Genomic DNA, 72,089 nt, shown 5'->3' on the forward strand with positions numbered 1-72,089 from the left:
TATTGTTTGTTACTGTTTGCCATTGTTTGCAAGTGTTCTGTTGACTGGAAAAATTTGTTCTTTGTTTCCCAACTTAATTGTCTTGTGGGTGCAGGAAGTGATGCAATTCTTCTGGGTGCTGAGACTCTTCGTGGTTTGTACCCTGTTGATACAATCTCCACTGTTGGTAGAATTTGTGCTGAGGTAATCTTTCACTTGTAATTTTATTCATTCTTTGTTTAGTAACTTTTTATATCAATGCTTATCATTTTAGTATTGAGGGCGATTACCTGCTGGACATGTCATTAAATTGGCTTATCGCAAATGCTCTAAGTATCAAAACCACATTTTACATTTCGTTTGCTGTACAAGGATAGTCTTTCCTAATTTTAATCCGTGCAGGCAGAGAAGGTTTTCAACCAAGACTTGTATTTTAAGAGGACTGTCAAATATGTTGGAGAGCCAATGACACACTTGGAATCTATTGCGTCCTCCGCGGTATGATGTTAATACGTTGCTATTTTACGTTGCTTCCTGTTGTAGTTAGCATTCTGGTTGAAATTATTGCACGATTTTGTTTGGTACTTGAATTGCCAATGTCATCACTGTCCAGGTACGAGCAGCGATTAAGGTGAAGGCATCTGTTATTATTTGCTTCACTTCTTCAGGAAGGGCTGCGAGGTGTGTATTTGGTATCCTTGGAAATGCAAAGTTATCTGTTTGTAATTAATTTATTCTGATGGGCCAATTTGGCATCAATAAGACGATCAATTTATGCTTCTTTTTATGGGCGAATGTCCTCAATTTTTACAAGTCATTATATTCTGCAGATTGATTGCAAAGTATCGACCCACAATGCCAGTTCTTTCAGTTGTCGTTCCCCGGCTCAAGACAAATCAGCTTAAGTGGAGCTTTACTGGAGCCTTTGAGGTGTGCCCTTGACTCCGAGTCGTTGATTAACTTCTAGCTCAACTACTGTAGTGAAGTTTATAACAATTCATGCTAATTTCTGGTTCTTTTTCCTAAACTTATTTGGAAGTGCATTTACATATGCAAAGTTTGATGGATAGAAGATTGTTATCCGTTTTTGTGAGATTGAAATGTCTTGATGCTATGCAAAAGTTCAAGAAAAATAAGGATGTGTACCAGTTTAATCACGACGTTGCTAAACTTGAGTCATAAAAAGCTTTTAAATCTAATACAGAATTTAAACTTCATGTCAAAATCCAGGTGTATACTTCAGTTATCTCGTTGTGAATTAACTCTATTATGCTTATGGGAACGCCATTGTTAAGAATTCAATAAATTGTAGCTGTAATATGGCTAATTAATATCGCGCATGATCAGATTTAGTCCTAATACTTGGTTCTTGTATTGTTTGTTCTCTTGTCGTTTTAATCTGTAACGTATTTTTCTAACTTCGTTTTATCAACAACATACCAATTTGCAGGCAAGGCAATCGCTTTTAGTCAGGGGTCTGTACCCTATGCTTGCTGATCCTCGACATCCTGTAAGTGTCTTGTGGAGGTCGAATGTAAATTTGAGGTGCACGTAAGCTTCGATCGATCATCTTTCACTCAATTTGTTGTCCCGTCTATGATTTTGCAGGCCGAATCTACCAGTGCAACAAACGAGTCAGTTCTGAAGGTTGCCCTTGATCATGGAAAGGCATCCGGAGTGGTGAAGTCACATGATCGAGTAGTCGTTTGCCAGAAAGTTGGTGATACCTCCGTGGTCAAGATTATAGAGCTTGAAGATTAGAATTCCTGTTTACCCTCGTTTTGAAGCACAATTTCCTCTCTTTTTCTTTTCTCGTCGGGAAATGGACGAATCCCATATCGGCGGCGAGGTTTATATCCCGCCGGTTTTGGTTTTGGAGGCTTGGTAGTTGTTTAGACTTTGTACAAAAGGATTATACACCGATGCACACCCCATCCCATTTTGTCAAAGTCGATCAAGTCTACAATAAAGACGGTTTTTTGTTTGTGATATTTGTTTCGTTAATTTCAACTGAGAGATTGCTTAAATTGAATGTTTCAACCGTGACACAAGGGCTGATGTATTGGTTCTAAAAGACGTTAGGTTTTAGTTGGGCAGCAGGTTGGAGCCTAGCACCCAAGGAGGGGCCTATGGACTAATCAAGGAAGGCAGTAGTCAGCGCTTAGACGAAATTTTGCTGCATCCTTTCCTTTGGCTGCTTATCGAAAATGCCTGAGGCGTCGCCTATATAATAAATGTATCATCGCCACACATTCCCTTTGGTACAAACAAGTAAATCGCCCTGTATCCAAAATGCACGAGAAACACTTTAAAACACAAGTGGGAATGTCATCTTTCTCATCTCAACCTATATATAACTTACTACTTACAACTACCCCGTCAGCGAAGATGGAGGATCGCTTCTCTTGTTTGAAGAATTCTGTTGCTGCTGCTGCTGATGAAGCTCCAGCTCCTTGCGGCGCACGAGCAACAGCATCCTCTCGTTCTCCAGCCGCCTTCTCTCGTTCTCAAGCTTGGCTCTCTCCATATCCCTTTCCTTCTTCCCACTGTACTTGATCCACTTTAGCCTCTGCTTCTCCAGCTCGAAAGCTTGGTATTGGTAGCTCACTTGCTGTTCCTCCAATTGTATCAGCCTTGTTTTCAACCACTGCTGCTTCTCCCACGGGGTCTTTGTCACATCTTGCATCACAACCCTCATCTCGCAGCTCAATTGCTGCATTAATTGGCTCGATGAGGAGGACCCCGCACTGCACCCTTCCTTTCTTGCCATTTTCCGCGGCGCTCTTTCATCATTGTTGTCATCCTCATCTTCGTGATTTCCATGCCCAATTTGACCTCTACACCCACCTCCAACCACCTCGTCTTCCTCTTCATCATCTTCGTCCTCAGATTCATCCTCCTCCTCGTCTTCATCTTCGTCCTCGCCGCCACTTCCTCCGACAACCATTTTGGATCCCTCAGTCTCTGACCTTCCTGAATTGGCAACCGCTTGGGCATTTTCTGATGAATGAAAGCAACTCTGCTGCTGCTGCGCTGGAATCTCAGACGGCTCTGTGGCCGCCTCCGGCGGGGAGTTATGCGCACCATTCGACGCGCCACCAACAGTTCCATGACCACAACTGTTATGATAAGCACACATTTCTCTGAAAAACAGGTGCTTCGAATTCAACAATTTACGAACTTCTTCCTTCATCTTTGGTGCCAAATCCATCTTTTCCAACAAGCCCTGATTCTCCACAACCCGGCAGGCCGTCCCCTTTCCAAGAATATCATTGACCCTCTTATACCTCTTGTTCAAGTCATTGAACTTATCCTCACACTGTTGAGGAGACACATAGAAACCCTTCTCCATCATAGCCCGGGACACCGATTTCCACTTCCCTTTCTTCTGCAGCAATCCACCAGCAGGCTTCTTCTTGCCCGTAGGATCAGGGCCATCGGACGCCTCGTCACCAATGTAAAACACAGCCATGATCAGAAGCCTCACCATGGTGTCGGTCCACTTCATTCTCTGCCACGGCGATATCTTCCTCTTGTCATCGGCACCGAAACCGGGTTCGTCATCGTCACTCAGGGCAATCTGCTTGGATTTGGGGGCAAATGGGTAGCCCTGTTTCACAGATTGGTGAGGGTTTTGGTGGGGGTCAGGGTCATGGTGGGGGGCATAGGGAACCATTTGGGGTTGGTGCATAGGGTTGTGAGGGTTTTGGGGATTTGGGGGGTTTTGGGGATTTTGGGGATTTTGGTGCAAAGGCATTTCCAGGCCAAGCATTCCAGAAAACAGCCCATTTGCTTCCATTCCAAAATCTAATAAACTGCTCTTATTCTACCAATTTCCCAAAAGATTAAAACTTTGTGACGAAAACCAAGAACCCAGTTGAAACAAATGTTCTAATCTAATTTCCCCACTAAATATATCTTTCAATCCAATCGATTTTATAAGGAGAAAACTCATGCGCTGAACAAAACCCAGAGCAAAAAAAAAAAAAAAAAAAATACCCAATAATTGAAACCAAATAACTGCCAAAAAGTACCAGAATCTGAGAGATTGGAACCGACTTGTTACATCAACATGTCCAGGGGCACATCCACGGATGGAAAGGAATGAGAGCAATTGGTCAGCTTTTGCAGAAATGTGTGGCAGAAGCAGAAGATAACGTAGAGAGAGAAGTGAGAGGAGAGAGAGAGAGGTTTGGTGGTGGTGGTGGTGGTGGTGGAGGAATAGATTGTGTGACATATTCAATGGAGAAGCGGTATGAGCTATATACAGAGAGCGGAGCAGCCGGTTTTAGGTTGGCAGGTTTTGTATGTGCAGAAGACAGCGGAAAACTGCCCATGGTTTTGCCTGCCTCTGCTTTGGAATGGAAAACCCACAGGTTTCTTTTCTTTTATCAATCTTATTAAGATGAGAGAGAGAGAGAGAGAGAGAGAGTAAGTGAATTACGTTTGTGCTGTGTATGGGTTAATTTGATATGGGCATGCCACGTACATTAGGTTGGTATTTTACTTTATTTTGATGTTGCAATAAATTAGTAGCCTAGTTAGTGAATATGCTTGTCTTGTGCAACTTTTAAAAGGTGCCAGGCGGTAGTAGATACGGAAGGATTCTAGCGTCTAAGCGGCATTTAGGTAAAGTTTAGGAGGAGTTTATGTGGTTTTTTAATTTTAATTAAATTTATTATATAACATATAAATAAGTGTTTATTTATCTTTATAAAATACATAATTGTGTTGAGATATATAAATTGTAAAATAAAATGACATATAAATTATAAAGTATTATAACATATTGAAAACATGAGTACCAAACATATCAAACATATAATGAGTGTTCATTCAAGTATTCAACAAGTTTCTTACAGTTTATTGTAAAAATAAAATGAAAAATAAATTTTTTTTTTGTTTAAGTGGGAGTTGCAACCTAGACGAGTACTTAATTAGATTAGCCGGGTCTAGGCGTCCTTCCGTAATTTTCAAATGCCTAAGGATTAATCGGGGTGGTGGCCAGCCGCCTAGCCCTATGCGAGGATTTTCGGGATAGTGGCAATGTGGCAATCTAAATAAATAGTACCAAAACATAATACAACTGCCAAATTTCCAATATTATCTTTTAATTTTCAAATAATACCGTCTAACGGTGGTTTATTAGAAAGAAGTTTATCTTGTAACTGAATGTATATTCTTTTGACATTTTTTTTCTTACACGTATTTTCACGTAATAAGAAAGTCGCAAAAAATATTCAATCAAAATAGGTAAAAGTCTCTCTTTATAAAGGACCAAATAAATCTTGTTTTGGCCAATACAACCAACATTGGTTCTCGCTCTATCTGTCACTTTTGATTCGGTGTTTGAAGCTCCAAGGGCATGGAAGCTATTAGATAGTGTCCGCCACTACAAAGCTATGCGTCTCTTTGAGATGCCAAGAGGATGTCGAGTCGTGGCACAATTTTGTCGTTTCAATTTGATAGTATATTTTAATTTCTAAAAATTTACTAGGAGTTTGCTTGTTTGGTTTCTTTTTTTTTTATAGGAAATTTTGTGCAAGTACCATTTGAACTTAAAAACATGTGCGTTAATACTACTTGAACTTTTAATTGTAGTTTTTTACCACCTGAACTCTCTTGGTTGTTAGAATCTACCACCTACCTTTACTTTCCATCCATCTTGCCGTTAAAACTTGTCACTTGAGAGGGTATTTTCGTCAATTAACTTCATAGGGCTGGTTAGAATAAAATAGCTCCTAAATAAAACTGTCTATGTCAATATGACACCAAAATTGGACGCATAAATACATATTGCAATTACAAATTGCAAAGCTACAAAAAGGAACTGAAATAAATTGCAAATACATATTGCAATCGCCTTCATTCTAACGTCTAATAAATTTAATAGAAAAGGAACTCAAATAACAACGAAATTCATGCCTTCACTTTAACCCCAAATGAAAAAATCACAATAAACCCAACAAATTTGTTAATTTGACAAACCAAGTTATTAAACTAAACCCTAACTATAAATCAAAAAAAGATTTCATAATTACCATAATTTGGGGGCTTCTCTAGCAAATATGAACTGATTATCCTCCATCCCTCTTTACTTGATGCCAACATAGATGCCACCAATTAATTTTTTCTTCAATTCTTCAACAATCCTAGAAAAAATCAAACATAGTTGTTTTCCTTTCTCTCCATGAAACCCTTCGTATCCTGCCACAACAAAGACCCTCCCTCCGGATGTTGGTTTATCAGTTTCTTTCATATAAAGTGATTTGAGGAAATTTAGAAAGTTCATTGATAAAAATGCCCCCACAAGTGATATGTTTTAATAGCAAAATGGATGGAAAGTAACGGTAGGTGGTAAATTCCAACAATTGATAAAGTTTAGGTGGTAAAAATACAAAATTGAAAGTTTAGATGGTATTTGCTCACATGCTTTCAAGTTCAGGTGGTACTTGTGCAAAATTCCCTTTTCTTTAATAGAGTTCTTTCTTTTATTTTTCATATTGGTGTTGTAACGTCCCTCCCCAAATATTTGCTTTATTTCGGGAAATAATAATATTAGTGATAGGCCCAAACTAAAACTCTTGTTTAGTTTGTTACCATTTTTCCAATTCACTTCTAAATCTCCAAACACCTCACACTAATTTAAAAAAAACAATATTTAATTCCCAAAAGCATAAGATTAAATCTCTATTTATGCATCAAATTCCTTTACTTAATTCCATTCTTGACCTTACTTAGCTCAATTTCTCAAACAAAGATTTTATCTCAATTATTTAAACTACCAATTTATAGTGATTCTCTAATCACTGACCTTGAATCCAGCCATACTAAATACGTATAATTTCTTCTCATACCAAAAGTATGATTTCATTCCCAATATATCACCTTTCTCTTTCATAGGTCAATTTCCATCAGAATTATGGTTAAACTTATTTTCGTGAATCAAATTTCATCACTCCAAATGATTTAATTCTTACTAAATTATCCATGTTGTTAATTACCAAAACACTCAATTAAATTATCAATTTATTTCCCCAAATTCTTCTATCAAACAACCTCTAAACAAAAGATTAATTCTCGAATATTTAAAGCTGCATCTAACGTTGTTAGATTGCCTACGTACCCTTTAGTGGGATCAAGCATTTCGTAGTTCACAAATTCAAATTTAACCTAATTACAAAATTCAAACAAGTAACCATAAATCAACATCTATCTCCAAACAAGCGAATCACATCCAATGCTTATCAAACTTGATTTCAGAACATCAAAATTAACTTTAAAATATGGCGTCGGCTCACTGGCCATGCGCCGTCGCCAGTAGCGGTTGACAGCCCCGAATCGCCGGAAAATATCAACTATTTTTAAAAATTACCAATTATATAGAAATATAGATTTCAATGAGTGGTGAAACTTTCATACCTGTGACCAAGACCAATTTGGCTTGAAAAAGCCTCAATTCACCTCCAACCTGCCGAAACCCTATAATTTGGGTGTCCTCGATTCGACTCCATAGCAACTCTGACACCCCCAAACTTGTTTGGGCCTTGTTCCTGGCTTCCAAAGGATTGTTTTGGTAGTGGAAATTTGAGGATTTTGTTTCAGGATTTGAAGGATTTACGCCGTGAACCCGAAGTGCCGCCTTCGGGTTTTCACCATTTTCTCACCTAATTTCTTCTAATTTTAGCTGAAAATGGAAGAGGGAGGGTCACTAATTCAAGTTTAGGTGGTGGCAACATTCAATTCACCAGAGTTGGAGAACCCCTCAATCTCGTTGGGTTGGGTTGCGGTCAAGAAGGGGGTCTGATCCCCTCCTTCTCTACTCCCTATTTTCCCCTCATTTTCTCCTTTCCTCATTGGCCATCCCCCTCTAGATTCCTTCTCCCTTTTCTCCTTTCTATTCTTTTCTTTTAATCACAGCCATCCATCATTTATTTTTCCTTTCATCACAGCCACACATGTGGCACAACTCATTGCTCCAGATTTTCTGGAGCCTTCTAAATGAAAATAAAATTACCATAATATCCTTGACTTTAAACGTTAATAACTTCTTTGTTATAACTCTGTTTCACGAACAGTTTGGGCCTACGCGTTTGTGAAATTGAGCTTTATTCAAAAATATAAATTGTGACCTTGAAAGGTCTACAAATTTTAAATAGTTAATTTCCAAACTTTAAACCTCGTAACTAGTTTAATTTAAAACTAAACTCACATAAATTATTATAATTCTCGAGAAATCATATAAAAGCTCAATAATACAAATATGTAGATTATTATAATTTCCAGAAACAAAAGTTTAGAAGTTCTCGATTAAATTCTTCATAATCATAAATCGATTTATTTTCAATTTTTCCCACATATCCCTAATTATGAATATATAATTCATATATTTAATTTTTTCAGGGTATTACAGGTGTGCCAAATCTCTTCTAGTTTGATGATAAAATTTCAGGGACCAAATTTTCTTAAAAGGGTGGATTGTTACGACGCGTTGATAGGGATTTTACTACTCATGTGAATGCGATAAAAACTCCTATAATACTTGCAAGAATCACAAGGTTGTTGTAGTATAAACGAATCTCGCAAGGTCGTTCTCTACAGGGATTATTAAATAATTCGAACAAACCAAATTCCAATTAATTATTGTAAAGTAGAAATTGAGATGATTGATTTTATAATCTACTTAAATTAAAAACAAATTTAACTATTAAAGATAAGACAATCTGCAATATTAAAACTACAGGGAAAAGAAAACAGTTTTGGGAGAAATCAAATTAAGAAAGCACTAGGGTTCCACCATCACCTAGCAATCCTATGAACTTTTACCAATTACTTATGATCTACACATGCCACTTTGAAGGTTAGATTTTCCTAATTTATATTCTACTTGGAACCTCCAACATAGAACATATATCTAACATGTAACTCGTCCGGACGTTCAGATCAAATCTGAACATGAAAGACTCATTATGCTTTATGACAACCCTTTGAAAAACCATGCGACCCTTAAGACGTGGTGTTCATCCTAAGTGAAATTACAATTATTAATCACAAGAAGCCAGCGTCAATTTTAGGGAACCTTCCGACCAAAATTGCATCAAATTACTTTTCTAAAGATCCTAATGGTGATCAGGCATTAAGACAATTAGATAGTTTTTATCCCGGTGATTAACAATTCAAAGTATGCATGCAATCAATCATAAGCACTTAAATAAAAATCACATATTCATGCTAAGGCTCAAGGCTTCGCCCTAGCAAAAGAATTTAGTTACGCATATTCATAATTGAAATCATAGAAAATCTTACTAAGAAAAGGATTGAAAACACCTTAGAGTAGAAAATCTCCAAAACCCTAGCAATTCTCTCTGTCTCCAAAGTTGTATAAAATAAAGCGTAGCGAAATATGGTAGACGGCCAAGCCATAAATCTGCCAAGCCCCCTCACAAACCCTAAAAACAGGTCCTTTATTCTCACTAGGAAACTAATAATAATAATAAAATAAAATAAGAAACATAACCCTAAATTAAATGGTAAAATTTGCCTAAAATCTGAACAGCCACATTTTGGACCCATAAACTGCTCCAAAACTGGCCCAATATAGCTGGATTTAATGTTTGGAATATTCTAAACACTTCTCCAAAAGGCCACGAACCCATCCGAGGTCATCTTGGGCTCCAAAAACGTAATTTAAGCAAAAAAAAAACGTCATTTTCCAGCACCACACATCGCTCCTTTATTTTATTGCCAGAAAATAACTGCTTGGTGGAAAAATCTCAATTTTTAATACGATCAAGCTAAGTGACTCACGAACGTCCTCCAACTGGAATTACTCCAAAATTCGTCCATTTGGTCTTATTTTGCTCCAGAGGAAGTCGAAAGTCCTATATTGAAAATATAATTTAAAGCATCAAAATTCTTCCAAAATATTAACCAAAATATACTAAGAATATGGTAAAATATATAATATAAAATCTACTCATCAAAATACCCCAAACTTAGCTTTTTGCTTGTCCTCAAGCAAAACAAGACTCAAACAAAAATAAAAACTTAACAAACTAGACAACTAGCTAAAACTCAACCAAGACAAAACTTCCACCTTCAAGTTACAATCCATAGCAAATTTTAAAAACTAGAACATCTTTTCAAAAGTTCCAACCAATCCCACGACAAAGTCTAAGCCATTTAGAATCAATTAGAAAAGAATTCATGAACTTCCTTTGGTGTAAAGTGAACCAACATAGTTAAGGAGACTCGACTAAAATCCTTACCTCTCGTCATTTTTTATTTCACATATACTAACTTTGAATATAGCTTTTTTTTCTTTTTTTTTTAATTTATATTTTTTTCATATATAACAATTTTTTTTCCAGTAATAGTAGTGGTCGTGCAATGTCGATTCACTTAAGCTTTCGATCTAACCCATGTAGTGAGCTTTAGGTCAATGACTCCCAAACCACTAGGGCTTTAGGGCACTAGGTGTAGAACACCCCTAAGGACTTATTAACCCGAGCTGAAAAGGCTACGAAACCAACTAACCACCCTGCCCTATGCCAAAACTCTACCGTTTGACACGAGAATCACTGCAGATTAGGCAGGACTGGCCCGGTTACTAGGGAAAACCTTGGGTGAGACAATTATTATTTTATAACACAACAATAACCGACTTTACTTAAATAAAAAATTAAAAATAAACTTAGACTAAAAGTAAGTGTTTCAATCTCACTCCCCACAAACCATGTTGGTGTGATGTGCAAAGTTCAAAGTATAATTCATGAATTGGTGTCTAAGCAACGATAAATAGAAAGGACTCTACGTGGGATTAATCTTTACCATGTCCATTTGTTCTAACGTTTAAAATAATCTATGGATATTAACTTAAAAAGAATGAAAATTCTTAACTGACATAAAAAAAATAAAAGCCTAAAATTTACTTTCCCACCCCCAAACTTAAATCACACGTTGTCCTCAAGGTGTGGAAAATAAACAAAAGAAAACAAAAATATTAAAACCTTGAAAACGTAAAATACCAAACATAGACAGAGAAAATAAACTAGGAAAACAGAAATAGAAAATAAAAGAAAGAAACAATAAAAGAAAGTATAAAATAACAAAGAAAATAGAAAATAAAAGAAAAGACAAGGAAATGGAGACACCTGGGATTTGAAGTGGTGACCTAGTGCAAAGAGAATATGCGTTGGAAAAATAATAAAAAAGAAAGCACTAATTCACTGATTTGGAGACTCGAACTCGAACCTGTGGTCTGAACAAAACTAGGAGCGTTGATGCCAATGCGAAGCTCTACCCGTGTAGTGTTCACGTGGGAAAACCTTAACAATTCCCCATATAAATTAAGGTTTAGCATTCATTTTCGCCCTTTCTTTCTAGCATTTCACCTCGAGCCCAAAGCCGTGGGGGTTCTCTCCATCTTATTCTCAAACCTTAGCCTATCTCAGCGCTTCATTTCTATACCATCTCACAAAATTAAAACTACGGCGGACCTCTCGAATCAAAGATGACCCTAGCCGTCAGATTGTACTGCCCCATGGAAATGTCGACTGTTCCGAGGCTCAGAAACTCAAAATCCCAGCAATCATAAAGGTAATTGTTCTTCCCGGTATATCTGATTTTCATGAGCGTGCTTCAAAATGCAGGTCAGAAAGAAAACAAGGAAAAATTATCTCATGCATATGTGTGCTATCTGTGCAGGAGTCCTGGAAGCGACTGTGATAGCAAAGACGAAGAACATGAAGGACAGCAAACCTGAGATCCGGTGGATAAGAAACCGGTAGATTTCACGAGATCCTCAGATTCGGAATTAAATAGGTATAAAACATGCTTCATTCACTGTATTGGCTGGGATTTCTTCATAGCATTAGGATGATGGCCCACCTGGAACTCTGATAATTGTAGTTCGCCTCTGTAAATTTTTGTCTGCGCATGCATCCATAGATCTACTATACTTATGCCATGTATTTGTTGTGCTTGCATGCCTCCATTAGATGAATGTTTAGCAAAAACATAGCATAAATCTGGATCTAAATGCTGGAGTTGACAAATGCCTTCCTCTATGTTGCTTGGTCCACCCCCAAACTTGTATGTAATGGAATTTGTAAGTGAGAGATAGTGAGTATTTCAGAACTGATTTTCATCCGTTGAGGTCTGATGAATGTGGATAAATGAATGCTGCTGAAAGCATGATTCAGTTGAATTTTGCGCACTTAATGGATATTTAGGGCCCTTCGAGCCCAAATGCAACCTGCAAAAAACACAGATTAAAAATCTAATTAGAGTAAATCCCAAAATAAAATACTGATTAACAAAAAACAATTGTTGTTTTTGTGTTTTTCAATTTTCTGATTTTTTTTTTTTTTTTTGTGATAAAGACTAGAAGGAAGAAAATAAAATGAATGAAAATAAAAAGAAAAGAGTTAGAAAAATTGTGTTGCCTCCCAATAAGTGCTGTAGTTAATGTCTATAGCTAGACGTAGAGGAATGAATTGATGATCACGTCACTTGTTCTCTTATAATCAACCACTCCTTGATAGCATCATACAACAACAGTAAGTACAGAATGAGATGATGTTTGTCAATTATGTGTTTCAGGGAAGTGGTTGAATCCTTCATATTAACCCTTCTATGTGAATGAAATATTATAATAAAATAGGATCCCTTCCAGCAACGTTTACGTCTTCATCAAACTGACTTAAACCTTGTATTTAACACCCATAATTTCTGCATTGGCCAAATTTCTTGAAAAAGAATTAGGTTGCCATTAAGCTTTTTCTTTGTTTCCTTGTGGATCATAGTTTGCTTGTATGACTTGCCTAGATTTTCTTTAAATTTGAATGCTTGTACTGCTGGACCGTCCAATTCAGCAACATAAATTGTATCAGTAGTCATCTGCCCTGTCTCCAACAGTGTGTTAGAGAGCTGATCATGCGACATCTTAGATGTTGAATTTGTGTGAACCCCCCATAACATATTAACACTCATGTCTTCCTGCAGGCTTTGTGGGAAAGGTTTTGGTGACACATGAACATGGGTAGCACTCGGTTCTGGTGGGATTATATGATCAGCATGTGCTACTTTCTCCCCTGGACGTGAATGGATGGCAGATTGCTCTTCAATTCATGCACCAATCTCCTCTTGATCATTAAAGCTCTTCCCATAGTTTAATGCTTGAATCAGAGATCCTTCATTGGTTATTTCAATGTATAAGTCAGTTAATTCCAACAATTTAGAGAGCTTGTCCTCCACTGAAAGCTCTTGTGGCACATTAAGCTGCTCAAAATACTGCCCAAGATGCTCTTTCAAACTTTGAGTGTAGAACTCTGAATGGGGATTATTCCAGTTCCATTTTGAATCGTTTCTCATATATATATATATATATATACACACACTCTTGGTACACTCTTGGACACAATCTGAAAAATGTTTCCTCTCAGGACATTGCAAAATATCATGGGTCCTTGAATTGCAAAGAGCACAAACTGTAGGCTTAAATCCATAATAACCCTTTTATGCTAATGACACCCAAAGAGGTGGTCCACCGGGTGTTAGATTGAATTCAGGGGGAACTGCAAATTCCATTGTTGCACTGCTAAAAAAAAAACAAATTGTAACCTACCAAACAAAATCAGCAATTCAATAAAAAGATATATACAAAAATAATTAACTAAGAGTTGATATGCACAAATTATCTTTGTAATCTGCCCTGTACTGCTGTAATCTGAGAAAAATAAAATTAAAACGAAAATTAATTTTGTTTTATATGTATAAACAACAATAACTAATTGATAATCTGATTAGTAGGAATTATTTTAAATAATCCCCGGCAACAGCCCCATTTTCTTGATAGGGATTTTACTACTCATGTGAATGCGATAAAAACTCCTATAATACTTGCAAGAATCACAAGGTTGTTGTAGTATAAACGAATCTCGCAAGGTCATTCTCCACAGGGATTATTAAATAACTTGAACAAACCAAATTCCAATTAATTATTGTAAAGTAGAAATTGAAATGATTGATTTTATAATCTACTTAAATTAAAAACAAATTTAACTAATAAAGATAAGACAATCTGCAATATTAAAACTAGAGGGAAAAGAAAACAGTTTTGGGAGAAATCAAATTAAGAAAGCACTAGGGTTCCACCATCACCTAGCAATCCTATGAACTTTTACCAATTACTTATGATCTACACATGCCACTTTGAAGGTTAGATATTCCTAATTTATATTCTACTTGGAACCTCCAACATAGAACGTATATCTAACATGCAACCCGTCCGGACGTTCGGATCAAATATGAACATGAAAGACTCATTATGCTTTATGAAAACCCTTTGAAAAACCATGCAACCCTTAAGACGTGGTGTTCATCCTAAGTGAAATTACAATTATTAATCATAAGAAGCCAGCGTCAATTTTAGGGAACCTTCCGACCAAAATTGCATCAAATTACTTTTCTAAAGATCCTAATGGTGATCAGGCATTAAGACAATTAGATAGTTTTTATCCCGGTGATTAACAATTCAAAGTATGCATCCAATCAATCATAAGCAATTAAATAAAAATCACATATTCATGTTATGGCTCAAGGCTTCGCCCTAGCAAAAGAATTTAGTTACGCATATTCATAATTGAAATCATAGAAAATATTACTAAGAAAAGGATTGAAAACACCTTAGAGTAGAAAATCTCCAAAACCCTAGCAATTCTCTTTGTCTCCAAAGTTGCATAAAATGAAGCGTAGCGAAATATGGTAGATGGCCAAGCAATAAATCTACCAAGCCCCCTCACAAACCCTAAAAACAGGTCCTTTATTCTCACTAGGAAACTAATAATAATAATAAAATAAAATAGGAAACATAACCCTAAATTAAATGGTAAAATTTGCCTAAAATCTGAACAGCCACGTTTTGGACTCATAAGCTACTCCAAAATTGGCCCAATATAGCTGGATTTAATGTTTGGAATATTATGAACACTTCTCCAAAAGACCATGAACCCATCCGATGTCATCTTGGGCTCCAAAAATGCAATTTAAGCCAAAAAATGTCATTTTCCAACACCGCGCATCGCTCCTTTATTTTATCGCTAGAAAATAACCGCTTGGTGGAAAAATCTCAAAATTTGATACGATCAATCTAAGTGACTCACGAATGTCCTCCCATTGAAATTACTCCAAAATTCATCCATTTGGTCCTGTTTTGATCCAAAGGAAGTCGGAAGTCCTATATTGAAAATATAATTCAAAGCATCAAAATTCTTCCAAAATATTAATCAAAATATACTAAGAATAGGGTAAAATATATAATATAAAATCATCACGCGTCCCAAAAATTATCCTATTTTAATTCCTGGAAGCATGAAATGACCTAAATGCCCATAGAAAAGGAAAGTGTTGACTTCAGTTAGCCTTTTGGTCGTGATACCTATGACCTATCAAATTAGCATTTTCTCATAATACTCGATGATATGAACGTGTAGGCTCAAGCGAAACAAAATTTGGAGTTCTAACGAAGGTTCTGCAAAATTTAGATTTCACTATTTTCTGAGCACTTCTAGTATTCTATTATTTTAATGTCTTGTTTTAGGGGCCGTGGAACCCATTGTCTCTCTCATTGTCGCCCACTCACATTCTCTCTTCTTGTCTCCTTGTGCCCTGACTTTTTATTTCCTATCATTTTCTCTCATCTCTTCTTCCTCATCTTTCCTCTTTCATTTTCATTTCCTGAGAACCAAGCACCCATGGCGACGACTCTCCGATGAAGTAGGCCACCCAACTGCCATAACTACGATCCACTCCTCACCATGAACTCGACGTTGGTCCCCGTTTCCTGAAATTCAAACCCCAAACAACGATTCAAATAACTTCAATGATGAGCTATCTTCCTGGTGACTTTCCCCCGTTCTCGGCGAAGGTAAGTCTTCCAATCATAACCATTAGATTCATCGATGGGTAGTTGCTATTTCGTGTGCTACATGTGTGATTTGGTGAACAAAGGGGGGGAATTCCTCTCCAGATTTTAGCCAAACGCCAAAACCAAGGGCTGACAAGGAGATTTCGGCCAAACACCGTTGAATTGAGCCACGAGACCACAACCATTGTGTTTGTGGTAAGATGTGAAGAAAAATGAAGGAAAATATTTGAAAAACTAATTTCACTCAGCAACATAATGCATGCATTTAACGATTAATGGCAGAAGCATGCTCATATGCATTTTAGAACAAAACTTAAGCCATGAACTTCAAAGCCTAGTAATGGTGGTGAACTAAGACTCAACTTTAAACACAAAGACAATTGAGAATCTTTTATATCTTTGAAGCACCTCTTTTCTTAGTAAAGGATATTCACCTATGTGTGGGCCTTCTTTCCTTTGCCACTTTCCTCCTTAACTCCATGGATATGGGTGGAAGAAACCTTCTTCCTAGTTTAATGTAGTTTTGGATTTGGATGGAGGAATGGATTTTCCAAAAAAGTTCTCCCAATTGGAGACTTTTAAGTTTCGACACCAAGGATGATGAAGTAAGAAGATGAGTGATGTGGGAGGAAGAAAATGCTAGTATCTTCCTCCCATATGGCCGGCCTCCTAGAGAGAAAGTATTCTCTCATCTTTCCTCAAAGAAATCCTAATGAAGGATGGAACTATAAAGTTGCCATTATACCTCATTCTAAGTGAGTGGAAAACTTGTAATAAGTGAGACATCACTCCTTCCCTCTTAGGCCGATTTTTCTAAGTGTGTTTGGGTTGATTTCTATTTTGTTTTAGTTGTCTTACAACTTAAGCTCAATGGGCCTTGTGTACCAAAACTCATTTTGGGCCCTAAAACTCAAAACTAACTTAAAGCTTAATACAAACCTTTCGTATGATTAATTAACATATTTATTAATCTTTGCCTTATACAGTTAAACCATTTAATTGTCCTTACTTATCTTCGTTAGTTCCTTCAATCTTTACCTTGCATGGTGTGCGATCCATTAGTAGGTTCCTTTTAGCGAGGCAGTGAGCGATTAGAACTCTTACTAGTCGATTATGAATTGAAACTTACTTTCAATTCTCCCTTTAGTGATTATACATATTTAGTGCTTTCACAAGCCATGAGTAACACCTAACAGTATGTCATGGCTACTCAAGCTAATCAAAAGAGGTTGCAAAACCTATTCAGTTTGGGATTACAAATGCAATACAGTATTTCTCTAATACAATAATCTTGATTGTATCGTTTGGTTTGATAGTTTATTCATGTGTACTATCTAATGTGATTCTCTTGTCTACATGATTTCCTTGAATGTGATTAGAAACGCTTTCCTAAATCTCATTCATACTTTGGCCATAGATTCTTAATCATGTCATCGAGTATTCTCTCTTAACGGATTGAAGGTTAGAGATCCCTTGTTGCGTTCACCTCACCTGCCTCCATGGTTAATGGCTTAACTCCATCTATGTTGTGGACACCCTCTGATGGAGTGTCGTTGACATAGTCAAAGATCAAGGACTTAACCACAAGACAACTATGATGCTTCAGGTCAAATGCCTACTTTTCATGTAACGACCCGTCCTCAGTTATCATGGTTTTTATAATTTTAAAACATGAATTTATGAAAATGTCCTTGGAGGCAAAACGTTGACTTTTGTTGACTGCCTTGTTGTGTCACGTAAGATCCATTTTCTTAGCATATCCTTATAGTAATCGTCACTACGAGAGTGTGGGCATAAGCAGAATTGGATTTGGAGTTACGATGAACGTTTTACGAAACTACGAAGTCGAGGGGCAAAATAGTCATTCCACTATTCTAGACATTAAGGTTTAGATATTTTATTATTTAATTAAGTATTGACGAGATTTATGGATTTGCCTTCGGGCAACGATATCACCATTATTGAGCATGGTTTTACACATACATGTTTTACAAAGGTTTCTGTGGCATGCTAGAATTTTTAGAAAAACCTATTATGTAGTATTATATGTGTTTTCAAAATAGGGGGTTAGTATGTTCATAAAGAAAATGGTTTTCTTATTATTAGTATTATTATTATCAACTTTGGTCCACTCACCTTTTCTATTTTGCGCCCCCTCATGACTTAGATTCTAGGCACACGATCCCGGCGTCAGGGCCCTCTCGCTTAGGCACCTTTGAGTCTTCTTAGGGTAAAACCCATTCCTCGGTTTGTAACTTTTTATAATAATTCTTTTACATTATTCTTGATTAGTTTTATGCTTTGAACACGATTCTACTTTGGTTTAATTCATTCTAATTACGTATTCTTCATTGTATGCATGTTTAAAATGGCTTTGTCACCCTCGAGTGTCGACCAACACGTGCCTATCCTAGTATTTGGGGATATCAGGATCGGGGCATGTTAGTTCGGTATCAGAGCATGGTTTGTTCAGAGCATACTTAGGATCTTATCTTACTCTAGTAGTGTGTTGGCCTTGATATCATTTGGATGTCATGGCTTCTGTTTATTGATGTCCTTCTGCATGGTTGTACAACCCTCATTCTGCCTGAATAGTCACATCCTATTTGAAGTATGAGAAATTCATGTTGGGATTGTGCCTCAAGTTTGATGTAATAGGTTATGAATGACTTCAACATCAGACCAGTACTCTACGACATGTGTTCTTCTAGAAAGGCAGGCAGAGGCATACTTGTGGAGATTGCATAAAACATCTAAAGTTTGTGTTGGAGAAAATTAAAGGAGCACCAATTGTGAGTGAAGTTTGCAGGTATCCGTGGTGTAGACCAAATCAGTTTCTTCAGGCTTACTATTTCCCCTAAGGGAATTCGTGTGGACCCTCAAGAAATTTCTCAATGATTGTTGTACCAATAATAACCTTGTCTACTCCAACCATGATGTTAGTTTATTAAACATCAACAGCTAGCGTTATACCAATTTCCTCAAATGTTGACCCCACTTAGAGTTTGTACTTTCTTTGGGAGATGTAAGCGTAGCAGAAGATATCCTTACCAAATCCAAGGTTGTGACAATTGGAAATTGAAATCCTCTCAAGAGTCGTGAATTATGAGATACCATTGGTCGTGTTAGTTCTATCGACAGTTATCAACAATTGTTTGACCATAGTCCTATTTCCATTTCTTTTGGCTAGGAACAAGTCGGTTATGTTCGAGATGTTGTTTCACCGTACCATTGTTCTTACACCCTTCAATGACACCAATAAAATTTGAATTTGACGATGATGTTTACAAAATGATTTACCGTGCGCTGATGCAGCACGATTAAGAACGCGTATGTCTTTCGACATTGGTACTGCATGAAGTGAACCGTCCTATCTACGACCTTCAGTCAACGGCTACCACCTTTACTTGGAAACCTAATGACACCCTTCCGTGGAGACTTTGGTAATGATTCGATGTTTGTTAACCATCTCACTTGGTGTACTATCCATCATTTCGTGAGGCCTATACCTTAAACCATTTGGCTGAATTCTTCATTTTTGAATCTTTTAGACTCTCTAATATTTTGGTCCTCATCAGCTTTGTACATAATCTCAATTTCATCTCCTAGTACTAAATGATATCTTAGTTAATCTCGAGTTACCCTACTACTCTTCATATCATTTCTGAAGTAGACAGACTGTCTAGGAGAACCACTTAGGCGTCAAACTTTTTAGTTGAAATCGTCAGTTCTTCAATTACCCAATCAGCATTCTATCGAGCGAATCTACACTATTGGTGATTTAATATCTTAGAGCTACCATTGTAACGAATTGTGTGTATTTTTGAAAACCTACATTTTCATTCGTCAATTTTCATTAGACTATCGTTTAACCTCGCAAAACTTCTTGGTTATATTTGCACTCGAAATGAGCTAAGTTCTCTGGTGGCAGTGATTAATAGAGTATATCAATGTTTACGACTGCACTATCGCATACCACCCCGATGGTGCAAACATGGTTGCTAATTTCCTCATTAAAAGGACACATTGATACCTGAACATTCTTCAAGCAATTATATTTCCACCTTATGCGGAACTTTCGATTCTTTTGCGACTTGACTCTTGATCATCAGGAAATTAAGTTAGCCATATTTTAAAATTCGATCATTTCAAGTTATTGCTATCCAATCAAGCTAAGTATTTACATGCATTCAAGTAGTAGAGTTGCATATTTAATCCATATATCTTGTATTCTAGATTTAATGGACTTGTTTTGACTCTCAAATTCTTAAGTGTTCTTTTAACCTTCTCGACATGATTTCTCGCTTAATCTGTAAAGAATTCATGATGGATCGGCTTAGCTAAAATGTGTGCTCAGTTTCATATCGATTCTAACTGGGACATTTGGAGCATCTTATCAGACTTACCAGGAAGAATTCTAAGTAGTTTTGAGGATTGAGCCATTTTTTAGTAAAGAATTGGTGAAGGTAGAACTGCAAGTTCCGAGCTTGGTAATTGATGTGAAATATTCTAACACTCAAATTAAAACCCTATGATTGTAGTATATGAAAGTAGGGATCGTTTTAGGCTGGGGATTAGAAGGGCTGCTAATCTACACAAATGAAACTCTCAAACACTAAACTAGACTCAAAAATAGAAAACTAGATTCTTATGACTCAAAATTGACCAAATTGACTAAAAACAGCAAAACTAAGTTAAAAAGACTCAAAACAACTACCAAAGAGTGATTTGGATGAATTCTAAACTAACTTGACTCAAAATACTAAATGGGGACAGATTTGAACGAAATTAACTAAACTAAGACACCAAATAAGAACTGAGGGGGTTTTTGGACGAATTTGACAAAAATAAGTAAATTGCAGCAAACCAAGTAAGTTAAAATGAAATTAAGGTGAATTCAAAGGTGAAAAACTAGTTAGAGGGTCTTTCTCCACACATGAAATATATGCACATAAATTGAATTCCAGTATTGTTTCTTCAAACCATGAATGACAATGCCTAAATTAATTGTGAATGTACTAATTAACCTTCAGATTTTCCTAAGTTCATTGAATTGAATGGACAACGCATCGCAACCAAATTATTCTTATCAAGTTCCCTATATGAACAACATGATAGAAATACATATCAAAGATCATTACGTTCTATGAAAATTATAAGCATTGACATGGCATTCGTAACTATGAACTGCATGATACTCCTGCCAAGAATCTACTTAACACGATTGTGACTAGCAACCTTCACTACTTGTAAATATAAGTTTGTAACTATTAGGTGAAACTCCCTCATATTTTAGCATCAAATTCATGTATGCAAACTAAGTATGCATCATTAATCAACACACAAGAACAAGTTCTCAATCAAACAGATAAGCAAATCACATTCATGTTTTACGAAATAATAACTAAAAGTAATCGATTCATATAAAACATATGTCCATGGCTTCAAATTCACCTCTAACTAAAAAGGAATTAGTTCCACATGTTCATAACAATTGAAAAGCAACAGAAAATTAAAATGGAAACAAAACGAGGGAAGAAAGAACTCTTATAACTCCAATGGTTGCAGGTGGCTTGCGGCACAAGTCCTCCTCCAATGGAAGCCACGACAAAGCTCTTCTTCTCTAAGGGTTGCGGCTGATTGTGTTTTAGAATTATATGGGGTGGTGGTCATTTGAAATTTGGCTTAAAACATATATTTATAGGCTAGGGTTTGGCCGAATTTCTGGAGGAAAAGGCTTAGGGTTTGCGGCACAAGGCTTGGCCCAATCCAAGGGGGAAGATAACTAGGGTTTCAGGCAGATTTTTAGGGTTTCTAGAAGTAAGGGGTGCGGCACTCTTTTAGGCTTCTAGAAAGAAAATGTTTTGTGGCAGAAATTGGAATTTCTAGAAAGGTTTGGGGCACCACCTTTCTAGGGCTTCTAGAAAGGTGGGTGCGGCGCATGTATAAGAGAAGGGATAGGTCTTCTAGAAGAGATTTAGGTCCCCTTGCAGCTTATTACTAATCTTCCAAGACTTGAATTGATTTCTCCATCTCTTTAGCACATTCCTAGCTTCACTTGATCTTTGAAAACATCCATTCCTTGTGCTCCACATGCATGCAATCCAATCCAGCCCAAAAGTGCTCTAAAATAGTGCAAAATGCACTTTCTTGCCAACTTTGCCAATTAGATCTACAAACACATGAAAATAGCTTAAATCACTACAATAAACACAAACTAACTATGAAAATGCAAGAAAACAAGCTAACTAAGTCGCATAAATATGCTCCTATCAATAATCATATGACTGGTTTCTGTGAATGGTTAAAACGGCAACTGTTATTCAAATGATATGGTCCTAGTGATAGTTCATATATTATAGATTTCAAAATTTGTACCCCTCGATTAGGAGAGCGACGATAGTGTTGAGTCACGAAAGAAATGCTTTATGACATGTGTTCGCCTCTACGCATCTTTGGACTATTTTACTCCGGTAATTATGGTTTGTGTGTACGTGGATGCCGAAGCACTTCTAGTAGCTCTGATTAGTATGCTTAGGAGTAGTGCGGGAGCGCGATCGAGGCGTAAATCGGACGATTCATGCACCTTCTCGCTGAGGAGCAAAATAGTAATTGTGGATCCTTCGGGAACTTCTCATTTGCTTACTGAGACAATGATGAGTTATCAGCATTACAGGCTGCAGACTATAGTATTGATTGCTTAATTGTTGGGTTCGCTAAGCAAGTGGGCAAGTTGACCTATCCACGGCAAGAATTATTAATGAGCTATGGTTTAGACTCGACTCAAGACACCCCAATTCTCAGAGTACGTGACATGACTGATGTTTGGGCAAGGTTCATTTTCATTTTAGGTTCTAATTTTCAGTGCAAATATTTTTTAAACTACATTATTTTATTTATATATGTATTTTTGCTATTTCAAAATTTAGGTGAGTTATTTTCAATTTTGATTTAAAACTCAATACAAGTATTTGAATTGTACATTTATATATATATATATATATTATTATTTTTTGACGTTATCATATTAGACACATATATTTTTGACCTTATGTTATTACATAATTATATGTATTTTCAACTTTATAGTTTTATACGAGTATTATACAATACTATATTATTGAGGAAGGAAGAAGGTATGAGCTTGGAGGCATGAAAGAGAAATCATTGCATTCCGATCGTGATGGAATGGCATTTTCTTTTATGCAGCCGCTCTAACTTGATTTCTTCCTTGTATATATATGCATATTTTCTCCCTATTTTCGAGTATTTTACTTATAACAAGTTATTTCAAATTTCAGGGACTAAATTTTCTTAAGGGGGGTAGATTGTAACGACCCGTCCCCAATTATCATGGTTTTTATAATTTTAAAACATGAATTTACGAAAATGCCCTTCGAGGAAAAAATGTTGACTTTTGTTGACCGCCTTGTTGTGTCACGTAAGGTCCATTTTCTTAGCATATCATTGTAGTACTCATCGCTATAAGCGTGTGGGCGCAAGCGGAATTGGATTTGGAGTTACGATGAATGTTTTACGGAACTACGAAGTTGAAGGGCAAAATAATCATTCCACTATTCTAGATATTTTATTATTTTATTAATTTCTATCACTTGGGCGCCCACACCCCACTTCTCCTTTTGCCACGTGTCCCATCTCCCTAATCTTCTGGAACTTTCTCCCTTTCCTTTCTCTCCCGTGACACTCCCTCCCTCTCACTATTCTCTCTTTCTATTGAAGCACCCCACCACCCACCCTCGCCATCCTCTTCGGTGAGCACCACAAACCACCAACCTTTTCTCTTTCTGTTCTCCCCCATCCTTCTTGGACTCTCTCGCCTTTCTCATTCTCCTTTTCCCTTTGCAAATGCAGAGAGCGAGACCACCACCACCATTACAGTTTGTTAATGAATAGGTAAGCCTAGGAGTCAGTCTTCTTTGTCTTAATGTGATGTGCGAGTTCGATTTTTCAATGGTTGATTCGTTGTTGTGAATGATTATAACGAAATTGGCTCGGGAAGAATTTCTCAGGTTTCAGTGAGCCATCCATGAGCTATAGATGCGTTTCTGATCGTTTTCGGCCACTATTTGATCCATTATTGGTATGGCTCGAATCCTTACTTCCTCGACTTTGTTGGCGAGTTTTAGTGTAAATTTGACCCCAAATCGGAGCCAGGGAAGTTTCTCGGCCAAAATCCCTAAATTTTGGTTTTCTCCTTCGTTGGGTCTGGTGACCCGTGAGCCTAATTAGGTTGACCCAACCCGTGGCCTAATCCAAATCTAGACCAAGCCCAGTTTAGTAACCCAGCCTAAAACTATTGGCCCAATAACCCTAACCCGGTCTAACCCAACTGAACCAGGCCCAAGCCCAGATCCTAATCGGATCCAACCCAACCCAAGCCTAAAACCTATATCCCATGGTCGGTGCATAGGTCTGCGCATGGAAGCGCGTGGAGGGCTGTTGGCCCACACGCGTAGGTTAGCACGTGAACAGCCCTATGTGTGTGTCCATGCGCGGCTCATATGCTGACCATAGGATTTGGGTTTTAGGCTTGGGTCGGGTTGGATCTGATTTGGATTTGGGCTTGGGCCTGGCTCAGTTGGGTTAGATCGAGTTAGGGTTATTGGGCTAATGGTTTTGGGTTAGGTTACTACACTGGGTTTAGGCCTGATTTAGATTGGGCTTGGTTTTTCAATTGGGCCACAAGTCGGGTCAACCCAATTGGGCTAGCAGGTCACCGAACTTAATGAAAGAGAAAATCGAAATTTAGAGATTTTGGCCGGGAAATTCCCCAGCACCGATTTGGGGTCAAATCTACACTAAAACTCACTAAGTAAAAACCAAATTAAAGGTAAGGAAGTAAGGATTCGACCCATACCAATAATGGATCAAGTAGTGCCTAGAAACGGTCGAAAACACATTTATAGATCACGGATGGCTAGCTGGAAATTGGAAAATTCTTCCCAAGCTGATTTCGTGTTATTCCTTCTTAACAACGAATCAACCACTAAGCAATCGAACTCGCAATCACATTAAGACAAAGAAAAGTGACTCCTAGGCTTACCTAATTGGAGAAGGTGGAACTCGCCAGATTCGTCGACAAACTATACTGATGGTTGTGGTTTCGGCCTCTACATTTGCAAAGGGAGAAAGAGAACGAGAAATGCGAGAGAGTCCAAGAGAGATAAGGGAGAACAGAGAGAGAAGGTTGGTGGTTTGTGGTGCTTGCCGGAGAGGATGGCAAGGGTGGGTGGTAGGGTGCTCGGAAAGAATGAGAGAATGAGTGTCACGGGAGAGAAAGAAGAGGGAGAGAGTAAGATTATCGAGAGGGGACACGTAGTAGAATGAGAAGTGGGGTGTCGGGCCCACATGACAGAAATTAAATAAATAATAAAATATCTAAACCCTAATATCTAGAATAATGGAATGACTATTTTGCCCCTCGACTTCGTAGCTCCGTAAAACGTTCATCGTAACTCAAAATCAAATTCCACTTGCTAAGAAAATGGATCTTACATGACATGACAATGTGGTTAACAAAAGTCAATGTTTTTGCCTCGAAGGGAATTTTCGTAAATTTATGTTTTAAAATTATAAAAATCATGATAACTGGGGACAGGTCGTCACATTGCATTATCCCAACTATGAGTTATCATGTGACATGAGTATGAAAACTTCTCGTTGATTGCATTTAGTGGATTCATTCTCTATTGAGCAGCTACATATTTGTCTTGGTGTCAGTCACACTGATGACTGCGACCAGTCACTTTCCTAGAGAGAAGACAAAGCATGTGCTGATCTTAATAGACAGTCAATGCCCAATTGGCAATCCTATGATCAGGAACATTTATCATATCTATATGTTATCCAAAGAAGCAACTTTGAGATTAATGACATCACCATTATATAGGATTCTTAATCATGTGGTTAAGTCTCTAAATGTGTTTGGATCTTGATGAGACCTTGATTCCTTGGGTTGAACTATCACCCTTTTAGTGTCATAGTGGGGTGCACTAGTGACACTTTTTGGTTGGAACCAAATGAAGAGTTCATAAATGAACTTTTCCATTCAAACAACATTGTTGTAAGCTTCTATAGGGCGATATATTTTTCATTCATGATAGAACACACTACAGTTATTACTTTTAGTGTTTCCATCCAGTTATCTTTTTAGTCTTAATAAAAAGATATCCAATTATGGATGTGATATTAGATTTGTTTGTACCATACTTGACCAATTCTGAAACTACTAAGCATCGGTCAACGTTATACCATCAAGCATCCAAAAGAGTTTCCCTCCAACCAGGAGGCCAATCACAGCGCGATACATGTTGACATCAGAAGCCAATTATAGCGCGACACGTGTCAACATCAGAAGCCAATCACAACACAACACGTGTCAATGTCAAAACAAAGCTAGAAACTCTCTTCTATAGAAGGAGATCATTCTCCCACAATATTTCCTAATGTCATTTATACTAAATCATTCACTAGTACTCATTAAATGAGAGCTTGAACCTATGTACTTGTGTAAACCTTTCATAATTAATGAAAACTTTTCTACTCCGTGGACGTAGCCAATCTGGGTGAACCACGTACATCTTGTATTTGCTTCCCTGTCTCTATCCATTTACATACTTATCCACACTAGTGACCAGAGCAATCTAGCGAAGGTCACAAACTTGACACTTTCTGTTGTACCAAAGTCCTCACTGATTTTGTGCATCAACATTTGGTGAAATGGGGTCAAGATGAATTGAATTTAGGCTTACCTTGGTTGTAGTGGATGGCATAGAGGGCATATGGGGCTGCGGCAAGGGTGGTTCTTCCCTTACCGTGGCCTTGTTATTCTCCTCTTCTTCGAGCATCAGCTGTTCATCCATGTTTTGGCTTGGTTTGGATGTCTTGGGTTCACCTCCAACCTCCATAGCACTTCCCAAAATGATAGCATCATGGATTTCAAAATCTTCCTTCAAATTTTCAATATTTGAGTTTGAGAGTTCACTTTGCTCTTGAATTTGTGCCGTGAACTCCATAATCTCTTCAAGTTGATTTTTCAATTCGCTCATCTCTTTAGCTTGATTGAGCATTGTTTCATTTTGATTTTGCTGCCCCTGCACCAAAGAGGTTAGTAATTGAAAAATTTGATCACTATCTGTGGACATACTTGAATTTGATTGGAATTGTTGTAGGGGAAGCTGTGGTGGCTACATAGGTGTTAAGTAAAACTTATCAGATTGCTGCCAATATCCATCTTGTTGAGCCTCCTTGGTTTGATTTTGTGAGCCATGCACCAAAGAATTTATTTCATCAAAAATTCGATCATAATCTATTGACGAACCTGAGTTTGATTGAGCATATTGTATATGAGGTTGTGATTGCTGCATAGGTCTTGAATGGAACTTCTCTTCTTGCTGCCAATATCCATCTTGTTGGAATTGTTGAGGTTCTATGTAATATGAATAATCTCTCCAATCCGAATTGTAAGCGTTGGAAAACATGTTGTCCCATGATTGACTATGGCCTTGATAACCCAAGGCATCTTCATTCGCAGCGAATTGAGAATATTGCTGAGTTGGATATCCTTGCCCATAGGACACACCACATGTAGGGACACTTTGCATTGTGGTCCTTTCGGCATATTGTGACAATTGAGAAGTAAGTTTCGCCAATTGAGCTTGAATGGTAGCAAAATCCATGTCTTACTTCCCTAGTACCTGAAATCAAGGAAACAAAACTAAATCAAATATCAAAAGTAAAAAAAAAAAAAAAAACATAAACAGAAACAAAGTCAGTAACTAAAAACAAAAGACACGAAAATAAACAAAAAGAAATAACAAGGGATTAGCAAAGTTGCTAATCCCCGGCAACGGCGCCAAAAACTTGATGCGAAAATTATCTTAACACACAAATTTAACCATCTTTTGACAATTGTAGTACAAGTATAAGTAGGGATCGTTCTTGACCGGGGATTAGGAGGGCTTGCTAATAACCTCTAAACTGACTCAAAAACATAAAACTAAACTTAAAAACACTTAACAAGGCTCACAAGACTCAAAGCAAACTTAAAATAATCAAAACAGCTTAAAACAACCAAATAAACTTAAACTAGACACTATGAATGACTTTGGATGAAAATTGATTTTTACTTGAATCAAAACACTTAAAAACACAAACTAAAACAGATTTGAAACACTTTGAAACAAGAAACTAAAAGGGGGGTTTTGATTTGGATGAAGTTGAAACAAACAAACAAGTATGAAAAACTAGACAGATTGTAAAACGAATGTGAGAAATAAGATGATGGATGGGATAGCTAGAGGCTTTTTCTCCACACATGACATGTATGTAAATAACTTGATTTCCAGTTACTACTTCATTGAATTATGAATGACAATGCTCCAAATTAACCGTGACATCACTAGTTAACTCTCAGATTTTCCTTGTTTTATTGGCTTGGATGACATCATTCGACAACCCAAAACATTCTTCAAACGTTCCCTACATGACATCATAATAGAGATACAATCAAAGATCATTATGTTTAATGAAAATCATAAGCATTGACAAAGCACTTGCAACTATGACATCATGTCACTTATGCTAGGAATTGAACTTAACGCGATCGTTTATAAGTGACCTCCACTACTTATGAATATAAGTTTGTAACGATTATGTGAAACTTTCTTATATTCTAGCAACGGATTTATGCATGCCAATTAAGTGCCGACCCTTAATTAATAAATACAAATAAGTTATCAATCAAATAGTTAAGCCAATTTCATTCACGATTCAAGAGTTCATAACTGGAATTTATCAAATTATATTGCACACATAATCATGGCTTTGAAATCACCCCTAGCCAAGAGGGGTTTAGCCGCTCATATTTACAACAAAATGAAAGGAAATGAATTTAAACATTAGAAACAAAAGAAAGAAAACACCTAAAGGCTCCAACGATCCAAGTTGGACAACAAGCACGTCCAAGCACTTTCCTTCCCTTCCTTTGCTATGGCACAAGGTGTTGGTGAGTGTTTGAAGGTTTGTTTTTATGGAGGAATTGATGTGAAGATGAATGGATGTTTTTGGATGAAGGTTGTGTTGAAATGGGAGTGAATGATCTAACAAAATATGAACTAAATTTATGTTACACACACTTCCTTTTATAGAGGAAATGCATGGCAATGGAGGGGAACATGGAGTGGTGTAGCAATTGAGTGCAATGATGCATGAAATATGAAATGATGGAGGGAACAAGGAATGATGTAGCAATTGAGTGCAATGTTTCAATGTAATGATGCATAAAATCTGAAATGATAGAGGGAATAAGGAATGGTGTAGCAATTGAGTGCAATGATTCAATGTAATGATGCCTGAATCTGAAATGATGGAGGGAACAAGGAATGGTGTATCAATTGAGTGCAATGATTCAATGTAATGATGCATGAAATCTGAAATGATAGAGGGAACAAGGAATGGTGTAGCAATTGAGTGCAATGAGTGGTGTTTGAAATGATTCAAAGGTGAAAGTGAAGTGATGATGCAAAGCATGGGGGTAAAATGGAGTGGTGTTGCAGCTAGGGAACATGAATGATTGTGCACATGGTAGAGAAAGGAAATGGTGGTGGAATGATGCAACAAATGAGTCAATGGAGGGAACATGGATGATGATGCACGACATAGGAATCCAAAGGGAGTGCAATGGTGGTGCACGACAATGATGGAAAGGTGAATGGTGGAGTGACGCCCCTTTGTGGCTGAGCTCTTTGTCCTTTTTACATTAATTCTTCTTTCTCTTTAACACATTCCTAGCCTCTTTAGTCTTCAATTTCGTCCATCCACCTTGTTCCATGCATATGCTATTCATTCCAAGCCAAAAACTGCTCCAAAATGCACCAAAATGCATCTTATTGCTTCATAAGGCCTATAGACCTACAAACACACGAAAATAGCTTAAAATACATAATTAACTAAGAAATAACAACATAAATGCATGAGAACAAGCTAATTTAGTCGTATAAATATGCTCCTATCAGATACCTGATTGGAAACAAACTAGGCCTGACCCTTTTACAAGGAGGATCTTCGACACCTCCCTCCACGCAAAGACAATGCAGAAGCTTGGCTTGCAACTCTATATTGGAAAGGATGACCCAATTAAGCATCTTAACCTCTTTGAGTCCACCATGGCATACCGGATGCACACCGACGAAGAACGATGTCTTGTTTTCCCTTCCACCCTCTTTGGCGGAGCTCTAAACTGGTATTTTCATCTTGCACCTGAGACGGTCGACTCATTTGAGGAATTGAGGAAACTGTTTGTTTCTCAACACATTTTCCAAACCGATCTCTTGCACTATGCGGATGACTTGTACACTATTCACCAGAAGCTAGACGAGTTATTACGTATGTATGCTGGTCGTTTCAGCTATGAGCATTCTCATTGTGCTGAGGTAGACGAAAAAACTGCTCTCAAAGCCTTCACGGCAGGCCTACGTGACTGTTTCTTTAAGTACATGATTAATGCCAATACTTGGACGACTTACTCTGAGGTGATGGCGTAAGCTTATAACCATGCCTCTGCCGAGGCATGGACATACCAAGAGAAACCCCCAACAACCATCCCCTATCAGCAAGTGGGGAGTGAAAGCCAGACCCACCCAAATGAGAAGACCTCAACCTTCCAAACGGCAACAGTGCCTCCTCCTACCTTACTTAATACTTCGCCAAGTCAACAGACATATCAATCTCAAGGTAAAAAGAAAAATTTCCATCCTCACCAGTCTCATTTTAGTAAAAGGAGTAAGGGACACTATCGCGATAACCAAGGGTATCACCACGATAATGCCTGCCCCCAGGTAGTCAACATAGTGGGCCAAACACGTGTCAAGATAGGCCCTACCCCGAGGTATGAGACATACACGCCTTTGAACGCCACATGCGTGGCCATTTACCCCAGCATATTACATATGATACCGAAGCTAATGCCGAAGTAGTCGGGTTATAAGCCCACAAAGAACAAGGGCACGTTTTGCTGCTACCACGAGCTTAACGACCATGACGGCGAGAAGTGTATCACCCTTCGTGATCATATTGAAGCTTTGGCACGTGAAGGAAAAATTGATCGATTCCTCCTTCACCCTTCAAAGGATAACCGTAACCAACACCAAGTGAATGTGATATATTCCATAAGCTGCGGCACACCTATATCTGAATCTTCCAATAGGGCCATGAAAAATAACAAACGAGCTTTATGGCCTGGTTACCAAGTGTTTCACATGGAAGACATCAGGGGAGGCAAGTATCAAAAGCCTAACTAGGATCCAATATGTTTCTACCCTGAGGAATAAAGAGGTATCATCTACCCTCACAATGACCCACTGATCGTTGAGGCTCACATAGCCAACTTTGAAGTACGACGAATCCTAGTAGACACGGGGGCTTCGGTCAATATCATGTTTGCTGAAGCTTTCAGGGCACTTAATGTAGCTAAACACTTGCTCGATCGCTCGATTTCTCCTCTGATAAGCTTCTCCGGTGATATCGTGCAACCTTTAGGGAGCATACACCTATCTTTCACCATTGGTACTAGCCCTTACACAGCTACCATTACCACTAAATTCCTGGTGGTTGATTGCCCAACGGCATACAATGTCATCTTTGGACGCACAGGCATCAATGTTCTCAAGGCCATGGTATCCACACATATGTTGTTGATGAAATTTCCAACCCCCTATGGCAATGGTTACATCAGAGGAGATCAACTTAGTGCACGATCATGTTACAACACTTCGGTCAAGCAACAGAACCTGCTTGCGCTTAAGGAAACCCTTTCTATACATGACCAAGTCATAAAGACCAGCCCGAACGAAGCCAACTTGGATCTTCACGGTGGCAACAATCAACCCAACGATCCTTGAGACGACTCTTTCACCCAGCAAGCACAACCCGCTGAAGAGTTAGATAAGGTTTCTATCTCAAAAGACTATCCAGATCGCATGGTGAAGATTGGCACCACCTTGTCGCCACCTATTCGGTTGGCATTGATAACTTTTTTGCAAGAGAACACTGAGGTCTTCGCCTGGTCATACGAGGACATGCCAAGCATATCTCCCGATATCATATGTCATCGCTTGAGTATTGACCCCAAGACCAAGCTGGTGAGACAGAAGCGAAGATCTTATGACGCTGAACGATACAAAACAATGAAGGCAGAAGTTGAAAAACTCAAAGGCATAGGTTTCATCCGCGAAGTCAATTACCCAACATGGGTAGTAAATGTGGTCCTTGTTAAGAAAAATCTGACCAAAGAAAGTATCATGCTCCAAAAGGTCTTGTGGAAAATGTGTGTCGATTACACTGACCTAAACAAAGGATGCCCGAATGATAGCTGTCATCTTCCTTTCATAGACAGACTTTGTTGATGCACAAAATTAGTGAGGACTTTGGTACAACATAAAATGTTAAGTTTATGACCTTCGCTAGATTGCTCCGGTCACTAGTATGGATAAGTATGTAAATTGATAGGGACAGGGAAGCAAACATAAGATGTACGTGGTTCACCCATATTGGCTACGTCCATGGAGTAGAGGAGTTCTCATTAATTGTGAAGAGTTTACACAAGTACATAGGTTCAAGCTCTCCTTTAGTGAGTACTAGTGAATAATTTAGTACAAATGATATTAGGAAATATTGTGAGAAAATGATCTCTATTTATAGAAGAGGGTTTCTAGTTTCATTATGACATTGACACGTGTCGTGTTGTGATTGGCTTCTGATGTTGACACGTGTCGCGCTATGATTGGCTTCTGATGTCGACATATGTCGCGTTGTGATTGGCCTCCTGGTTGGAGGGAAACTCTTCTAGGTCCTTGACGATATAACGTTGACCGGTGCTCAGTAGTTTCGAGATTGGTCAAGTATGGTACAAACAATAGAGGAGTTCTCATTAATTGTGAAGGGTTTACACAAGTACATATTTTTAATCAATACATAAGAGAAAATAGGACAAACAACAATATAAACGTACCAATAAATAATGTGTATGAAATCGAACGTACCAAAATAAAAAGAAATTAATGTACATAACAATATGTACCAAATCAAACGTACCAAAATAAAAAGAAATTAATGTACATAACAATATGTACCAAATCAAACGTACTAAAATCGCAAATAAACATACCAATCAATGTTTTTTACAAATTAAAACATACCTAACGTCAATATACACATATTATGTTGTACCTAATAATAGTTTGTCAACAACTATAAGTACAACAAAATAAAATAAAATAAATAAAAGCAAAGAAAAATAGTTTGACAAAAAAAATATGAAAAATTACAGTGTTTTTATGTGGATCACCAACCATTTGGAAAAAAAATCAATAAAACGAACTATTTGAAAAAAGAGATAATATTTAATGTTTGTAAATTGTAGAACAAAAAAATTATTTTGATCGAAAAATTATAATTGGAAAAAGAGATAATAGAGTTAATAACTAATAAGTAATATCCCACTAATAAGGGGAAAAAACGCATAAAAAACCTAAGACAAAACATTTAGAAATTAATAATTAACATTTTATTTTAAGAAAATACAATAATGAAATGTAATTTAATTTAACAGAAAATGGTGAGGTGTCTATTGGTCAAAACACTTTAATCAAATCTTGAAAAGGCATAAATGACACGCCATAACCCAGAATGTCCACATGGACACCGAATCGGGTTGTGTTGGCCGACACCTGGAAGGCGACGAAGCCATAAAGTCTAGTTTGGTGGAATATGTGAATAAATTTAAACCTAGAAGTGCCTAAATATAAGAGTGCGTGGTGACTGGGAATGAACTCATTTCACACGTGATGTCAGAGCATAAGTAAAGTACAGTAAGATAGGATTCTTGGCAAGCACTAACACCGGGGTGCAGCAATGATGAGCAAACTACATAAATACAATCAAGCCATAGTGATTCAATAGTTCTAATCAACATACTAACATTCATAGCCATAGATATAATTATGGCATCAAAGATTATAAGCATACCTTTGCATCCCATAGGATGTAGCATATTCCATAATTTCTAGTCAATATTAAATTCATCAAAGCCGTAACTTGGATTAAGGCATCCGTAGGATCCGGAATAATTTCATAAATTTCGTCATTTTGCTAATGCATATGTATTTTACTCTAATCCAGGCGTACGTAAGAAATTCTTTTTCAAATGCATAAATGGAAACTATAAAAAGGAAAATACCGACTCACCTGAAATCCGCGCTACAACTCCCTAGCACAATATCGAGGCATCATGAACGATCGTTGCCTAGAACAAATATCAAATCATGTCTCAGAATTCTTATCGATAGAACACATAACTTACCTAAAACACATCCCCAAGGACGTTCTAGAATGATTTGAAACCCATTGACCAAAAGTCAACCTTCAGTCAAAGGTCGATGATAGTGTCCACAACCCTACATAACTCAATCTAGAAGATCCACAACTTGGATCTCCGATCTGTAACTTCCAAAGATCCACATTATGCTTCTAAAACAACATACAAAAATCTTACCACAATCCTACAGTCAAGTCTCCGCCAACCACAATTTAAATGGAGGTTAACGTTTTATTTTACGAACTTACAAATCCAATTCAGGAGGATTCATATGTTGGATTCCCAATCCTTAAGTTTCTATGGTCCTCAAATATTACGTACTATAATGTATTAAAGTTTGGTGTCGATCCAACGGTCGGATCGTCGATTGCTATAATGTTCAAGTGGCAGACCTTAGCGAAATTATACCCAAACAATGGAATTTTGTTAATCAAATGTCAAATATGGAATTGGGGCATCCGAATTAGCCTAGGAAGGTCTGGTGAGGTCTCGGCCCACGCGCAGCCCCGACTCGCAGAAAAATTTAACTATTTCCAAAAATTCTCAAATTTTACAAGAATAAAGATCTCAATGAGTAGAGAAAGTTTTATACCTGTGGCCAAGTCCAATTTGGCCGGGAAAAGCTCCAATTTCCCTTGAACTCGTTGGAAACCCTAGAAATGGGTGGCTTCGATCCGTCACCTCTGGTGCTCCGCCGCCCCTACAATTGTTTGGGCTTTGTTGTAGGCCTCAAGAGGAGTATTTTGGTGGTGGTAATTGAATGAAATTGTTTCACAAATGGTGGATCTCGGGCAAGGTTTCCCGCGGCACCTACGGTGGGGTTTTCACCAAACTTCAACTAAATTTCTTCTGATTTTAGGTGGAAATGGTAGAAGGGAGGTTGTGGAAGAGGTTGAAGGTGGTGGAGTGACATGGTTCGCTGGAAAAACCAACGAAAATCGTCGGAGAAAATGAGCAAAACCGGGTCGAGTAAAAAAAGAGAAACAGTCCACTAATCCTGTGCCCTCTTTCTCCTTCCTTTACCCTCATTTCCTCTGTTTCTGATTCGCCAGCCTTCTTTCTCTCCTCTCCCAATTCGGTCAACATCCTCTTCTCTCTCCTCCGATTAGGTAACAGCCCCCTCATTCCTCTCATTTCTCATTTCTTTCCTCCGTCTATTCTTCTTTTTTCCCTCATTTTTCTATCAACTAATATTAAAATAATAATATAATAATTATGAGAAATATATAAAATAATAAATAGTAATCCATACAAAAGTACTTTTCGGATTTGTAGTTTCGTAAAGTTTTAACCGTAACTCCAATTTTGATTCCACTTGCGCCTACGGGTTCGTATCATTAAGTACTTCAAAAATACGCTAAACGAATATTTCGTACGTCTCACCATACATTGGTCAACAAAAGTCAATACCCTCGCCTCTAGGGCATTTTTATAAATTCACATTTTGAAAGTTTATAAAATCGTAGAATTAGGGACGGGTTGTCATAATCTACCCACCTTAAAAAAATTTCGTCCCCGAAATTTAAAATCATTTGCTGAAATAATATACTCCAAAAGATAGGAACAAAGTATATATATAAGGAAGAAATCAAGGTGGAGTGGTTGCATAAAAGAGAATGCCGTTTCATCACAATTGGATTGCATTGACCCATTTTTCATGCCTCCAAACTCAAACTTTTCTTCTCCTTCAATACAATACTACAATATGAACTCCTTTACAAAGACATCAAGTCAAAAATAGATATATGGTAACATATTGTCAAAATACATATATAATATAACCTACAATTTAAAATAGCTGCATCGAAATGAAAGCTGAATATAGAAAAATTTCACTTACGCACTCGTGGCATCAAGTACTCCGAGAATATGTATGTAGTAACTTTGAGTCAAGCCTAAACCATAAATAAATAAACTAACGTAAACAGCCTAATTGCCCACTTGCTTATCGAGTTCAACAAATAAGTTATTGATATTACGGTCTGGAGCCTACAATACCTACAACTCATAGTTGTCTCGATAAGTAAGTAACAAATTCTCGAGGGTGCAATATTGTCATCATGCCCCTCATTGGGAAATACACATAAATCATCCAATTAGCGCCTCAATCGTGCTCACATACTACCCTCTCAGGCGACAATGCAAATAACACACAATTTGCTACATTGTAATCTCGATCATTAAACCACCTATACACAATACTCTTCTGTCAATCATGTGCTATGCATAAAATTTCCTTACTACGTCTCAACAATGCCATACCCAAAACCAAAAATTGTAACCGTAGTTACAAGCAACTAAAATAAAGCTAACTATGTGTTATAACCAGGCTAATTGTAGAACGGACGAAATGCAACATGTCCACTAAGGTTTGAGTAGCTCGTTTCAAACTAATCGTTAGTTTGAGGGTGAAATGCGGGATGTGATAAAGCTTAATACACATGGCCTTCAAGAAGGCTTCCCAAGACTTAGAAATGAAACATGTGTCACGGTGAAATATAGTAGTGACACACACACACGCACACATCATATAACTAAACAATGCAGTTCATAACGCCATAGTGAGCATGTTCATATTGAATTTCCCTCGAGTTTAGCAAAACTATGCCAAGAAGAACAATTAAGAATTTGAGGGTCCAATAAGTCCATCAAATCTAGAATACAAGGTAATTGAAAATTAATGCATGACATCTCGCTACAACAGTAACTTCAATCACCAACGGTAAGGATTCACTTATCAGAGTATTTGTTGGGTGATTGAGGAATTAATAGTCACAACTAAAATCTAAATGTTCGTGCGATTCACCTAAACGGTCTATTTGCTTCAAAATTAGTATAAAGTGCAATAGGGTAGACACATACCCAAGGGTGACTGGAATGCCTTCGGGCACAAAAGATGAATATGAAATCACAGTCAAAGTAGATGTTGATCTAAACGCTAGAAAAATCTTATAATTTCAAGAATGAGTAATTTTCTCAAGTGATCCAAAACGTAGTCCCTTTGGACCAACGAAAAGTAAGCTAACTTGTCAAGTCAGTCGATAATCACCGAAACAACATCATAATATCCACATGTACAAGATACCTTGTACCAAGAGCTTGTGGTGATAGTTCCCCATTTCCGATCGGATAAAGGAAGTGATTATAATCATTCGAACGATTTCTTGGTGGTTTGCAGGTAATGCCATATCAATACACGTGAATTCCACTTGAAATGAGATAAGACAAGTTGAAGGTGTACAACGGTACACACGTCTTTTGATGTGGTAAATAATAATTACATTTGCACAACCAGAGGAATGCACGGTAGTGCAATTGTAGACGTTGATTTGGTTCCTCTAACGCCATTGTCAGAAATCTAATTCTTTTCAAATGAATATGTACTTGAGAGGTATAAGATTGATAAATATTTTGGACACGTCTCTCTATAGAGAAGTGTCATCCAGTTTTCAAGTAACGGTGGTAATTGTTGACTCTAAGTCATGAATAAGATGGTTCATGTCAAACGGTTATACATGTTAGCAAATATAAGCGATACTCCACCATGCTGCCTTTACATGGCCGAAACATCCAAGAAAAACATAATCATGGATTTCCAAAATGATCATTATTATTGAAAGGTGTAAAACGAAGGTAAAATGAGACAACAATTCAGTTATCAGAAACTTTATTCATAATCAACATCACAACTAAACTAACTTTCCTCAGTTGTAAATGAGGAGAAAAACTATAGCAAAAAAATGACTAACAAATTGTTGATAAAATTGACAAGACCAAGACTATCCCGTATTTCACATCACTTTGTGAGAATTTCAATTTTCTTCCGCTACAACCTTCTTGGAAATTGACAAGGATGTCACCTGCTGAGATCACACCACCCAAGAAAAGTGCCAACTAAACAAAGGTAATATTTGAGGAATTTGGTAATAAGCTAACTATTGATATTTAGAAAATTTGGTCTCACTGTCGAGGTAGATGAGAAGGTCGTCGATAAGACCACTATGACTGCGTCAAGCTATGGGAGAAAACTCAGGTTACAAAGGTGGTCGAGTAGACCATCAATTCGAAATATGGGGTAACGGTTTTAATCGTCACCCGATTAAGTTGCTAAAATCTAGGTACGATTCTAAGATTCAGTCTTTCGCCTTCGTGGATAAATTTGAGGTTCTTAAGATAAAGTGTTTAATCCCTGGTTGGGTAAATTCCTAATTGGTAAACTTGGTAACTAAGTTTCTCAATGACGTCAGTAACGTTCAATATGAAGCAACGAAAATTGGTGTAGTACTAGAAAGTGCATCGATGGTGTACTTCACTTCACCATTTGGTGATATCCCAGGGAAAATTTTGAGAAATGATGCCGAAGGTATACGTCCTTAAAACGTACCATACTACCTCTTTTCCTTACGACACCTACTAATAGGTCTTTGTAATTTTCTCAATTCTCATTCTGCTCTTACAGCGGGAATCAACTCATGCTTCAATTCTAATGTTTGTCAGTGAAAGTGACCACAAGGATGGATGGTCTAGAATGTTTTGGTTACCTAGATGGGCAAAATAATTAACACAATTGTGAGTTTACTGTCCTTCTACAAAACTGGCTCCTAAGTTTCCATGATTTAGTTTCTTCAGCTCAGGTAGTCATTGTTAATCAGTTTATCAGTCGCGCCACTAATTAACGCATATATGATACTTTTGATATTGTTCATTACCCTGAAACTGTAAACTGGAATTTTGGCATAAAGGTATCACTCCCAGATACTAGTTCTTGTGTCTGGTATCAAAAATCATACTGCCTGATATTGGTTGACAGTTCCTGGATATCGGACAATATTGTCAATTAGTAACGCCACTGTAGGCTGATTACAAGTTAGAACTTGCTTGGGTAGATGGTCTCAGATGATTGGTAAGGAACTAATCCTATAAAGTTGTTTTAGTAAGTCTAAGGAAGATGCTTACTACTTCGAGGATTCCTACTGACTGTAGGTATATAACAATTCGTACTCATGTGCCTATACTCATCAAAATGACGAGTATAGCACCAAAGAAATTTGGGAAACTAGTATTTGTTGGTACGTCCTAAGGCCGGAAAAGGAATTTGCTAATAATTTACTTTAGGACGGGCTTAAACGTAAGACGATCTTCCTCCTGAAGATCCGAAATGATCCTTAATGTGTTTGAAAAGATTAGTACTATTGGGGACCAAAAGTGATTGTCCCCCAAATGTTCTTCCGTTGTGTGCTACCACTTTAGCACTAGGTTATCGCTCAAGACATTTTTGGCTTCTTGAAGAAGTAAACTTCGTAGGGATTCTAATAGGTAATATACTAACGGTTACTACCAAGGAATCAAAGCTATTTCTGGTTCTTAACTTGGAATGGTTGGTAGAAATGATTAGATGGTAGTGGAATTGGTGACCAAATTTCCGGTGATGCACAACTATTGATATAGTAGCCCTGCTTTAGGGCCTACAACTTGTCTCAAATCTACATAGTTCCTTGGCAAGGAAATTCTTCACTTAAAGTTTAGAGGCGGTAGCCAAAGCGATTTTCTCAAATATCAATAAGTCGCCTAATCCGCCCAAAACTTAAGAAAACCTAACACGTTTTTCGTAGTCGACGAGGTGACTAAATTCAACATTTAGGCTCAAGAATCGAGAATGCTTACATCATGCATGTGATGAATGCAATATTGCCCAAACTTATGCTTTGATACCAAACACACCCCGATCCGGAATGTCCACTTGGCTCCGAATCGAGCTGTGATGGCGGACACCTAGAAGGTGATGAAGCCATAAAGTGTAGTGTGGTGGAATATGTGAATAAATTTAAACCTAAAAGTGCCTAAATATAAAAGTGCCCGATGAAAGGGAATGCACCCATTTCACACATGATGTCAGAGCATAAGTAAATTACAATAAGATAGGATAAGGATTATACCCTCAAAGGTAGCCACCTATACTGAGATTTGCCAAGAATCTTTGTCAATACAAAAGTTCAGCACCTAAAACCTACATGGGCGAAAAATAAGGGTAAGTGGGCCTGAAAATAAAGTTTTAATAAAAACCTTTCAAAATGTTATAACCCGTCGCCATAAAACATGTATAATTTCTAGAAAATCATACTACGTATGAGTATGAAATCAAATGCAAATCAACAATAAATCCAAAAACATGCCAAATCACAATATTTCAACAGTAGTATAATAAAATTAGGTGCTCATAGATCTATGCTAGCACACAAGTCGGAGTCGCCTAATGCAACCTGTACAACTGGACTGATGCTCATCAATCTATGCTAGCACATGATTCGGAGTTGCCTAATGCAACCTGTACGATAGGATTGGCACCTACTTGGATCCAAGGTGAGCATGTGGTGCGGAGGTGAACATACACGTGAAAGATTGATCCTGGCCCTAGCCCTGGGCAACACAATGATGAGCAGACTACATAATTACAATCATGCCACAGTGATTCGATAGTTCTAATCAACATACTAACATTCAAAGCTATAGATATAATTATGGCATCAAATATTATAAGCATACATGTGCATCCTGTAAGATGTAGCATATTCCATAATTTCTAGTCAATATAACATTCATCAAAGACGTAACTTGGATTTAGGCATCCCGCAGGATCCGAAATAATTTCATAAATTCCGTCATTTCGCTAATGCTTATAAATTTTAGTCTAATCCAGGCATATGTAAGAATTTGTTTTTCAAATGTGTAAATGGAAACTATCAATCATATATATATATATATATATTAAAAAAAGGAAAAGACTCATTCACCTGAAGTCTACGCTACAACTCTCTAACATGAATATTGAGGCGTCACAAACGATCGTCGCCTAGAACAAATATCAAATCATGTCTCAGAATTCTTATCAATAGAACACGTAACTTACATAAAATACATATCCAAGGACGTTCTAGAATGATTTGAAACCCATTGACCAAAAGTCAACCGTCGATCAAAGGTCGACCTTAGGATCCACAACCCTACGTAACTCGATCCGGAAGATCCGCAACTCAGATTTCCAATTTGTAACTATCAAAGATCCACATTATACTTCTAAAATAACATACTACAATCTTACCATGATTCTACGATCGGATCTCCGCCAATCACAATTTAAGTGGCGGTCAACGTTTTATTTTACGAACTTACAAATCCAATTCGGGAAGATCTATAAGTTGGATTCCGGATCCGTAAGTTTCTATGGTCCTCACATATTACGTACTATAACGTATTAAAGTTCAATGCCGATCCAACGGTCGGATCGTTGATTGCTATAATGTTCAAGTGGCGGACCTTAGCGAAATTATACCTAAACAATGGAATTTCTTTAATCAGATGTCAAATATGGAATCGGGGCATCCAAATTAGCCTAGGAAGGTCAGGTGGGATCTTGGCCCATGCACCATCGCCCCGACTTGCTGGAAAATTCAATTATTTCCAAAAATTCTCAAATTTGATAGGAATGAAGATGTGAACAAGTAGAGCAAGTTTTATACCTGTGACCAAGTCCAATTTGGCCGGGAAAAGTTCCAATTTCCCGCGAATTCACCGGAAACCCTAGAAATTGGTGGCTTCGATCTGTCACCTTCGGTGCTCTGTTGCCCTTACAATTGTTTGGTCTTTGTTCTAGGCCTCAAGAGGAGTGTTTTTGTGGTGGTAATTGAATGAAATCGTTTCACAAATGGTGGATCTCGGGCAAGGTTTCTCGCGTCACCTACGGTGGGTTTTTCACCAAACTTCAACTAAATTTCTTCTGATTTTGGGTGGAAATGGTAGAGGATAGGTTGTGGAAGAGGTTGCAAGTGGTGTAGTGACATGGTTCATTGTAAAAATAGACGAAAATCATAGGAGAAGACGAGCAAATCAAGTTGGGTTGGCAAAGAGAAACAGCCCGCTAATCCCATGCCTTCTCTCTCCCTCTTTTCCCCTCCTTTCTTCTGTTTCTGATTCGCCAGCCTTCTGTCTCTCCTCTCCCGATTCAGCCAACATCCTCATCTCTCTCCTTTGATTGGGCAATAACCCCCTCATTCCTCTCATTTCTCATTTCTTTCCTTCGTCCATTCTTCTTCTTTCCCTCATTTTTCTATCAACTAATATTAAAAAAATAATATAACAATTATGGGAAATATATAAAATAATAAATAGTAATCCATACAAAAGTACTTTTCAGATTTGTAGTTTCGTAAAATTTTAACCGGAGCTCCGATTTTGATTCTGCTTGGGCCAATGCTTTTGTATCATTGAGTACTTCAAAAATACGCTAAAAGAATATTTTGTACGTCTCACTACACATTGGTCAAGGAAATTCAATACCCTTACCTCTAGGGCATTTTTGTAAATTCACATTTTAAAAATTTATAAAATCGTAGAACTAGGGACGGGTTGTCTTACAAATGTTTAGTCTAAAAGATATAAAGAAGTATAGGGGATTATAATTTCCTCTTACATTTTTGGGTTAATTACATAAACACCCCCTGAGGCTTACTGGGTTTTCACAAAACCTCATCACGTTTGAAACATTACACTAACACCCCATGATATTTTAATTCTCTTTCACATAACCCCTTTTGATCAAAAAGTCATATTAATAGGATAAATCTACACTTATAACTAATTACTTAAATACTAAAAAAGATTTCTTCAAAAAAATAAAAACTAAAAAAGATATTTTATAAATACATAGAAAAGTCAAATCAAATTAAATATTACATTAAAAGATATTTAACTTTATAAATAAACCTAAATAAACTTACAAACGAAATGGTCCCTAAGATTTGTATAATCAATAAAAATGGTTCATGAGATTGAAAATCAATAGAAATGGTCCCTGAGATTGTCCACCATCCATGATTTTGGTCATTCCGTTAAAAACTCTTTAGGCAATTTTCAAATCTTCGTAATTCAATCGTTTCTTAACCAAATTCGACCCATAATATATCAAAATGAAGATAGGAAAGTGTAGAACAAGATTATAACTATTTTGAAGCCCAATGGTGGCTGGAGATGACCGAAAAATAACCTGAAAGGTGATTGGTTCGAGGAAAACTAGAAAACTCGTCGAAAACTGGATAAAATTTAAACGTTCATAACTTCTTCAATACTCAACAAAATTGAGTGATTCAAAAACAAAAATCATACTTCTCAGCGAGACGAAAATAATGATACCTTTCTTGATGGCTAACCGTTCTTGTCGAAGCCAAATCTTCAATCAAAAGGTATTCAATTTTAGGGATTTAGGAAGAATAACTTAGGGTTTTCTAGATTTAGGGATTTTGGGCTATTAATTTGCTGGTAGTGTATGAGTTTGAATATTTAAATTTTTTGCTATTCGTGAAGATGTGATAGAGTTTTCATTTCAGTTATGTAGAAAAAAATGGGTGGAGATGCATAGAGGTGTGTGCTGCAGATTATGTATTGGTTTTAGATTCAATAGACGGACATAGAGCAAACAAAGTATGGGTTGCAGATTATGGACTTGTGCACAAGTTTCCTCCTGTTCCTCTACAGAAAGCTTTTCTAAAGAATGCTAAGAAACTTCTTACTAATTATTACATGTGAACATGATCACATTTCATTCACACAGTTCTTACTAATTTATTTCATCAGTTTTGCTCTCGTAGTGTTTATCCATGTCGGTTTCATCTTATTATTGGAACATGTTTGTAGTTTGACAAGTTTTGAGACAATACACTCTTCTTTATGGGTGTAATATGATTTCCAGTTTATGGATCAGTACCAATATTCAGATTTAAAAAAAAAAATCATGGTAAAAAACCGAATCAAGCCGAAACCAAATCGAAAAAAATAAAAATAAAATTTAACCGAACCAGTTTCGGTTTTGGCAAAAAACCGAATTGTTTTGAACCAAACCCACCCTTATCTGTAACTATGGAAAAGGCTATGCCTAAATTCTTTTTTGTAATTGTAAATAGAGCGACTTTCCCTCTTCTGCCTTCCGTCGCCTTAAGACTCAAAGCGGTGATCCAAGAAGTTCCCTTAATGATAGTGAACTGAGGTTTTGAAAATACTCGTCCAAAGCGTCAAGTAGGAATGATCGGTGAAATCAGTCTTCCTTGCCTTACTGACTTAAAGCAGTTAATAATATATGTCTGTTTGCCTCAATGGTCATTGACTTTTGACTTACTGGCCACGTTACTGAGTTCCTAGGAACGAGCAAGGAAGAATGCCGCTGCTGATAGATCCCGCCCAGATCAAGAGCGGGATCTTTTAGAAACAAAATTTTAGTGGTCGCTATTGCGGCCCTCGCTCTCAAGACTGTCGAAGATAGCATTGAGACTTTTTAATGAATACCTCGACTGATCTAGAAAAACAAGTTAATAAGGTTAGATTTGTCCTATTAATATGACTTTTTGACCAAAAGAGGTTATGTGAAAGTAAATTAAAACCTAAGGGGATGTGAGTGTAATGTTTCAAACGTGAAGGGGTTTTATGAAAACACAATAAACTTCAGGGGTGTTACTGTAATTAACCCTTATATTTCCAGAACGATGAATACTTAAAGAGGAAATTGAAGTAACGGTCCCTCAACTTTAACCCAAATGGAGTAATGCTCATTAACTAAAAATTTGTAACCATAGGTCCCTTAACTCATAAAAAAAAAAAGGTGCAACTATATTCATTTTCATCAACTCTATTAGAATTTCCGTTCAAATGAGTCACGTACCACACACGTGAGGTTGAGTCAAAAGGCAAATATGGAAAACCAAATAAAAAAATTGTAGCAATGATGCTTCAACTTCAACTCAATTGGAGAAATTGTCATTTAACTTTAATCCAATTTGAGCAATGGTCCCTTAACTTTAACCAAATTATTGCAATGGTTATTCCAACATAATTAACGGAGTTGACAAAAATGACCATAACCGCATATTTTAATGAGTTAAAAGATTAATAATGGTCATAAATTTTTATTTAAGAGATTATTTTATTATTTTAATTGAGTTAAAATCGAGGAATCATTTCATCAATTTTCTCATATTTAAAACTTAGTTGGAAATTGAAATACTACACTACGTGGTAAGTAACTAACGGTGGGGAGCGAAAGTGGATCCTCCCTCCCACCCCTCAGCTCCTCCGTCCCTCCCAACTTTCCCCGACTTTCCCACCCCTGCAAAATTTTCCTGGAAAATTTGACAGACTAAAATACCCATCACAAACCCAAAAACCCATGCTAGAATTTCCCACTACACTTCACTTTCTCACTAACCAAACACTCCAAATACCCACACAATCCCCACCATCTTCCTCAAAACCCTAAAAAAACCCACCCTTCCATTTCTTATGTTCTGCACCCTATAATTGTATCTACAGCGAACGCCATGGCCTGATTGAGGCACAACAGTGTCTGTAAATACAGTGAAATCTAGGAGAAGAAGATATGGGGGCTTCGCTCTCGAACCTGACGGAGGGGACGAATGGGTCGGGTCATGGACCGGGTCTTGGCGACATACCCGAGAGCTGTGTGGCCTGCGTGTTCATGTACCTGACTCCTCCTGAGATTTGCAATCTTGCGAGGCTCAACAGGGCGTTTCGCGGTGCGGCGTCGTCTGATTCGGTTTGGGAATCCAAGTTGCCCCCAAATTACCATGATCTACTCGATTTGGTGCCTCCTCAGAGGTACCAAAACCGCTCGAAAAAGGACATCTTTGCTATGCTCTCCCGCCCTGTACCCTTCGACGATGGCAATAAGGTGTGTTTTTAATTGGGAACTAGGGTTTTGGGTGATTTCCTAGGGTAATTTTGCAATTAAGGGTTTTGGGTTTGGTGAAATATGACTGAATTTGCTCATTTTTTGGATGTGTTTGGTGGGTTTTACAGGTGGTATGGATAGACACTGTCACAGGAAGGGTTTGTATGTCGGTTTCTGCCAAAGGGATGGCGATAACTGGGATTGAAGATAGGCGATACTGGAACTGGGTTCCTACTGAAGAATCTAGGTTAGCTAATTATCTGTCATCTACTAGTTTGTGCTTTTGATATGCATGGTTTGTTCACTTTCTTTGTTTTGGAGTACATGTTTTAGGTTTTGAAAATTTAATTAAGCGTACGCTCATTCAGTAAGTTTTCTTTGTTTGTTTATTCATGAAGTTTTATGGCATTGAGTAGTTATATTGACCAAATGAGGGGAGAAATCACAAATTCTAAAGGAAATGATGTTCGTGCTTGAATGATGATTATATCTTTTGTTTCATCAGGACACTATTTCTTGCCATTTGGTTTCTTTGGCCTTCTCTAATAACTTGTTAGAACATTTGGTAATGAGGGATTTGAACTTGAGGCATCTATTTCTAAATGGTTGTCATCTAGGTTATGCCTGTCACAAAATTAGTCTCAAAAGGGAACCATTGCATCCATCTTAAAGGATCGTGCACTCACATGGTGTGAGCACCAGTTGAGTGCTAAGCCAAAGTTTGGCTCACATGAGTGGTGGTCTTGTAGGTTTTCCTACTAAGATTGTATTTTATTGTAGTTGAATGCAAATTTGTCTCCCACATGTAATGGAAATGCTATATTTATCAGGGAGGTGAAAGAAAATATTGTGAATATGGGAAGGAAAGATGTGGAAGTATTTCATGGTACTGTGGACGTCTTTCTTATGTGGGAGCAGATTGCCCACGGGTTAAGATTAGGTTTCTATAGGTGCACTTCCATTTTATAATTAGTGCATGTGCTAATTTTGTGGATTGGAGTCTGGTGAACTATGTCATTATTGGGTTTGACATGTATTTGATGTAAATGTTTAGAGGATGCATAAAAGAATAAAAATTTGAATCTTTATAGAAGTCCGTAGAAATAGCTGAATTTACAATTTGCAAACCTGAGTTTCTAATTTGTAATCATTGTTGGTAGATTCTCTGTTGTTGTAGCAAATTATGTCCTTGCTTGGTTGTTTTATATTTGAGAACGCTTCTCCATATGATCTTTTTTGTGACTGGCTTGATGTTGTCAGTTAATTGGTCATCTGATATAATTACACAGTGCATGGCATGTCAGATGGAAAACTATGGTCCAACTATTCTATATCATTGTATTTCTGTACATTGGGAGGATCAGCTGAGATCACGTTATTCTAGTGACCACTGGGGATTTAAGATGTCTTTCTAGCTTAGAATATTCTAAGTTGGATGCATTAAGCCTAAAACCCGCAAGTTTTTATCCTTTAGGAAAATATGTATAAAAAGTCAGATAAGCAAGTGATGCTACTTATTTCATGTTGTTCTATATTCAACATGTTCTGTAACTGGTTTTATTGGTTTTTGTAGGGAATTTCTCATTTGCATACCACTCATACATCAGTTAACCCAAAATAGATTCCTATCTTAATTTTCTGCTGGTTTGGGAATCTAATCCAAAACCTGTATGTTATAATCTTTATTTTCCCAAAGTGAAACTGGTCAGCTTTATTAAAATGGCTGGCTATGGTTTCATTCGAGGAGAGAACAAATGCAATTAGTAAGTTGTAGTTGGAATACAAGGTTTGTTGTTAGCTAAATGTACAATATTTCCTATATTATGGAGTTTTCCTTTACTAGAAACACACCCGTGATACCTTAATATTAGATATATTGTGAATGTACAGATATATAGTTCACTGGATAGTGCACTGCCAAACTAGGAATGCAGCCTAGGTGAAACTGGAGGTATAAAAGATCAGAGCCTAAAAGTCTAAAGTTCAAAACACCAATCGAATTTTAGTTGCTCTTGACACAGTTGAGTTAAGTCAAGGGTCTTCTAGAAATCAAGGTTAATCATGGAAGTAGAAAATGTTCTACTTGCTCGTTCAAATTCCGTCCTATCTTTCAATTCTCTCCATCCAAGTGTATCCTGTAAAAAAAATTTCTCAACAACAACAACAACAACAAAGCCTTTTCCCACTAAGTGGGGTCGGCTATATGAATCCTAGAACGCCATTGCGCTCGGCTATATGAATCCTATAAAAAATTTCTAAATTTTTTATTTTTTATTTATTTTACAAGGGGTCTGTGTAGTCCATATGGCCAACTAGAAACTTTTCAAGGTCAGTGGAGATTCGGGTTGGTCTATGTCAAACTGAAAAGGGTTTCTTTCTGCAGGGTTTCTTATGTACTGGTTTCTTGTGCGGAATCAGAAATGTCAATGTAGTTGTCACAAGACCAGATAGATTGCTTATGCTTTTCTGGGACTGGGGCTGCCACTATTGATGTTTTGCGTTTTTAATTCTTTTATATCAATGTATGGTTAATAATATTCTCTTTTGGGTCAGTTATCATAATTAAACCATTAATTGTAAGTTACACCAGCTTGCTGTTAATTCATTACTTCTTCATTTTTGCTCTGTTTTTTTACAGTTGTTGATGGTCCGCGTGCTCTGTTCTTTATTTGCAGGTTTCAGGTTGTGGCTTATTTACAGCAAATATGGTGGTTTGAAGTAGATGGGGTGGTGAAGTTTCCTTTTCCTGCTGATATCTACACTTTATCTTTCAGGCTTCACATTGGAAGATTCTCAAAAAGATTGGGACGACGTGTCTGCAACTTTGAGCACACCCACGGTTGGGATATAAAGCCCGTGCGATTTGAGTTGTCGACTTCAGATGGACAGCAAGCATCGTATGAATGCTGCTTGGATGAAATCGAACATGGGGATGCATATGGAAACCATAAGCGCGGATGCTGGGTTGAGTACAAAGTTGGTGAATTTACTGTCACTGATACCGATCCAGTAACAGAAGTCAAATTTTCCATGAAACAGATTGATTGCACACATTCAAAAGGTGGGCTATGCGTGGATTCTGTGTCTATCGTCCCCAGTGATTTGAAAGAGCGTAAAAGAAGAGGGGTCTGGAAGTAAGCCGAGTGCTGAACATGGAAGTTGTTCATTCACATCAGCGATCCCACAAGATTGAAGCCGGGAAGTTGTTCATTCACATCAGCGACCCGTAAGGTGTTCTGGAGGATGTCATCTTATTTGGTTTTTGCAGTAGGTTTGTGTCCTCTATGGTTTATGTAACCTCAGTTCATGTATGTGATCCAAGTTTTGTTCCATACACACCTTTGCAGATTAGGTTGAGTGAATACACTTTGGTATTTCCTTGTGTTTGTCAGTTGCTCACTGTAAAGCATTTTGTAACCTAGATATATGTGATGCCTCTTAACACTGTGTTTCCATTGATTTCATAGATATTAGATTATTGGAAAATCATGGAAATAATTTCCTGTTAATTCGTAATTGTATGTCATCTAGAGAGTACAACAACAATTAGGTTTTATCCTATTAAGTGGAGTCGTTATATAAAATGCTAGAATGTCACTGTACTCATGTCTTCCGTTAACTCTAAGTCTTCTATTTTTTTTCTTGAAGCTGCTTTTCGAGTCTTTTCAGGTCTTTCTCTATTCTTTTTGCCCTGAGCTTTCATCTCATAGTTGCATCTTCTAACCAGAGCATCTGTAGGTTTTTGGTTTACATGTCCAAACCATCTTAACCAATTTTCTCTCATCTTATATTTAATTGCACAAAATTAGAAAGGTACAAAGTGTCATTCGTCCCTAACAATAACGTATTTTCACTGTATAAACTTCATTATCAGAACCATGCAATTTTTTAAATCCTTGTTCGAAAATCTAAAAAAAAAGAAGCATTTACATGGGATATTGTTTAGTAATTCAAATGTATCAAATTAAATAAATGGTTCATCAAGTTGTCGGTTTGTTTCATACATTTGAATAATTAAATGAACTCTAATTTAAATAAATTTTTGTAGCAATGAACTTCAAATAATGAAGATTAAAAAAACGAAAATATGAGAATTGGGTTGGTGCTATATGAATCATATTTCTCATATAATATGATACGACCTTGATGTAGTTACTCTGTTCAGTTAATGGAAGAGGAGACACCTGACCCCAAAAACCATTATTTGTACTAACCCAAACCAAATGAGAAATTTTGACAAAAAAAAAAACCAAATGAGAAATGTCATTAACCAAACATAGAGAATTATTATTAGAAATACATACAGCTACTGCCATGATCACGTCGAATCCTTATGAAAATGAATCCAGAACAAAATCGCGCTAAAGCTAGGGCGTCACCCGTAAGTGGCGCGCTGTGTGGCCTGAGCACAGTGATAAGTGAGCAAGGGTCGCTGTATCTCCATCGGCACCCGGATGCAGTGTTAAATGAGCAAGGGGGCCATAGAAACTTCTTTTCGAACGACTCCACTCAAAGTTGTTTGGGAGCATATGCTCCTATCAACTTTACCCGGGACACAAAAGAAGTACTTTGATCCTATTAGACGGGGGAGGGTGAAGAAGCTAGGACAGAAGGGTAGAGTTCAAGAGAGCAAAATGCGTTTAGGAACGTGGAATATAGGAACCTTAACGGGAAAATCTATGGAAGTAGTGGAAGTTATGGTGAGGAGAAGGATAAATATTATGTGCCTACAAGAAACTAAGTGGGTTGGTAGTAAGGCAAAGGATCTAGAAAACTCAGGGTTTAAACTTTGGTATTCGGGCACAAATAGAACGAGAAACGGTGTTGGCATCATCGTGGACAAGACCTTGGTACAAGATGTTGTAGATGTCAAGAGGGTAGGAGATAGAATCATGGCAATCAAGATTGTAATAGGACAAGAACTTATCAATGTGATTAGTGCGTACGCACCTCAAGTAGGGTTGGATACGAGTTCGAAGGAGAAATTTTGGGAAGATCTTGGAGACTTGGTGCAAGGAATTGCTCAGACGGAGAAGTTATTTATAGGAGGAGATTTAAATGGACACGTGGGCAGGGAGACAGGCAACTATGGAGGTTTTCATGGTGGCCATGGTTTTGGGGAGAGAAACGAGGATGGGGAAGCTATCTTGGATTTTGCAATGGCATATGATCTCTTCTTAGCCAACACCTTCTTTAAGAAGAGAGAAGAACATGTGATCACCTACAAGAGTGGGTCGTCAAAAACACAAATAGATTTTCTTCTAATGAGGAAAGGGGATCGTATAACTTGTAAGGATTGCAAAGTTATACCAGGAGAGAGCGTGGCTAATCAACATCGCTTGTTGGTGATGGATGTACATATCAAAAGAGTAAGACAAAAGAACAAGACTTGGAAGTGCCCAAGGACTAGATGGTGGAATCTAAGAGAAGAAAAACAAGCCATTTTCAAAGAGAAGGTAATCACCCAATGTGTGTGGGATAGAGAGGGGGAAGCTAGCCAAATGTGGGATTCCATGGCTAGTTGTATCCGAAAAGTAGCAAAAGAGGTATTAGGAGAGTCCAAGGGCTTTGCCCCACACCAAAAGGAATCTTGGTGGTGGAATGAGGAGGTACAAACAAAGGTGAAGGCTAAGAAGGAATGTTGTAAAGCCTTATACAAGGAGAGGACCGATGAAAATGGTGAAAGGTATAGAAAAGCGAAGCAAGAGGCGAAGAAAGCTGTCAGAGAAGCTAAGTTAGCGGCTTACGACGATATGTATAAACGACTAGATACCAAAGAAGGAGAGTTGGATATCTATAAACTATCTAGAGCAAGGGAAAAGAAGACAAGGGACCTAAACCAAGTGAGGTGCATCAAGGATGAGGATGGAAAGGTTCTTGCTACAGAGAACGCGGTTAAAGACAGATGGAGAGGTTATTTTCATAATCTTTTCAATGAAGGACATGAAATGAGTGCTTCTTTAGGGGAGTTGAGTAACTCAGAAGAGTGTAGAAACTACTCTTTTTATCGTCGAATCCGGAAGGAAGAAGTGGTTGTAGCTTTGAAGAAGATGAAGCATAAAAAAGCAATAGGCCCAGACGATATACCAATCGAAGTGTGGAAACTTTTGGGAGAGACAGGTATAACATGGCTCACTGACCTTTTCAATAGGATTTTGAAAACGAAGAAGATGCCAAATGAGTGGCGAACGAGCACTTTGGTGCCTATTTACAAGAATAAGGGCGACGTACAAAATTGCATGAACTATAGGGGTATTAAGCTAATGAGCCATACAATGAAGCTCTGGGAGAGAGTCATTGAGCATAGATTGAGGCAAGAGACACATGTTTCGGACAACCAATTCGGGTTCATGCCAGGGCGCTCAACCATGGAGGCAATCTATCTCTTACGAAGATTGATGGAAAGATATAGAGATGGGAAAAAGGATTTACACATGGTCTTTATAGATTTGGAAAAAGCGTATGATAGGGTCCCAAGAGACATTCTTTGGAGGATTTTAGAGAAGAAAGGAGTACGAGTAGCATATATCCAAGCTATAAAGGATATGTATGAAGGAGCAAAGACTGCCGTAAGAACTCATGAAGGACAAACCGAAAGCTTTCCCATAACTGTAGGATTACATCAAGGCTCATCCTTAAGTCCTTACCTTTTTGCGTTGGTAATGGATGAGTTAACAGTACATATTCAAGATGATATTCCTTGGTGTATGCTTTTCGCAGACGATATAGTGTTGATAGATGAAACTCAGGAAGGGGTAAATGCAAAGCTTAACCTTTGGAGAGAAGTGTTGGAATCTAAAGGTCTTCGCCTAAGCCGATCAAAGACAGAATATATGGAGTGCAAGTTCAGTGCAAATGGAGGCCAAAACGAGTTAGGGGTGAGGATCGGAGATCAAGAAATACCAAAGAGCGACCGTTTTCGTTACCTAGGATCTATCTTGCAAAAGAACGGAGAATTAGATGGAGATCTCAACCATAGAATACAAGCTGGATGGATGAAGTGGAAGAGTGCATCCGGCGTGTTATGTGACCGCCGTATGCCACTGAAGCTCAAGGGAAAATTTTATAGGACGACAATAAGGCCGGCGATGCTGTATGGCACAGAATGTTGGGCGGTGAAACATCAACACGTACACAAAATGGGTGTAGCGGAGATGAGGATGCTTCGTTGGATGTGTGGGCACACGAGAAAGGATAAGATTAGGAATGAGGATATCCGGGGTAAAGTAGGAGTAGCCGAAATTGAAGGAAAGATGAGAGAAAATCGGTTACGGTGGTTTGGACATGTGCAAAGAAGGCCTACTGACGCTCCGATTAGAAGATGCGACTATGGGACAGAGGTTCAGGGCCGAAGGGGTAGAGGAAGACCTAGGAAAACTTTGGAAGAGACTCTAAGAAAAGACTTAGAGTACTTGGATCTAACGAAGGACATGACACACGATCGAGCACAATGGCGTTCTAAGATTCATATAGCCGATCCCACTCAGTGACTTGGACTTTCCAAGTCTCCAACCGAGAAGTTTTCCTCACTCGGGAAATTAAGGGAACACTACCCTAACCTACATGCTCCACTCAGAAAGCTTCAACATACAAGCTTCAACAAAAGAAAATTCAAAGAACTTAGCGAAGAAGGCTTTGGTGTATTTAACACAATACGTTGAAATGAAGGAAAGCTTATTTATTGATATCCCCGATAAGCTACAAATATGTACATATACATGAGTCAAAATAAACACACAAGAGGGAGCCTTCACAAAGGTTGCTTAGGAGAAGTCTCAGCAGTCGGTAGAGCCCCAGAAAGAGAAGGCACCGGAGGGGGATCATTTGGAGCCTCAGTACTGGACAGAACCCTAGAAGGAGGAGGCATCAGAGGTTGATCATTTGGAGCTTCATTACGCGGTACAGCCCCCGAAGACGAAGGCAATAAATGCCTTTGGAACAAACCCACAAATCTCTGATGATCAAGTAAAACCTGACCATCAGTTTCCTTCATCTGGTCAAGCTTCCTCTTCATGTTTGTAGCATAGTCATGTGCGAGCCGGTGCAACTGTTTATTCTCATGCTTGAGCCCTCTGATCTCCTGTTTGAGACTCATCACTTCAGCCGCCAATGATTCAACTTGGCGGGTTCGAGCAAATAGGCGTTGGGCCATATTAGACACAGAACCTGCACACTGAACACTGAGAGCCAGCGAATCCTTAACAGCTAACTCATCAGACCGTTTGGAAAGTAGTCTGTTATCTTTGGGAGTGAGAAGGTTCCTGGCCACCACCGCAGCGGTCATATCATTCTTCATCACGGAATCCCCAACGGTAAGAGGACCAGTTGGGGAGACGAAGGATGGGCGCCATATGTTGTCTGGAGAAGGCGGGGCTGCCTCTTCAACAAGGTTCAAGTCAAAACGACGGTCGGAGGGGCCAGACATTTTCAAAGGTGTTGAAGAGAGAAGAGGTCGGACAAATCAAGATCTTAGAAGTGCAAGAATGAAGCTTCTACTGGTGGAGATTCAAGTGTGCTTTGGAACTTAATGCCAGCCCCTATAAAAATCTGCACTCGACGGAGCTTCAGAAATCGAAGAGGCGCCTGCTCAGAAATCGAAGAGGCGTTTGCTTTCTCAAAAGTTGGGCTGCTTAGAGATCACGAGGGTTGATCTCAGAAATCGAAGAGGCGTTTGCTTTCTCAAAAGTTGGGCTGCTCAAAGACCACGAAGGCCGATCTCAGAAATCGAAGAGGCGCTCGCTTTCTCAAAAGCTGGGCTCCCCAGAGACCACGAGGGCCGATCTCAGAAATCGAAGAGGCACCTACTTTTCCAGCCTTGTCAGCACCTGTCACACGCACACTCAGCTTTGCGGAAATTATGGGCATTCTGTCAAAGACTTCTGGGGAAGTAGTCCCACACGCAACAATAGCTCATGGGTACCACAGATAACTTTGCCAAAGTTCTCTGCCAAAGTTGAGCACGTGAAGCTTGCAGCTCCCACTACACCGCTCTGACCAAGAAGGGTAAAAGAATAGCAAAGAAACAGCACTAACAAAGTTTAGACCCATAAATTTTGAAGGTCTAGCTACCATATTATTACCCACAAGGGTAAAGGAACAGTACCACTGTTGGATAATTGGAAAGTCCCTGTGTGTCAACCTCTGTGCTTCGTGGCAAGGTAGACTAGCAAACATGCCCAACCTTTACTCACATTCGAGAAAACACTTCCAACAAGATTGCTTGCTCCAAAATCGAAGAGGCACCGCCCTCCGAATCTCGAGAGCCACTCTCCCAACATGATTACTTTCTCAAAAATCGAAGAGACACTGCTCCCCGAATCTCGAGAGCCAGACCCCCAGCATGATTGCTTTCTCAAAAATCGATGAGGCATCATTCTCCGAATCAATTGAAGAGGCGCTCGCTTTCTCAAAAGCTGGGCTGCTCAGAGACCACGAGGGCCGATCTCAGAAATCGAAGAGGCACCTACTTTTCTAGCCTTGTCAGCACCTGTCACACGCACACTCAGCTTTGCAGAAATTATGGGCATTTTGTCGAAGACTTCTGGTGAAGTAGAAAGCACATGAATCTTACTGTTCAATCACCCACTTCCCACACGCAACAATAACTCATGGGTACCATAGATAACTTTGCCAAAGTTCTCTGCCAAAGTTGAGCACGTAAAGCTTGCAGCTCTCACTACATCGCTCTGACCAAGAAAGGTAAAAGAATAGCAAAGAAACAGCACTAACAAAGTTTAGACACATAAATTTTGAAGGTCTAGCTACCATATTATTACCCACAAGGGTAAAGGAACAGTACGGATAATTGGAAAGTCCCTGTGTGTCAACCTCTGTGCTTCGTGGCAAGGTAGACTAGCAAACATGCCCAACCTTTACTCACATTCGAGAAAACACTCCCAACAAGTTTGCTTGCTCCAAAATCGAAGAGGCACCGTCCTCCGAATCTCGAGAGCCAGACTCCCAACATGACTACTTTCTCAAAATCGAAGAGAGGGTAAAGGAACAGTACCATTGCTGGATAATTGGAAAGTCCCTGTGTGTCAACCTTTGTGCTTCGTGGCAAGGTAGACTAGCAAACATGTCCAACCTTTACTCACATTCGAGACAACACTCCCAACAAGATTGCTTGCTCCAAAATCGAAGAGGCACCGCCCTCCGAATCTTGAGAGCCAGACTCCCAACATGATTACTTCCTCAAAAATCGAAGAGACACTGCTCTCCGAATCTCGAGAGTCAGACCCCCATCATGATTGCTTTCTCAAAAATCGAAGAGGCATCGTTCTCTGAATCTCGAGAGCCAGATACCACAGACCACTTTTTCAAAGTGCTCTGACAGAGTTAAAACATGTGAAACTGGCAGCTCCCACTACCGTGCTATGACCAAGCAGGGTAAAGGAATAGCATTACTACTTGTTGTTAGGGAGACTCCTATATATGTCGACCTCCATCCCCAACGGACAGGCAGACCTGCAAAAATGCTCAACCCTTCATCATATCTGAGAGGGCACTCCCAACGAAGCCTTTCGAAATATTCAGCTTTCTTTCCCCCCGATAATACCTCTGCAAACAAGCTATACTAGAGCAAGAATATCTCATATCATCAGGGTTAAAAGCAAGAGTATCCCATATCATGCTTTTTCCCTGTCTTTTCTTTTGGCCTTGTTTTTACCTGCAAGACAAGGAGAAAGAGAGCAATCAGTCAGCACTTGGAATCAAGCTTCCAGCCAGGAAGTGACTGCCTGGAACCCCTTACCTGATTACTTACCTGGCATTGCTCTCGAGTACTCATCTTCAACATCTTATGTTTCCAGGGAAGATTCCGCATCTGCTTGAGGAACAGATAGGGCAAGTGCGAAGGATACAAGGAAGCATGTGGAGACAAGCGTAACAGCACACGTGCCGATACATCCATTACTCTGTCAAAAGCAAAAGTATCCCATATCAGCAGGGTGGAACGTACTCTAGATTTGATGGACTTGTTTTGACCCTCAAATTCTTCAGTCGGCCTTATACTCTGGAGGAAACCAGAAAACCCTCCAGCTCAGTTCAAGAATAAGCCTGTGGAAAGTTACTTCTTCAAAAGCAAAAGTATCTCATATCATCTCTTCTCATTTTTTCTTCTCTTTATCCTTCATGCTGCTGCAAGATGGGGAGAAGGTGAACAATCAGTCGGAGCTCTGATTGCTTACCTTGTCTGTCACCTCTTTCAGCAGACCCCCTAGCTCGGCGACTTGGGAGACTCCTACTACATGGTTTGTATCGCGCTTGACCAAGCCTGAAACTACAAGTAAGCTTCAAGTGAAATTGATACATTACCTTGTGCATCTCCACCAGTTAAAGATACCACCCCTGATGGAGGAAGAGTACTTCCAGAGAAGATGCCACATCTACCTATGAGACAGATAAGGCAAGTCAAGACGACACCACACTCCGATACTTAGAAGTTTCGTGATTACGAGATCATTCTCCCACAATATTTCCTAATGTCATTTGTACTAAATCATTCACTTGTACTCACTAAAGGAGAGCTTGAACCTATGTACTTGTGTAAACCCTTCACAATTAATGAGAACTCTTCTATTCCGTGGACGTAGCCAATCTGGGTGAACCACGTACATCTTGTGTTTGCTTTCCTATCTCTATCCATTTATATACTTATCCACACTAATGACCGGAGCAATCTAGCGAAGATCACAAAAAGCGACCGTTTTCGCTACCTAGGATCTATCTTGCAAGAGAACGGAGAATTAGATGGAGATCTCAACCATAGAATACGAGCTGGATGGAAAGAGTACATCCGGCGTGTTGTGTGACCGTCGTAAGCCACTGAAGCTCAAGGGAAAATTTTATAGGACGGCAATAAGGCCAACGATGTTGTATGGCACAGAATGTTGGGTGGTGAAGCATCAACACGTACACAAAATGGGTGTAGCGGAGATGAGGATGCTTCGTGGGATGTGTGGGCACACGAGAAAGGATAAGATTGGGAATGAGGATATCCGAGGTAAAGTAGGAGTAGCCGAAATTGTAGGAAAGATGGGAGAAAATCGGCTCCGGTGATTTGGACATGTGCAAAGAAGGCCGACTGACGCTCCGGTTCGAAGATGTGACTACGGGACAGAGGTTCAGGGCCGAAGGGGTAGAGGAAGACCTAGGAAAACTTTGGAAGAGACTCTAAGAAAAGACTTAGAGTACTTGGATCTAACGGAGGACATGACACAAAACCGAGCGCAATGGCGTTCTAGGATTCATATAGCCGACCCCACTTAGTGGGAAAAGGCTTTGTTGTTGTTGTTGTTGTTGAAGAAAAAAGGTACATGATAAAATCAAAAGGAAAAGGATTATTCAAACATTCCTGCAATTAATTTAATTAGTCTTTAATCCACCATTCAAATGATCATTCTTTCAATTAAGTTTTACGTGATTAATCGAATCGAATAGATTGGCATTGATTCAATCCCTCTTTGATGGAGGCAGATTTTTTACCCTCCCACTTCTCGTGCCCTCCTGTTTGTGTGGTCACGTTTAAGTCACGTTAACATTTTATATTACTATTCTTTTTTATCTTATTATCTATATAAAAAAAATAATATAAAATGCTGACGTGGCTTAACCGTAATTACTCAAAACAGGAAAGCAAGGAAAGTGGCAGGGCAAAGAATTTGCCTCCCTCTTTGATACCATTGCTTCCGTACATGCATGTCTATGCTACCGCTGAGTACGTGCACTTGCACTTGAAACTCTAATTTTAAATTTAATTTGCTGTAGTCCAACAGAAGACAAAATTATCTTTATTAATTAATGAAATTATCTTTGTCAACCAAAAAATGGTGAAAAAATAATTTAGTCTTCTATCACACAAAAAAAAATGATAGGCAATAATATAATTTCACAAGTCCAAATTTTACTGTTGTAATGTTAAAATATCTCTAATATTTAAAATTAAAAATTAAAAAAATTAAAAGTAAAAAACCAAAAACAAAAATTTTTCACTCCCCACACGTTCTCTCTCCCTCTCTCCCTCTCTCCCTCTCTCCCTCTCTCCTTCTCATTTTCTAAAAAAATGTATTCATACACACAAAGTGTGTAGGCAAATGTTAGTGTTAATTAATTGAACCTATCGCCTTATGTCAATTAATAATTCATTGTTTCTACCCTAATTCACAAAAAGGTATTGCTACGGAGTGTTGATGATTTAATTAATTATTACTTAAGTGTTGGTTAACGTGTTTATTTTTCATCACATAATTTGTAAATTTAGTCTAAAAAATGTGTGCACTTTTGCTCCCTACCCTCAAGTGGTGGTAATGTTCACCATGCTATTTATCACCGGACCTCGTAATTTAAAGTCATATAACAATTGATAAATAAAATGATGAGTATCAACATCACTTAAGGGAAATATTCCCCTAAAGTATTGGTATACCTATCAAAGAATTCTAACTTTCTCTTCCTTGGTGTACTAGTATGGTGTAAAATGCGTGCAGGTAAATCATCATATCCTTACAAAGAAAATACTGAGCTCAGGCCCATTATTCCCTTCTGGGCTCAGCATGTACAAAGTTTCCGAGTCTTTCGAGCCAACGGCACGCTCGAAAAGGGCCCGCATGTATGCCATTTCGCCATCCGGGCCCTCCACCTCGAACTTCCCGGGCAACACACCTGCGCCCATAGTCACTGCCTTGAGAAGTTCCATAACATTCAAGTCCTCCTCCGTGGCCTCCCTCTTCATCCCATACCCAGTCTTCTTCCCATTGCAGTACATGGTCCACCCTGGCTCGTCGATAAGCCTCGTCTTGTCCTTGTCCGCCCTCTTCTCGCATTCCAACGCGATTCTGACCATCCCTGTCCCCATCTCCTTCTGTAGCACATTTGTCTGCATGGCCAGCTCCACCACCAGGCTCGGAAGACACTTAGGGGTTTCTTGTACCGAAAGGGACACGCGTCCCTTGCGGTACCCAAACAGTGTGCCGCTCACCCGGTTGCCGGAGGAGATGGCCCTGCTAGAGTCAAGCCTGCCCATGGGGAGCGATGGCATCTTGCAGGCGTGGGTGATGATGGGGAAGGATCGGAATACAGAGCCAAAGACGCGGAAGACTTTGGTTCTGCTTTTCTTTTTATAGGATGGTTCGAGAAGGGAAGATTGCTGGCGGGGTAGTGGTGGTGGTGGCGGGACAGTAGATGACGAGGATGTTGTGGCTGTTGCCGTCGTCTGATGATCTTGTGATATTGGAGATTTCGGCTCCCCCATTAATGGCTTTGCTGACGAACCAGAAATGGGAGAATGCCATGAGAGAGAGAGAGAGAGAGAGAGAGAGAGAGAGAGAGAGAGAGAGTACTGATCAGACGGGAAGGAGAGAGAAAAGGCGGGGGTGGGGAGTAGAGAGAGAGAGAGAGAGAGAGAGAGAGAGAGAGAGAGGGGGGCTGAATCTAGTCGTTATGGTTGTTATGGGATTTGCGGTTTAGGTCGTGTTTGCTAAGCTAAAATTCCGGTCGTTGACCATATCTCTATTTTTTATGGTAGCATTTTTTATCGCCATCATAAATTATAGTGTAAGCTTATCATACATCTAATCAATTGATACGTGTTATTTCACTTAATCTTGGTTAATTTTTTTTCAAAATTGAAAAACTAACATTTAATGTAAAAGTTAGCTAGAGTTAAGTGAAATGACACGTGTCAATTGATTAGATGTATGGTCAGCATACACTATAGTTCATGGTGGTGAGCAAAAATGCTCCCATTTATTATTATTATTTTTGTTTTTTTAGAACAAACGATATTATTATCATATCTCTATTTAGTCTTTACTAATATCTCTATTTAGTCTTTACTATTTACTTAGTATTTTCAGAGCAGTTTTGCTGACCATCATAATTATGGTATGTGCTTACTATGTACCTAATATCTAACATCCTTTCATCTAATTGTAGTTAACTTTCACATTAAATGTTATCATTTCAATTTTGAAAAAAAATTAACCAAAACCAAATGAAAGGACATGTGGTAAATAATTAGGCATATGATGAGCATACACCATAATTTATGATCGTGAGAAAAAATAATACCTATTTTTAACCTTGTAATATTACTTCAAGGAGGACCTTATTAATGCAATGGTTTGACCAATTATCTTTTTTTTTTTATTATTGGAGTGTGACCAATTAATCCGTGTTCTAAAAATCGGCCTAGGTGGTGGTTCATCGCCGCGATTAAACCAAAATTGTAACATTCCACATCACCCAGGGGAGTGGATCATGTAAGTCTTATATGTATATTCTCATCTTTACCTAGCACGAGGTTTTTTGGGGGCTCACTAGCTTTGAGTTCCATTGGAATTCTGAAGTTAAGCGAGAAAATGGCAAGAGCATTCCCATGATGGGTGACCCACTAATAAGTTCTCGTGTGAGTTCCTCGAAACAAAATCGTGAGGGCATGGTCGGGGCCCAAACCGGACAATATCATTTTACGGTGGAGTCGAGCCCGGAATGTGGTGGGGGTAGGGGCTGGGATGTGACAATTTGGTATCAGAGCCAATTCATGGCTGGAAGTGAGTCGACGAGGACGTCGGGCCCTTAAGGGGGTGGATTGTGACATCCCACATCGCCCAAGGGAGTGGATCCTGTAAGCCTTATATATATATTCTCATCTTTACCTAGCACGAGGCCTCTTGGGACAAACTGGCTTCGAGTTCCATTGGAACTCCGAAGTTAAGCGAGAAAATGGCGAGAACATTCCTAGAATGGGTGACCTATTGAGAAGTTATCGTGTGAGTTCACAGAAACAAAACCGTGAGGGCATGGTTGGGGCTCAAACCGGACAATATAGTGTTACGGTAAAATCGAGCCCGGGATGTGGTGGGGGCTCGGGCTGGGATGTGACAAAAATCGATGAAGAAATTGGAAAGGGTATTAGAAGGCGTCTAGATGGGCGCTTTGATAAGAAGTTGATTACAGCATCTTTCTTCCATTGCAGTTTGGACGGCTCGGCAATTGTCTCGACAATTTCGATATGCAATTGCAGGGTAAAAAAAAAAAGGGGTGATTTGCTGGGATGACAGAGATAACCTCGATCTGCAATTGCAGAGTAAAAGAAGTATGAATGATTAGTGGATCTGCAATTGCAAAGTTGAAGAAGAGGGATGGCTTGGCTGTGGGGAGAGAGAGAGGGGGGTAACTATGATTGCAGAGAACTAATGGGTCAATGGTAGGGTAACTAATGAGTTAGGGTTTTTTTAGTTAGGAACTTAGGCGGCAGTTATTTAAAATTTAGGGACTATTTTTTCTTTAATAAGAAAACAAGCCCAATTCTTCTTTTAGTGAAAAACAACGCCCAATAATGATTAAAACAAATGGGTTGATTAAATGTTACAAAATCAACATAAAATGTCCTAAAATTTTACACATATACTTAAATCTGCCTAGGTCCCAGTTAACTGTTCGACTAGCGCCTAGCGTCTTTTAAAACTTGGCAATTAATTACTTGATTGTTGAAGTCCTAATAGTTAGAAATGTGATCGTGTAAACTATTAAATCATAGGATATCCTTGTAGGGTTCCACTATATCATATTTTTAGATATTATCCTATTAGTGTTGTAATTCTATTTGGGATAAGAAATTAACATTCCATATTACTATAAATAAAGTCACAATGGGGATGAGAACACACCTCATAGTTTACTTAATTCTCCCTAAGCTTGCCGCACACTCTCTTGCAATCTCTCTATAATTCTTCAGTCAAATAGGCCTATAACACGTTATCAACACGTTCTACGTTACGCTAAAGAGAGTTCGTTCATATTCAACCAGTGGAGTATTACGTTTTAATTATTCTTTTGTGGTTAACATTATTTTATTAAATTGATCTACATGTTATTAATTCAATTTAATTTTTTTGTGTTGAACATGATACAACGTATTGGAGATGCAATTCCGGCTTTTCGAGAAGGATCTTCTACAAATTCAAAGACTCAATTTTGTTTTCTGCCAATCAAGTTCTCCTAAAATCCAAGTTTGATATTTCTAATGACCATGATGCATGAAAACATTTTACATGATACATGAACCCCTACATTTATATTTACCTTCCTATATATGTGTGTGTGTATATATATTGTATTTTGCATATATTTGTGTGTGTATGTATGTATGTTTGTATGTATATAGTGTGTGTGGGCGCGCGTGCGCAAATACATACAATTTATATATTCATGTGAAATTTGTGAGTCAAAGAAAAATAAGAAAATAGAAATAACTGAAAGAAAATAAAAACTGAAAAAAAGAAAAAAAAAAGAGAGGAAAAATCGAGCCGAGCCGCTGAGCTCACTGAGCCGCGGCTTATAGCTGTTGAGCGGAGCCACTGCGCTGGTTGATCAACAATTAACCTAGCTGCCGATCCGAGCCGCCTTTGCGCTGAGCCGAGCCGTTGCTGGGGCTTTAGCTTGGAACGACGCTGTTTCGGCGTCTGGACTCCTGCAGCCCGCGTTTGGGCTTGCCGCGTGCACCAGACCAGGCCCATTGCATGGATCTTCTTTTTGTTAGGCCTGACGCCCTCTAGCTCGCCTTCAGCGGGTTTTCTGCGTGGCTGTTTTCCTCTACCTCGGGCCGCAAACTTGCAACTTGCATGTATAAGCGAGTTGGGCTGACTAGAAATTTTACCTTAGGTCCGTGTAACAAGGCGGCCACATTCCAATGCTGAGCTGCGACCCTTTTTTCAACCCGGTCCCACGTTGTGGCACCCGTTGCTTAGCTAGCCTACACCTAAATATTTTAGGGTGTCCCTGGCTAAAGCACCTATTAAGCTATATTTTCTTAATCGTTTGGTCCGAAGCCATCTAAAGTGAATATTACCTGAATGTCATTATTTTGCTTTCATGAAAGAATCTGAGTGGTCTTGATCTATTAAATTAATTTAAAGTGACCAACAACTTAATTCGACAAAATCCAAAATTAATGGCCCGAAACCCTTTTTTTTTAATTTTTTTTTTAACAAATTAACAAATCAATATTTTACTATTTTTCTTTGATCGGTTGACATCCTTTTGTAGTCCTGAAGCTACTCACACTTGAGCTCCTGAAGCAATCCAAATTCACTACACTTAAGTTGTATATTGTATACTGTGTTCTTACATGTACCTCCTTTTATGAACTGAAAGTTTATATTAAACTCAACCTTGTAGGTTCATATTTAGTGCCTTTGAAACCCGAAGTTTTCATAAAAAAATACACCCATGCAAACTCGAAGTTTTTCATGCAAACGATGTCTTAGAACCCGAGTGTTCTAACTTTGACGCTTATGGATGTTATATTTCCCATAGCACCAATCACAATCTTGTCCCCACATTCAATGGATTGATGAACTGTCACCAGTTCGATTTTTTGATAGAAACTACTTTATGTTGGCACAAGACGTGTAACTCCACTTGACTATCAAGAAATTGAGAAACCATTGAAACCAACAATGGCATGGAAAAGCTGAATAAGCCTCTAGCATGATCTTCATTCAAAGATTTATGCCCAAAGCATTACAAATGTAAGTACCTCCCTAACGAGGATTCCATGGTACTTTGGCTCACTCTACGGACCGTTTAATCATGCAGGATGTTATTGCTTGAAGCAAACCATGATTACATCCATGAATGAGTCCGATTTTGAAGTTTATAAATCTGATCGAATTTTGACTAGAGAAATACTTTTCTCATCCTTCCATGTTTCTAAATTGATCTATATTCCTTATAAAACAATCAAAATCTCCACGTCCAAATGGATTTATAGGTTGTTTTTATAAAAATTATTAGGATGTGGTAGGGAAGAAGGTGATAGACCTAGTAAAGGATTTCTTCTCATCTGGGAGAATCTTACAAAAGATGAACTGGACCCATGTAGGTCATATTCCCAAAGTGAGAATTAAGGCTGACTTTGGTGCGTCCAAAAAGAAAGTTTGTAAAATATATCTTAGAGTATTCTCCTTCTCTTACTCAAAGTTAAAGGGCCATTGTTGGATACTCATATTCCTCTATGAATATGTAAATGACCCTAATGATACATATAACAAACTCAAGATAAGGCATGATCATGTTGCATCATCAATTGGAGTAATCTCACTCTCTTACTGAACGTTAGAGATCTCAGGTAAGAGGATTACTAGCATTATTGCTACTCTTAGAGTTACTTGCTTGACATGTATGTACAACTCCATGCAAGTACTCTCGCTTGATCACGTTCAATGCACTCACTATTTATTAAGCCCTATACACTTGTCTTAGTGTCTTTACACGAATAACTTGAGATTAGTCAGCCTCCCAATTAAGCGGACATAATGTGTACCAGTCTTTTCGGATCATCAGTGTCCATTTGATATTCCTATTACCATTTGATATTCTTATTACTAGGAACAATTTTAGGAAAAGATAGGTGGATAGATGCAGATCTTTCCAATCCAACTTTATTTTTTTGTCGGAAAAAAAAAAGGAACAATCTTAACCAGTGAACTTTCCATGATGATATCAGTTTGCCTAATCTCTTCAGTTATCCTAAAAGATTTCATTTTAAGGTTGACTTTTAGGGCACACTTCCAATAATCCTCTAGTCCTACTTGGTTAACATATTTATTCTACATATAATGGATTCTTTTATGTTAAACACATTGACATGGTAATGTAAAAGGTACTCGATTTATTGACTTTGACGCGGTTAAGTCATACTTAAGAGATTAAGAGAGAACAACCTTTTAATATTGGCATGGAAATTGAATAGTAGTTGGCTATAAGAAAATGAAATATGATTGTTATTGGTGGATTCATAACCTTAGGCCTCCATTATTTCTCAAACCCTTTCTTCTCATGTGTTTACACACACACACACACACACACATTTATAGAGACACAAATATATATCATATTTCACACAACTCCACACCTTTTAAAACATTTCAAGGAGGGACAAAAAACCTAAACAACACAAAACCAAGCCCAACCCAAAATGAAATGGACCGAGTAAATTACAGCCAATGCCCCTCGCCTATAACTGTTAATAAATGCCCATGTTAACTAGGGGTAGTTTGGTATGGGATACCAAACCAAAACCTTAGTCCCGATTCCCAAACCAAAATTATCGTTATTCCCAATTTCAAGGCTGATCCCAAACCAAAATTTATGGAATCCCAATTTTCGGGAATCCAGAAATATTTTTGGGCATTTGGTGATTCTGTATTCCCAATTCCCATAGTTGTTATATTTTCACTGAAATAATTAGGTACATACTTCAAACATTACTGTGCTTCTTGTTTTCCTTCGTTTCGTGATTGTTCTTCCATTACTAGTTTCAACTTCATTCTCCTGATGAGTTACCTGGCATGAAGTTGAGGAGGTAGAAGGAATAATGCATGAATTGATCAAACGATATCGGTAGGCAACATTAAACTCTTAAACAACCACCAGTGCAACCACAGATAAGTTTTATATGATATCTTCTTTTTTAGTACTAAGATGCATTTATAAATTTATAACCTATAGAACAGAGTTGTTTTACCATTTAAGAATACACTAGAAAGCAAACCTATTACAGAAGTTATATACCTTTTTGTGATTCTGTGGAATACTCATTACACTTCCGGTGTTTATGTTCTCTACTTTCTTCAACAACTTTGACACTAGTGTTTGTGTTACTTCCAGTAAAGGTGACTCCAATCAATGAAATAGAATGACACATAACACATATCATAATCCTTCATATCTTTATGTTGCAGGGATGAAAAATAAAGCAACATGATTTTTTCATTATTGTGCCAACATGATTTATATATATTATTATCTGTGTGTGTGTGTATAATAATTAAAAATATAGATTTCGGTTTGGTATGGGAATACCGAAATATTGGGAAGACAATCCCGATTCCCATACCGAAATTTCGGTACTTTTTCGGGATAGAATACCGAAAATTTTGGGAAAATCGGTTTGGGATCAGTATTTTTTCGGTTTGGTTCGGGATTTTTGTGAATTTTTCCATCCCTAATGTTAATGACTACACGACAAAAAATCTTAAAAACAAACCGTATGGCCTATTCAATACTGCAGACTGACGGTTTGTTCTTTCTTTCATCTTCTCCCAAAACAGTCATTTCAAAACCTCTCTCACGCAAAAACACTTCCCCAGATAAAACCTTAAAATCTCCATAGATTTTGATACTTTTAAGCCAGATTTTTAGTATGTGATATACAGGTTTAACAGGATTTCCAAAAGATCAGTGTTTCAAAGGTATTTTCTACTACTCCAAATCATTCTTTTACATGATTATCTTTGGAATTTTGACAAAAACGAATGCATTATCAAGTGTTTTTGCACTTGATTTTACAAAAATTTCAATGTTCCAGTTCGAGAAAAAAAAATTTCAATGTTTTAGATGTTCAGTTTTGCTTTTTTTAGTTTATACTAGTATATGCCCACACACAAAGTGTGTAATCTTTTTACTCTAGTTGTTAAAATTGAAGGAGAGAGGAAGAGAGTGAGAGAGAATGTGGGAGTGAGGAGAGAGGCAAAGAGGTTGTTTATTTCTTTATTTAAAAAAAAATTAGAGATGATAAACTTACATGTAGGTGAGGTTTAAAAAAAAAGCAAAATTTTGTTTTGTGAAATTACGTTACTATCCTTAAATTTTTTTGTTGAGATAGAAGACAAATATGTCTTTTCACCCTCTTTTGGTTGACAAAGAGGGTTTCATTAATGTAGTTTTAGATGTATACTGATTCTTCAACAACATTTGAAAAAAAATGATTATGTGTCTAAATTTTGTGAGTAAAAACATTAACTGTCTAGCTTGATGATGCACTTCGTATGTGAACTGATGCTCCACCTGCCTGTTGTTTGTAAATTAATTATGGTACTATTTTTTGTTTGTAAATTAATTCTGCACATAAATATGTTGTGTTAAAAAAAAAGGAATTTGTATCTACCTTGTGTGTTAAAAACAATTATGCATCTACCTTGTGTCTTAATAACCAATTCTGCATCTACCTTGTTTGCTAAGTGATATTGCATATGGTTTGTGTGCTAAGCGATGCTGCATCTACCTTCCGTGCAAAGTGATGATGCATCTGCCTTTTGCATTTAGTTTGTCATTTATATGACTTCATATTATTGGATTAAAAATTATACTCATTATCGTTTCTTTTTTTTTTATGAAGATGCCGCTAAAAGAAAAACATTCATCAAAATGAAATCAGCTCAAAAGCCTCATGCTGTAAAGCGTCGGGCAATAGATGAGAACTATGCTAAAATAGACTGATCTCATGGCCTTTATAGAACTAATATAAGAGCTCAAGCCAAAATTTGATGAAAAACCAGTAGTCTTGGCATTCATATATGTCATATTTTGGAAACTTGTGAAAGCATACCTTAAAGGTGAATTAGAAATAAAGAAATCAGATTGTGATGTCTTGCATATAGTGGACTGGTATGACATTGTAAAAGGAATGTTTAAATTAAAAAATGAATATAGCCAAGTAAATGCTGATGATGTCCCACATATTTGGGATCCCAAACCAAGGCAGAGAAGCCCCTCAGTCAACAAGAGACATAAGAATCCCGAAGCCGAAAGAAAACAAATTTGTTGATAAATACTTGTAAAAAATGGCAAGAATTGGTAGAAAAGAAATTACACACGTAATTCAAGTTGCATTTGATACTGGGAGAAAAGAAGGAAATGAATAAGCAGCTTGCCTTATAATTCTATTTTTGCTCAACACAAATCTGCTTGGGAGCTTAGTAGGCAAACTCCAAGGGAGTTTGCCCAAGAATTGTACCTCCATTGATAACATAAAACAGTACAACTGGGTCAAAGAAACTAGATACTAGATGGAACCAATTGATAGATCACAAAAGAGGAAAAAAGACAAACAACCAATCGTCAGTGGTGCTGTTGTACTTCTAATGGTAAGCAAACAAAAACTAATTAAAAAAAAAACGTTTTTATGTTATTTTACTAAAGATACAAAATCTTTAATAAAAAAAAATCTTTTATTTTGTCTACAATATTAGATTTGTGATCACAACCAAATGATCAAACCAATAGAAGGAAAGGAGAAATGCTTGTTAACAATAGTTAAGTGAGATTTGTCAGTTCTTAATGAAAAACTCTATAAAGAAGCAAATGAAAATTCAGAGGTAAAACTGATATTGCATGTACTTTTGTGTAAAACGTGATTATGCATTTTTTGCGGAAAAACAAAAAGCATCAACAAAAATCATAAAAAGGAAAAAATATAGTTTATATTTGTGTAAAATTGGTTATGCATGTGTGATTCTACATGTACCTGTTGTGTGTTGTTTTCAAACAAAGTATAGCCAAGAAGGAGCCAAAAGCCAAGAAAGCTAAAGCAGTAAAAAAATTGGTGCTTGAACATGCATAACTTGAAGAAGATCAAATTGTAGTGGGGCCTAAGTGATGCAGGGTGTAACGGCTAGAAACAAAATAAAACGAAAAGGGAAACTGATAAATAGGGACCACTATCTCCTAGTGCGAAGAGAGACCCGAAAACCCCATCTCTAGTACCAGCTTACAACGTAGACAACTAGAAGAACAAAGCAGAACAATCTCACAAAGAGAAAGGTACAAAACCAAAACAGAGAAACACTAGGAGAATTTTCATTAATAAAAAATGTCTAACTCCCCAAACTTCCAGCAAGAAGTGGGTTTTATCACTAATTTGTAACTTACATTCAGAATTCAAAAGGCCTTAAACTTAATAACATTGAAAATTGAAAATTACACGAAGAAAGGCTATTATCAACCATAAAAACGTCCTGGCTGTTTTAAGCAACCAAAAAAAACACCCCAAGCTATTATTTAGTTTATTAAGTCCTACTTAATATTGTTAAGCATTCAATTTATCCCAACGATCCATAAATCAACTAGCCATCATATCTGCATCATCCTCTCCAGGTTGGAGAAAGTTCGCCCCCGAATTTGCAGTTCCAATATCCTTATTGTCCCATTTGAATGGAATGAGATGATTCACATTGAACACATTAGAAGTACGAATATGGCTAGGTAACTTCAGGCAATAAGCATTGGGGTTAATCTTTTCAAGAATTTCATTGGCCCAATCTTCCTTGCTGACAACTTATTGTATTCTCCAGCTAAAAAATGATCCTTTGTCAAAACTGTCCAAACAAAATCTCCCACATCAAACTCCACCATTCACCTTTTGGAATCTACACGAGCTTTATATTTCTGACTTGTTTCTTGAAGGTGCTTGTGTGTCATGCTATGGACTTGCTAGACATTATCAATGAAACTTTCAGCTTTGCCACTAATTTTTTACGCACAAGCAACTTTACCAAGCTTTCGAGTTGGCAAAGTTGATTTCCTTTAAAGAGAAACCCTTCATCCAATACATAATTTGTTATAGTTCCATCCTCAACATCTTCTACAATTGTAGAGAAGAAATGATCAGTTTTCAATAAATCCTTCAAAGAGTCAAACCCCAATACCTGAATTCTCATCAAGCCAAGTAAATATTTTCTCCGACTAAAGGCATTTGAAACTTGATTTTGGACACCAGCCTTGTGCTTTAAGATGAATGTAAATTCTTGCAAGTATGCTGCCTACTTAGCATGCCTCGCTGACAATTTTTCCTGACTATTTATATGCTTCAAAGAGTCATTATCGGAGAACATAATAAACTCTTTGTAAATCAAATAGTGCCTCCAATATTTCAATGCTTGGACAATGGCATAGAATTCCAAGTCGTATGTGGAATAATTCAATCTTGAACTACTCAGTTTTTCACTGAAATAAGTAATAGGCTTCCCTTCTTGACTTAGAACAACTCCAATCCCAATCATGGATGCATCGCAAGATAGCTCAAAAACTTTTGAGAAGTCAGGTAGCACGAGTAATGTAGCTGAACTTAACTTTTTCTTGATTTGATTGAAGGCAGCTTATGCTTCTCCATTCTAAGAGAACTTTCCACCTTTCATACAATCGGTGATTGGAGCCATAATGGTGCTAAAACACGGAATAAACCTTCTATAAAATGAGGCAAATCCATGAAAACTTCATCCATCATGTATGGATTGTGGCGTAGACCATGTGGTGACTGCTTCAACCTTTCTATTATCCATAGAAATTCTATCTTTAGATACAACATATCCAAGTGTTGACGTTCCTTTCGAGTGCAAATATAAGGATAATATAGTGGCACAAGTAAGGGTGTTGAACCACGGGGACTGATAAAAAACTTAATAAAACCTTTGACTTGTACATAATGCATTAGTTAATGACTCCTATGACTTAGAATGGGGTTTTGAGTAAGTTTTGGCAAATAAACAAGGATAGAAAGAAAAGGGAAAAATTAACTATCTAGAAACAAACCTAAGACATGAAATATGTTAGAAACGTTTTTAGGACATAAATTTGACTTAAAATGAGCTAAGGCCTTTCCCTAAACATTCATGAATCAATGAGATGATCTTTTAACTTATCCATTTCAAATGCACAACTAATATGTTCACATATATAGCATGACATATAACTAGATTGTATGAATCCTCACTTTCTTTTCATGTGCGATGCATGGCATATACATCAAACTTATATTTGTAGGTGCAACCTAGCATGGCATATACTCAGATTTAGCATCTAGAAACTCATTAAGAACGAAGGGGATTATGAACATCACATGAACCCTAGAACATGGCATTTATCCTATATTTTCATGGAATCAGTTTACATGATTAGTTCTGACTTAACCACATGTTGCTAATGAATGAAAGAAGATATGGCAGTCATCCTTATCATTCTTAATAGAAAGAAAGCATAAACAAGGTAGCTAAGCTTGAAAATATGTGCTTGAAACAATTGAGACAGAAAACTGATTCTAGCTTGCAAATGAAATTGATAAACTAAAATTGCATCATAACATTAATTCAATCATGTCTAGGGCGTCAAACCAGCCTTAAGTATCATAACATTAATTCAATCATGTCTAGGGCGTCAAACCAGCCCTAAGTATCCATAAACTAAATTAAAAACATAACAAAATACATAAAAACTTA

The 72,089-nt window shown here is 37.9% G+C and overlaps 5 protein-coding genes, 2 long non-coding RNA genes and 1 pseudogene across 8 annotated transcripts in view; 3 read left to right on the forward strand and 5 right to left on the reverse strand.

The window, feature by feature from the left end:
- LOC126599341 (pyruvate kinase 1, cytosolic-like) overlaps window positions 1–1,968 on the forward strand; it is a 5,278-nt gene extending 3,310 nt beyond the window's left edge. Inside the window, exons 11-16 of the mRNA XM_050265708.1 lie at window positions 95–183; window positions 382–477; window positions 593–660; window positions 810–909; window positions 1,430–1,489; window positions 1,588–1,968. Of these exons, the coding sequence (XP_050121665.1) occupies window positions 95–183; window positions 382–477; window positions 593–660; window positions 810–909; window positions 1,430–1,489; window positions 1,588–1,740 (566 nt within the window). The 3' untranslated portion in view covers window positions 1,741–1,968. The remainder of the gene's footprint in view (window positions 1–94; window positions 184–381; window positions 478–592; window positions 661–809; window positions 910–1,429; window positions 1,490–1,587) is intronic.
- Window positions 1,969–2,177: 209 nt separating this feature from the next.
- Window positions 2,178–4,363, reverse strand: LOC126599342 (uncharacterized). 2 transcript variants are annotated; one of them, XM_050265709.1, is made up of 2 exons: window positions 2,355–4,363; window positions 2,178–2,260 (listed from the first exon to the last, which is right to left on the reverse strand). In XM_050265709.1, the coding sequence occupies exons 1-2, from the start codon at window positions 3,776–3,778 to the stop codon at window positions 2,203–2,205; spliced, it is 1,482 nt and encodes a 493-aa protein (XP_050121666.1). In that variant the 5' UTR covers window positions 3,779–4,363; the 3' UTR covers window positions 2,178–2,202. The 2 variants fall into 2 exon arrangements, with proteins under 2 accessions (XP_050121666.1, XP_050121667.1); XM_050265710.1 differs by having other exon boundaries at window positions 2,349–4,362.
- Window positions 4,364–11,359: 6,996 nt separating this feature from the next.
- Window positions 11,360–13,342, forward strand: LOC126598735 (uncharacterized). The gene is made up of 3 exons (XR_007614951.1): window positions 11,360–11,577; window positions 11,686–11,802; window positions 12,985–13,342. It is a non-coding gene; the product is annotated as an uncharacterized LOC126598735 (long non-coding RNA).
- LOC126598734 (uncharacterized) lies at window positions 12,167–13,569 on the reverse strand (annotated as a pseudogene).
- A 7,781-nt stretch (window positions 13,570–21,350) lies between these two features.
- LOC126598858 (uncharacterized) lies at window positions 21,351–27,015 on the reverse strand. Its single transcript, XM_050265220.1, has 2 exons — window positions 26,680–27,015; window positions 21,351–22,079 (listed from the first exon to the last, which is right to left on the reverse strand). Exons 1-2 carry the CDS (start codon window positions 26,995–26,997, stop codon window positions 22,074–22,076), a joined length of 324 nt encoding a protein of 107 aa, XP_050121177.1. The 5' UTR covers window positions 26,998–27,015; the 3' UTR covers window positions 21,351–22,073.
- Window positions 27,016–28,719: 1,704 nt separating this feature from the next.
- LOC126598859 (uncharacterized) lies at window positions 28,720–35,412 on the reverse strand. The gene is made up of 3 exons (XR_007614995.1): window positions 34,894–35,412; window positions 34,172–34,229; window positions 28,720–29,839 (listed from the first exon to the last, which is right to left on the reverse strand). It is a non-coding gene; the product is annotated as an uncharacterized LOC126598859 (long non-coding RNA).
- A 9,943-nt stretch (window positions 35,413–45,355) lies between these two features.
- LOC126600418 (F-box protein PP2-A15-like) lies at window positions 45,356–49,541 on the forward strand. Its single transcript, XM_050266992.1, has 3 exons — window positions 45,356–46,032; window positions 46,161–46,279; window positions 48,708–49,541. The coding sequence occupies exons 1-3, from the start codon at window positions 45,721–45,723 to the stop codon at window positions 49,168–49,170; spliced, it is 894 nt and encodes a 297-aa protein (XP_050122949.1). The 5' UTR covers window positions 45,356–45,720; the 3' UTR covers window positions 49,171–49,541.
- A 9,830-nt stretch (window positions 49,542–59,371) lies between these two features.
- On the reverse strand, window positions 59,372–60,404 carry LOC126600184 (protein MIZU-KUSSEI 1-like). Its single transcript, XM_050266750.1, has one exon. The coding sequence runs from the start codon at window positions 60,281–60,283 to the stop codon at window positions 59,528–59,530; it is 756 nt and encodes a 251-aa protein (XP_050122707.1). The 5' UTR covers window positions 60,284–60,404; the 3' UTR covers window positions 59,372–59,527.
- Between the last annotated feature and the right edge of the window lie 11,685 nt (window positions 60,405–72,089).

This window comes from Malus sylvestris, chromosome 14, assembly GCF_916048215.2.
Source record: "Malus sylvestris chromosome 14, drMalSylv7.2, whole genome shotgun sequence".
In the NCBI taxonomy this organism is placed as follows: Eukaryota; Viridiplantae; Streptophyta; class Magnoliopsida; order Rosales; family Rosaceae; genus Malus; species Malus sylvestris.

What these genes read in the sequence shown, in the direction of transcription:
- LOC126599342 (XM_050265709.1), bottom strand. Translation starts at nt 3,778, where the DNA reads ATGGAAGCAAATGGGCTGTTTTCTGGAATGCTTGGCCTGGAAATGCCT. An exon ending in CCTCCATCTTCGCTGACGGG is followed by an intron (nt 2,261 to 2,354) that starts GTAGTTGTAAGT and finishes TTTTGGATACAG; the next exon opens with GGCGATTTACTTGTTTGTAC.
- LOC126598858 (XM_050265220.1), bottom strand. Translation starts at nt 26,997, where the DNA reads ATGCTCAATCAAGCTAAAGAGATGAGCGAATTGAAAAATCAACTTGAA.
- LOC126600418 (XM_050266992.1), top strand. Translation starts at nt 45,721, where the DNA reads ATGGGGGCTTCGCTCTCGAACCTGACGGAGGGGACGAATGGGTCGGGT. An exon ending in CCTTCGACGATGGCAATAAG is followed by an intron (nt 46,033 to 46,160) that starts GTGTGTTTTTAA and finishes TGGGTTTTACAG; the next exon opens with GTGGTATGGATAGACACTGT. An exon ending in GTTCCTACTGAAGAATCTAG is followed by an intron (nt 46,280 to 48,707) that starts GTTAGCTAATTA and finishes CTTTATTTGCAG; the next exon opens with GTTTCAGGTTGTGGCTTATT.
- LOC126600184 (XM_050266750.1), bottom strand. Translation starts at nt 60,283, where the DNA reads ATGGGGGAGCCGAAATCTCCAATATCACAAGATCATCAGACGACGGCA.